Below are 72,089 nucleotides of genomic sequence, written 5' to 3' on the forward strand. Positions count from 1 at the left end.
TCTTTTAAATAACACAACTACCCATCCTTGATCTATGAAGAAAATTAATTAAATGTCCTTAGACACTTCTAATACTTGTTGCATGATCTGACAATATACATGGCAATTATTCCAATATTCTGCAAATAAAAACCAACTATCCACAGATGGAAGCTGAATACAATTTCATGTCCACATGTGTCTATAAATAGAAATCTTATCCACAGACCACACGTATAAACCCTTGTTGAATATCTGCCTCCCAGATGGAGGTTTGTTACCATTAGAAGAATTGCAGATTTATACCCCGCTCTTCTCCCTGAATCAGAGACTCAGAGAGGCTTACAATCTCCTATATCTCCTTCCCCCACAACAGACACCCTGTGAGCTGGGCTGGACTGAGAAGGCTCTCACCGCAGCTGCCCTTTCAAGGACAACCTCTGCAATAGCTATGGCTAACCCAAGGCCATTCCAGCATGTGCAAGTGGAGGAGTGGGGAATCAAACCCGGTTCTCCCAGGTAAGAGTCCGCACACTTAACCACTACACCAAGCTGGTGTAGAGAAATGCTATTTGAGCATCTGAAAAGAAGGGATGCTATTTCAGGAGTGATGTATATTAATAAAATGCCAGTCTTCAAAGTAAGATAATAGCATTTATATAGTGCATTTCAAGTGTTCTGTCCTCATCTCATGTACTGTTTTCCTTTCAACAGGTTAGTAGTATTATTCACATCTTGCAACTGAGAGAACAGTCACCTCATACTACATACTACACGTGGCTAAGATCTGAATCGGACACTTCTTAATTCACCCCTCCTATATTAGCTATCGTGTTTAAACAAGTTCATTGGCATTTGTTTCCATTTTGGTTTTTAACTGAGAACCTTTTTCTAAATACAGATAAACTAGGGGACTGCTTCCACCTTGTCATGACTTAGATGGGGTGCCACCTGTTTCTGCCACCACTGTGGATTTATGGTCCCTTGGAAAGGCCCAGAGTACCCTCCCAGGCCCTGTCAGATCCCTCGTCAAGAAAATAGGCGTGTAGACCAGGCAGAGTAACAAATAACAACAAAAAGATTTATTTTAAACAGGAAAATCAATAAAGGGCAAGTGAACAGATAAGGTGTTCTAAAACTACAGTAACGTGGGTGAAGGAAAATAAAGCCCCTAATGAGACTAGACTTAACTGTCCCTCATCTGTTAGGCCACCAGGCCTCGGCCTGCTCATTTTCTCCCTCAGATTGAGGATCTTCCTCCTAGCAGTAGTTTTTCTGCCTGCTAGACTTCTCAGGAGGAAAGAACAGTGCTGTCTCCTGAGAAAGCTTTTAAACAATTCCCCTCAGAGCCTATTTGGACGCTGACTGGCTGAAACTAGCACAAAGCATTCTGGAGATTGTAGGCTGTCTCTTCCTACTGAGACACAGGCCTCACAGGCTCCCTAGGACTACTAGACCTCTGTCTCACAGCACAGCACAGACCATGACACCTGTACCTGGCATTTTTAGGTTAGCCAAGAAAGCCACTTTTCAGCAATCCCATTGGAAGAATCTAGTGAGTGAGAACTCACATTAGCAGCTCTTTGGATCACACTCCCTCTTATATGGCACACATTTCATTCTCTAGAGATCTCCTTGTATCAGCTGATTTTTAAAATTCCAAGCCATTGTTAGTTAAATCTGTCTCTGGTGCATGTCTTTAATGGCTGCTGTTTCATATGGATTATTGTAAACTGCCTTGGGTTTAAATAGAAACATAGTTTAAATATGTAGCAATTTATGCATTAAAACACACACCTTTCTTCAGCTTGCCTTCTTAAACTACATTTGGTTTCCACAAAGCATAAGTCAAAACACCAATTTCGCTTATATACCACAGTCCACAGAAACCTGTGCCAACAGTTTAGATGATGTCAAAAAGTCATATTTCTGTACAGTCTGCAGAATTGTTGTAAGCCAAAATGCCCTCAAAACGAGGTTGGGGAATTGTCAGGTGGGCACCTGGCTTAATCAGGATCTTTTACCTGTGTATACAGGATTCCACGTCCAGAAACTAATGTTTAAAAATATTAGGGACTATAATTAAATAAAACAATATTCCAGAAAAATATAGGCTTCCATACAAGATAAAATACTCATAAAATCATACATACAGTCCCAAGAAAAATAGAGAGAGACAGACAACACATGGGTAGACAAACGGTGATAATTACCGATCATAGTCTTCAAGAAGGCTCCAATGGCGACGATAGAGAACAGGGGAAATGGGACCCTCAACTGTGACCAGAATTGGGGATGGATCTAGCCAGCGGAACTGGGGTACTGCTAGATGCACACATGAGTAGAGCTGGGTCAGAGGTTAAATAGACTACCTTGGACCCTCAGGAGATGGGAGGTACAGGGGTGGATGACAGGTGGTCAGCTGGTACATGACCTCAGAAAAGGGGAGGCTCTGCAGTGACCATAAGGGCTGGACTAGTGCAGTAGCCAATAGCCAGTTAATTGGCAACCCCTGATTGGATGCTCATAGCTAGCCAATGAGTGGACTTGACCATAGTTACCTGATTGGCTGTCCAGGTAGCAATGGGCCAAGAGGGAGGGGCCTCCAGGATGACTGTTGGAAAAAAGAATGGGGGAAATTACTGGGTGGAGGTGTGCTTAAGACTATTAAACTTATCTAAAAAGGTGACAATAGATGGCCAAATTGCTACCTAAGGTAACACCCGGTTTACACAAAGGAACATGGCTCTGGCTGAAGATGGTCTTCCTCTTCTTCAGTCTTCTTCTTGGCACCAGTCTTTGTCTTGAGTTCCGTTAGACAAAGGATCCACGCCTAAGAAAAGCTTGATTGCCTTATGCAGAAGTTGAAGCAGCTGTTGGATACGTGAGTTTCTTGCTTTGCTGTAATGGAGTCAGGAAAACAAGATGGATTCTGGTGGTGTTAGTCCTTGGTTCATGGAAACAGGCTGGAAACTGTTTGCCTGTACAGTTCATGGCGGCGTGGCTTCTTCCACTGCAGTGGCCAAGACTGGGCATGCAAGGAGCAGCTGGAAACTCATCTGTAATTCTGGCTAACACCCATCCAGAGATGTAGAATGCTGCTGCAAAGCTGAGGCTTAGAAACCATGGGCAAAGTCCACTTCTTAGAGCAGATGTGTGCGAGTCAAAACTCCAGATATCCTGGCAACCATACTGGTGATCGCGATGTCCATGTGTATGAAAAGTAGGGAGCTTTTTCTTACATTGTTAGCAGATTATTTGGGGACTAAACAGCACAGCAGTTATGTGAGATGTGTGGGGAGTAACTTCTGATTAACAAGTGACTCAAAAAAATAGAAACTATTTCTGAGTAAGGGAACTACTGCTGTTTTACCTTAAAATCATACTTCTCATGTGCCACAAGGTGGTGCCAAACCTCCATTACACTTGAAATCTATTCAAGACTAAAAAAATTAAAAAGTTTTCATAGGATGTCTGAATGAATTGAAAGGCAAACATAATAAGGTTTCCTTATGCAGCATGAACCTTATAGAAAATGGACAAACTATATAGCATTTTTTATAAATAAGTACAGGAACTTCAGGAGATAGAAATTTGGAAGAGACACAGTATGAGGTGCTTAACCTCTTCCTAGTCTGAAACTTTTTTTCTCCCATTAACCCCATAAGTTCCTCAAAATTTTTGCTCTCAGGCTTGGCTATAATTATGTTTTTGAACACCCACCCATGCTACAATTTCCCGCTAGTATCCTAGTATTCATTAAAACCCACATGCTTTTCTACATGGGGAGCTAAATATGCTGGGAAGGCATAGTAAATTTCCCATTTAACTTCAAAGTATTCATTTGGGCTGGTCTTAAATGGGCAATTTTAATGCTCACGGCATGAATGCCGTTATTGTCTAAATCTAGCTTAAAAGTCTCCCTCTCTCCCTTTTTACCTATTTGCAGTCAATAAAAATCACTCTATTAAATCAGAGTTGTTGCATTTCCCTACATATCACTTCCAAGCACCCTCATGCATTCATGAGCTTCAAGATCCTGCAACCTGGGTCAAAAGGAGCATGTGTAAAAGCCACTGTGTAATGATTCCAAAAGGTATTAGCCCAAGAAAAGGGTTAACTTCTATGATACAGCAGAGGGGGTACTATGGAATGAAGAAAAAGGATTCTAAACTGCCAAGATGAGCAGTAGGTGGTTGAAAGAAACAGAAAAAAAGTGAGAAGTATGGTGTGTGGATGAGGGGGCTTGTGAGGGAGACAACCAAAAAAAGGATCCCTAGGAAAAGTGATTAGTGTGGTTCTCTCAAGGGAGAGGAGATGTATTATGAACCCTGAGAGAAGGGAAGGCTCACAGGAAGATGGGAATAACAACCCATACTAGAGTGTTGCATGGAATTCTGATAATTTAACTAAGAGAATGATGTACAAAGGATGCTATAGAAAAGGTAACTAAAATGATTCTTTATCAAAGAAGTCTGTAACTTTTAAAACCTCGAAGTTGACAAAATTATGAGTGGTGAGTGGGAAAAGGAATATAGAAAAATATCACATTTTTTAAAATGCTAGAAAAATATTTAATCCACTGGTGTTAGTAGAGACCAGACACAAGAAATAAAAGTCTGTATTTACAGAACCAATCGCTCATCGCTATAGAACAATGTGTGATGCAAATAGCACTAAACATGAAAGTCTTCATTTGACAGTTCTTATATTGGGAATATGAATGTCTTCCAATAGAGTGGGAATTTGTTCCATTGTTTTGAAACAATTTTCTGTTAAATATTTTATTGCTGATGTTTTGTGCTCGTTAAAATGAGCCAGCATAGCTTACATTCATTTTTAAAAGAGACACAAGGTTACCAAATAAATCATGTTTTACAACAAAATGGAAACAGCTGTTCTCACATCATCTGCAAGCCACGCTATTAAAACCCTTTTGATGTCAAATGCTATTACAACATTACTGAAGGATCTTATCATATGAACAGGCAGAATTAAAGTTAATCTGGCTGATTAAAAAGTTTCCTCTGCAACACAGATTAGTATGCAGCCATTAATTAATCTAAGTCGCTGAAGAGGCTTTCTCTGCCACCTTCTATTCTTTATTTGATTATATCATATTTATGGCTGTTTTACAGATACTTTTGCCTCCTAAGAGTCATTGGCCTCAAATCATAAAACTGCTATGTATCTTACTATACAAACTGGATGGCCTCCATCTGTGCTGCTGGTCTTAAAATGTGTCAGGTAATATAGCACTAAAACGCTCAACACATTTCCTAGTCAGAGTCTGTGGACCTACATGCATTTTAATGTTTCAGATCAAAATGGCCTTCACTGTCAAAATCAATGGAAGCTACTATGTATTTGGTGCTTTCTGACCAAGGACAAACAAAAATATATTTTAAAACAAACAAAAAACCTAGAAAGTGCACATTTACAACCTGTGTTCTTGGGTTTTCATTAAGGCCTGTACAACTTTACAGATGGCAGGATGGTATGTATGCAATTCTCTTGGGCGCAATATGCAAGTCCCAGCTGGAGTGTTTCCAACAGGATATAAACCATGGTCCTCAAGCCTGCACTTTAAAAAACATATTACTTAGCCCAGTGCCAACAAATGTCAATACAAAAAATACACTTCAAGAAAAGGAACAGCTTTGCTACAGCCACATAAGTTACTTGCATAGAAAATAATTACAGGGAAGAAGGTGAAAATTATGGTAATGACGACGGCATTATAAAATGTTTATTTTCATAAAAATGTATCATTTGCAAATAATTTGGGTCAAGAAGGATTCAAGCAAGTCTAAAAATTTTACACACATACAGAATACTTTCAGATATCTAGCAGTATAGGGTAGACTACTCTAGAAGGTGCTGCTTGAGGTCTTCAACAACTCTGAAGTTTCTTCAATCCTAAAAATATTATAGGCCAAATAGGTTAAACAAAAATATTTCTTATTGAATAATAAAATTAGATAAGCACCATTTTTTCCTGTACATAGGGAAGACTCACGTTAGTTTGAAATGACAACCTATACATAATGAAGAGAAGAAACAACAGTCCAGTTTTCAAATATAATCATACATCATTTGCACAATACAATTTTTAAAAGATTGAATTATTGTTACTGTTGAAACAGAACTATACTAAAAGCGGAAAACTGCAACGAGATGTAATTACTTCCAATGAAAACATCGCGTTTTTCTTTATGCAAGAGCTAAAAATTTGAAAAGAATCATTATCTTCAGAAAACCAGATAACCTAATATCTTAAACTAAATTAGCACTCTGATCTCAAGAACAACCACTAACCACACCTATAGTTGTCTTTTGGAAAGTGACTTATCACACAAACACAGAACTGTATATAGATTAATTATCCAGTAGGAACAATAAATCTTAAGATACAAAGACCTTTATGGTTTGGAGAATGTATGTACTTTCTAGGTACATTTAAACTAAAGCAATTCCTTACTGAGAAATGAATTCATCTTTCCCCCCCTTTCACTTACATTTTGTTTATTCGTTCCATTCTTTGTATTGTTGTCTCCTGCAATTTAAAAGCAACAAGTTCAATTCATTCTTCATAGGCTGTATATTTCAAAGTTTTAATATATGCACAAACACGGTCTATATATGAAACTTTTTAAAAAACTTTTTGAGATAAAAGTTTTGCTGTTAACTTCAGCCCTCAAAACAAATAAAAACTAAACATTTTTTCCTACAGATATTCAGACTAGGCATTAGTTTTAACTGACCTCTAAAACCTTGGATAAATCATGATTATTAACAACCATGGCTTTGGGAGATGGGTCTGAAGATATCAGTGAACTGTATCCAGATGACTGATGAAGACTCTCTGGCAGCTCTTCCTTTTCTTTATCTGTGAAAACGCATTTACTTTAAAGATCACCTTTGCCTTTTTGCTCTCACACTACAGGTCAGCCATCACCCAGCTTGATTTACAGAAGATACCAACAACATATAGAGATTACAAAACCACAATGTATTTTTACTTATTACCAATATCATGTACTATTCTGAAACTGCACAACCTTTTAATCACCAACAATGCAAGCTTTCTGAAAAATGCCACTGGCCCAAATATCCTTCCTTGCAGGTCTGTTATAAGAGCTTGGACCTAATGCCCATCCAGCAGAAACTGGTATAAAATTAACTTTAAAGGCAACATGAATTGCACCAGACATGAGGCACATGCCAAGCCCTTTTTTAATTCTATCCAGTTAGCATTAGGTAGAGCTTGCCAACACTACCTTGAAGTATTTTTACAGGTTATTGTAATAAGCAACTAGAAAAGCTCTCTATAAAAAAACCAGAAATGCCTATAAAGGTAGCTGCCTTTTAAAACCTTTGTCCATAATCTTTAATATTTTCATGCTTTCTAGTTTATTATATTATATAATATAATATAAGTAACCTCAGACGTACCATGCTAAAATGTGTTATACTAAAGAAAAGCACTTGCAACCCAAACTCATTACATTTTGCATTGAGTTTCATATATATTATTGTATACCAACCAACCAACCAGCTAACTACAAGGTATGGTTATAAGCATAATAAAACTCTCCAGCTGTTTTCAAATTCACCTTTCAGTCTTTGGTTGATATAATTTGATGATTTTGCCATGACTGCACATTTTTTCATCCTGTCAGTCCAGTTCTCCAGAGCTGGGCAGCTTTCACTTTTCTACAAAGCTGCAAGTACTACTTTTGTTGCAGTTAACATGTATCTGAGTAAGTCTAAATAATCATATGCTATTATGCCATGGTTATATATGTATGTGTATATATCACCTTTGCCTTTTTGCTCTCACACAACAGGTCAGCCATCACCCAGCTTGATTTACAGAAGATACCAACAACATATAGAGAACACTCTGTGTGTGTGTGTGTGTGTGTGTGTGTGTGTGTGTGTGTGTGTGTATATATATATATATATATATATATATATATATATATATATATATATATATATATATATATATATATATATATATATATATATATATATATATATATAAAAAATACTTTTATGTTGAGGTGCTAATACCTTGTGCTGTTATGTACTTGTTAAATTAAATGCAAATGTATTTTTACTACAAATTTATACATTGTTTAAGAAACACCCTTAATATTTCTATAACTGCCCATATATTATGTAATTATAACTAAATTTGCTTAACAATCTTTTCCTCTTTTCCCCATTCCCCTATTTGTCTTTATTCTGTATTCCCTTTAAAATTAAAAAAAAACCCTAATAAAAAATGAATGCCTATAAAAGGCAGAGTGGCTATTTTAACTGCCAACACTGAATGAAATACTCTATTTTTAAAAAACACCAAAAACCCAAGATATTACTTTATGGTAGATCTTGAAGATTGTCACCATTATATCATAGAATAAATCAATCCTAACTTGCACAGGCTATGAAAAACTTTACCAACAGGCAGAAAATGCATACCTTATCAACCATACAGTTAAATATAGGTTTTGGAGAAGACGAGTGAAGCTATAGTAACTTTTTCTGGTTTTGCTGCAAATCTAAGTGGGGTGTGACAAAGTTTTAAACGTATAGCTTACAGATCTTCATGTTAAGAGGTTGGAGAACTAAAAACTCCAATGTTTAAGTGTTATTAAGATGACTGATAATTATTTGTTACTGAAGATTTTGACTAGGGCATGCTAAAAAAAGGAGATGATAAAATCACCATAAAGACTCCCTATCAACACTGATAAGCTACTGAATAATAATTTGATTATCTTTCATAACATAATTTTGGAGGCCCCTCTTTAAAACTCCATCTCCAAATGGGGAAAAAAATACTAAAATTAAACAAAACCCATCCTATCTATTAAGTTTTATATTGATAGTTGAGCAATGTTGTTTGTGTGAAAGCACACAAAATGAAGAGATTAAAAATAAACTGCAGTGACAAAACCACTTTTGTTGGTACGAAGTTCTACTGCATGTAAGTTATCTCAGTTAATAAGACTGCAGTTTGACAATTCAAAAGACACCAAACAATGCAGCTTTAACTGCCAACTGAATGAAGTATTCACCTGGAGAAACTGGAGTCATATGTATGCCAGAGGCGTTTTCTTCATTCATGTTATTAAATTCTGTAGATAAATTGATCTAAAATTGAAGATACATTTTGCCATTTATAAGTGAGTTTTACAATATAGTAAGTAGCGGTTCTGGGATTTGCATTGTAAGCTGTTTACAATGTTATCAACTTGGAAAAACTGTTTAGGACTACTAAATTTACTGTCTTTGAATAAATGGATAATACCTACACATATTACATTATTACCAATATATCCTACAACAGACAATGGCTTACTTCAGCGATCATGTCCTGATCCTCTAACCAAAGATTGGGAGGATCAGGAACAGGCTACGGTTTTACACACAAACCCTTTCTTGCCAATTGGAAGAATTTGTCATGACATCTGAACTGGTTGACTATCATTAGAGCCATGAATAGAGCCCATGAGCCTGCCAGTTTCTGAACCTCTGGAGGATCACCTGAGCTGAACCAATATTTTTTGCAAGTCTTATTACATTTCATACCAGGCAAATATTCTATTCCAAAGTAGTAATTTATTATTCTCTGTTTATACAAAGTATTAGAATTATGTCACACCATCAGTAATTTATACACAATACCACTGATACTAATCAAAGCGTTTTAAAGAGTTGCTAGGTTATTCAAATCATTTCATAATATTGTATAATATTTATATAAATTACTCAAGAACAAGAAATACAAGTAGATGAAGAAAAACACCTTTGTTAACTTGGCTGAACTTTTAAATATGGTACATGGTACTGTGGCAAGTACTAACATTAAATATTTTTCACATTCAAAAGCATTACAAACAAATTTATACTGTAGAAAATTATAGCCATTGCAAAAAGAACTATTTCTTGAACTTCCCAAAGGTAGGTGCATTCAGAGAATACCTATTATTTTAAAAAAAAATGTAATTTAAAAAGATTGAGAAAACACCAACTTTCTTTTGCAGCAAAAATCATTAGGACTATAAAAAACTAAATATTATCCATTTGCATTGTTTGTGAGACTAATTACATACCTATATATTCTCTTTAAATCAGTAAAAGTAATAGAGAAATGTTCCATCAGTATTGTTTTATGGAAACTAAATAATAAATATACCTTTTCTGGTTTCAGTAATAGCTGTGTTTCAAGTAGCAAGATGCGACTCAACAGATTATTCCAGTCTCTCTCATCTATAATCACTTTACCCTGCAGTTTCTCTTCTAAAACAACCAACTTCTCTTCTATCCAATTCAGTTTATTAACTTTTTCCTGCAGTTCAGCAAATTGGCTTTTTAATTCTTTCATTTGATCATCATTATCCTTGAAAAGCTGCAAATAACATGCAAGGCAGAAAAGTTTTATGTAACTATGTAGTGCTGTTGAAGAGTAAAGATTGATTCCCAACTTGATTTTATATTAATCAGTTATGAAATTAAGTTCATATTTTTTTCTAGAAATTGCCAGATTAGGAACAGCCTTCATTAACTTTGTGCAATCAAATGCCCATCAGGAATTGTTTCAGATTCTCCCCACCAACCGTCAATCAGAACAATTTGTGTTTGGCGGTTTTTCCTGAATTACTCTAATTCAGAAATTACCTGTGCTGTAGCAAAATTCTTGGCCTCTATTCTTCAATACAACTCTGACTATGCTTGATTTTTTGTTTAACCTAAGTTTAACGTTGATTTATTTTTTCCATTTAAATCTTTCTACGTATCTTATGTTATGCCATTAAAGGTCTGAAATTGAAATCAAATGCAGTGATCCCTGGCCCAAAAGACATCTGGCTGTCCTCAACTAGAGCCAGGGCTTTCTTAGCCCCGGTGTCGGCCTGGTGGAATTCTCTACCTGGTGGCATCAATGTCCTGAGGGACCTAACTCAGTTCTGCAGGGCATGTAAGACAGAGATGTCCACCAGGCCTACAGTTGAGGCCAGCAATGACCTTTACCATATCCAGCCTATGTTCTGCCCTGTGGAGGGAGAGAAATAAAGTATACACCATTATATGCTTGATGCCTATTGTCTTAACTGTAATTAATTATTATTCATCTTATTTTTAATTTCTGTATGTTTTAATAATATTGTACATAGGCCTGAGCCCTTCAGGGGAGAACAGTCTATAAATAAAATAAATAAATAATAAGAGGGAAATTAATTCATACACCAATTCAGCCGTGGAATCATTAGAGATTCTGGAATAACATTTGCACTTGTCTCAGTTCCTTATCTATGCAAGAATCATTTATTACCCTGAACAGATAGTTAGACTAATAGAAAAAGGAGAAAAACAGGTGAAAGACTATGCTCACAGGCTTTTCATCACACTTGATTTGGTCCTTATTTTCTGTTGACTCGATCCACAAGCACTGGGATTGGTTTAGGCATGGTTCTTCTGCACATGTGACTTCCCTCTGCATTTTCACAGTAGTGGAGCCAATTAATTTCCTTCCTCACATGGTTTAAATAATCACATTTTTCAAAGGAGAGTGCTGTCAATATTAGTGACATCACAGCAACCCCCCCCCCTTTTTAAGGCCCTAAAATATTGATATAGTGTTACACTATCCTTACAATCAGGTTCTCTGAATTTCCGGCTTTAGTTTTTAAAAAAAAGTCTTGGGGAGATATACCTTTTCCCTTATACCTCCAGGAGGTAAGCACCTAGAGATTTACTTTAAAAAAAATGAAAGCTGGGACTTCAGAGAACCTGCTTAAATTTGCATTACAGTACTAGATCTCTACTTATATTTTAGAGCTTTTTTTAGAAAAAAAAAAAACCCAGAAACCACTCATCTTTGAGGGGAGAAGAGAGGGAGCAGTTTGACAATGATGATAGTCCAATCACTGAAAAGTGACCTAGAAGTAGGTGGGAGTGGGCAGGGCAAAAAAAACTAACAGAAACATCATGCATGAGGGAAAAGATTACTCAAAATCAGCTTGATCAGGGTAAACTTTTTTTTAAAGAAAACTGAACATAAAACTGAAGGGGGGGAGAAGCAAAAATTAAAAGTACAAAAATATCTGAGGAAACGGGGGGATAAACTGAAGCAGTATGAGGCCAGAAACAATGATAAAGACCCATGCATAAAAAACCGAGTTAAAAAATCTACAAATCTAAGTAGTGCTAAGACTCTATCTCGATGATTATTCACTACTTTTAAACATCAGTTAAACTTGCAGAAAATGGGTAAAGTAACTTAATGGCCTTACTTCTTCATGTGCATTGTAGGAAGTATCAGCTTCTTCAACAAGTATTTTACGGACTACATCCTCGGGGGAATATATATTACATTTACTCACATGGCGTTCTATTTGAGGTTTCTTTGCATGTAAACAGCAAAACAAAATGTCACACAATATAACACCAAAAACATTAAAATAATCACTAAATCTAGCAGCAAAATACCTTTGATTTTAATGGCCATGGAATACACCTACCTAATAAAGGAAAAGCCTTTACATTTTGTTTGAAAAACAAAAATCAAAGTAAAAATAGAACAGGACAATCAACCCCAAGTCAGGTCTCTGCCATCTTTTTTTGGTCAGTGTCATCCCAGTTTTGATGGGCTGTGAAAACAGTATGCTAAAGTACACTTGCAGGGCTTGTAATAACAGTACCAGAAGCCAAAGAAACAAAGAGTGTGTTTGTGTACACACACCCACACAACACTTTTTCACAAAAAGATTAATTTCCATTTAAAGAAAGGAAAATGTGACTGCTTACATTTAACTACTTTCTTTAAGAAATAGATTCCTAGCTAAACAAATAAATAGCACAATAACAATTCAGGAATCTTTCCAGGCCAAGCTGCTTAGGGAGTGGAGGTAGGTTTTAGAGTTGTATATTCCAAATAAAACAAAAATCATGCCACACAGAAACCATGCTGTGGCAGTAATGGTTGTCATTAGGTAACTGCTGTACTAATACCTTGATCAAGTGAGAGAGAATCCATTTGCAGCAACAAGTCACAGTGTACAAACTGCACATGCTAGAGGCTCTTGGGAATGGGCTAAAAGAAACACTTCTGTCCAAAAGCTTGGAACATGTACACTGAGTTAAATGTTCTTTTAGCAGATCTCTGAATCAAGCATTAGAGACCTCGTATGTCTAAAAATATAGCTACAAACTGACAAGTAACTATGAAACAGCAGGTTTGCGAAACTGAATATACTAAGAGCAGCTGATAAGGTAGAAACCACTTTATCATTTGGTAAGCATCTTCCCAACCAACTTGCTCAGTAAGACAGCCATCACTGTTAAAAGCAAACTGTGGAAGTATAAGAATCACTGGGCTGATGATCCGTATTCTTTAGAGGTGTGATTCTTATATGTTCACTGGTAAACTTAGTTGACTAATTTTTAAGAAAATTCTTCATCTGCTACAACTAGCTTATGTTGTCTTAGATTCAGGGCATTAATTTCATTAATCTGAAAATATATAATGGCCATGTTTCTTCCACACTATTAAGCATTTACTTGAATTTTACCATTTTCTTTATATATGATTAGTAGAAGCCATTTTTAATTTTTTAATACAACATAAATTTTATCTGCCTGACAAAGAATCAAGTTTTTCTACTGCATAGCAGTTTCTCATCTAAGAAATCCTACCTGCTGAAAGTTCAGAACATCATCACATACAGAATCAAGATGTGAACTTGCTTGTGGTTCATATTTAACAGCATGGATTTTCTTTCTTGTTTGGGATTTCACCTATATAATAACAGAAGCCTCACAGTTAGTGATGCCAGCACATTCCTGTTTTTACAGCACAAAATGTGCTCCAACAAAACATATTGCCAAAATAGTAAGCTGAAGCAAAGCATCCCTAAGCAAATACTATGCAGACAAAACAGCCTTTCCAAAGCGAACCTCGCCAATTATAGCAAATGTCCCAGGTAAGTAACTTTTCAGGAACTTCATATTGAACCAAATATAGCACAATGGCTGTATTTAGAGATCCTAAAGAAACTCTGTCAACTGCCAAGTAAAAAAAAAAATAGATTTGCACACAAATATAAACCATAATAATAGCCACATGAATTGTTTCCATTTGATAAAGTGGAAATAACAGAGAAAACGAAAAGCATTAGTGGTTTCTTTTTTTCAGGAGTTATTTATGATGCACCAACTTCACTGGGATAAGACCAGTTTAGGAGGATGATCTTGTGTTTTGTGCAACAATAAGCACAACATCTCAGTCAGATTGTGATAGAGGAAAAAGCTTAGTCTGCATATTCTAAATTTGTCAAAACATCAGAGGCTTCTACTAAACAAGGCAGATTTCATTTACGTGATCCTAAGAAGAGTTATGTTCTCCTAAGTGCACTGAGATCAACGGGCTTAGAAGCATGTAACATTAATGAACCTTACTTGTTCCTCTTGAATATAATAATAATAAAAGGTACCTTGATATTACTTAATTCTTTGTGTTTTTTATAGACCAGACTAATAATTTCACAAACAATTTGTATTTTTCTTTCTGCAAAGCCATACTGAAGAAACTGGTGTTTTGTTAAGACTGGTTTATATTGAAAATGATCCCGGAGAAGCTGTAAAACACAGGGGGGGGAGGGGGAGAGAGAGAGAGAAGAATTAGCTATCATAATCACTACAATTGTGTGTCATACTAACATTTTTGATTCCTGATTAGTTGTCGTAACAATCTGCATTTTGTCTGTCATATAAAACATTTAATAGAGGCAGGGATACAGTGAATAATATCTTTAAAAATCTACTGTGCCTCAACCCATGTGTTTACATCCAAAAAATAAGTAGAAATATTCCACTTTTCAGTTCTATTCAATATACTTGATGAAATGCTGTCTACAAAGGCTCATATAATGAAGAGCCAGGACACTAGAATGTTTCAACCGGTGTGCAGTCTTCAAAGTCATAAAGTAGTGTTTAACATTTTTGTTAGGATGAAACAAGTAGCAGTATATCCTTAGTGTACTTGACCTATCTTCCTTCTTAAATGCTGTTTTATAGATACCTTATAAGTGGCTTCAATAAAGCGCAAATCATTCTTTGCTGTAAGTTCCACATCCAGTTCCACCAGAAGTTCCACTATATGTGTTGAGAAAGATGTGAAACAGTAGCTGATGATGGGCAAAAATGCAGATGGATCACCCTTTGCTAATCTAGTAAAGACAGTAAAGATGCAGAGAATGTTAGGTCCAGGCCTGTAGCCAGCACTGGCCCAAGGGCGTGTGGCGCCCCAGGCAGGCACCCCCTGCCACCCTCCACACCGCTGCAAACGCACTCCCTCCTTCCCTTTGCCTCTCCTCCCCCAGCGCGCCACACCTGGGCCCTGCCAGCTGCAGCGTGCATCTTATCTTCCAAAGGACTGCTGGAGAAATACCGCTGGAGCCAAGCCTTCTCTAGCGGTCCTTTGGAAAATAAGATGCAGACTGCAGCTGGCAGGGCCCAAGCATGGCGCGCTGTGATCGCGCAGGTGGGGGGAGGCAAAGGTATAGGAAGGAAAGGGAAAGGATGGGTGACCGGCGGCAGGCAAACTAGGCGCTTGCCTGGGGCATCGGGGAGAGCCCAATTCAGTGCCGCCACCTTGCTGGCGCCCTAGGCAACCGCATAGTTTGCCTAGTGGGCAAGCCAGCCCTGCCCATAGCTACAATGGGGCCTGGGGGGAGGGGGCAGGCCACGCCATTCAATCTTCTTTTCCATTCCTTTAGCCCCTCCATTGAAGGGCCTTTCTGCCTTCCATGAGCCCAGCCCTTGCACTCAAACCCTCCTCCTGTGCCATCCCTCTGAGCAGGGCAGCACTGCTTGCTGCAGACGTACCCCAGCCTCTTCCTGCAAAGCAGAGTTGCCATGGGGAAGCAAGAGAAAAAGAGCCACAGCACAGAAGACCTCACTGGCCTGGCTCATGCCACTCACTCACCTGTGAACTTGCCACAAGCTTGGCCCTGAGTGCTGCTCCACGCCGCTGAGCTGGTGGCAGGGTGCCCTCAAGAGCCTCCCCTAGGGCACTGTGCAGGAGGCAAACCCCAGCCAGAGCAAACCAGCCCTGGAGCCACAGCTGGCCAGGGTGCACCGAAATAATGTGACAAGGAGGAGGAAGCCTCTCTGGCCCCAGCCACCTCCCGCAGGCCGGTACGCCTTTCTGAGGGGGTTGCAGCAGGGACGGTTCGAAGGTGGAAACTGGGAGAAAAGTTCTCTGGGAATGGCTGCAACAATGAAAAAGAGTGGCAGCAAGGTGGGGGGGGAGGACATCTGCTATGGCTTGCTGTCTCAGGCTGGCCTTATATGCCAGCTTCCCAGGGTTTTTTTTAAATTAAATGTGACATTTGTGATGTCATTTTGGGCCCCGTGCCTCCCCACCTAAAATTTTATTCTCTGCCCCATCTAAAATTTTCTGGGTATGGGCCTGGGTAGGTCCCACCACACCAATGAAAATGCACATCTATTCATAACTGAAAGACCATCAATCTATTCAGAGTTGCTATTTGCTCTCATATTTGAAGGGAGCTTCAAGTTCGCAAAGCACACTCCAGTATTAACTGTAACCATATCTGTGTGAGACAGTATCAGCAACTGGTATGTCTTCGCATTTAAAAACCACAGGAAATGGAGGCAAAACTGTTTTTAATAAAAGCCTTTCCAAATAAGGACTACAACTTCTCCCCAGATTCAACCACCTTGAACAAGAAAAAACAACCACCTTCTTTTTGCAAGGCAGGGTATAAATGTTTTCTTATAAATTAATAAATAAATTTTAATTTCAACATTCTTCATGAACAACTAATTTTTATCTAGTATAAATAAAATAAATACTTTATCTGCTAGCTTTTTAATGCATTACCATAACTTTTTCATACTGGTGTATTCCATTATAATTACTTCAGATACCTTCCCCATTAAATTTAGTTCTATGAAACCAAGGAAAACATGTATCAAATGTAATATGCCAACACTTACCCAGTATAATCCACATCTTTGGAATAATTTAAAAGACGAAGTCCTTGTTCTATTCTACGCAAATTTCCTTTAAGATCTCCCGTAGCCATTTCATAATCCTTTCAGATCACAGTCTAGAATGGAGAAGTACAATTTAAAATTAAATGCATCATCTGGCCCAAGTAGTCTCCTGATACATAATATTTTAATAATAGTTTAATAGCAAAAAATTGAAGCCTTGTGGTATGAAAAACCTATCCACTTCCTATATGATAGCAACAACATTAACACATGATATATTTCCTGTTAAACAATGATTAGATATTTTGTGATATCTAGAAAGACATATTGCAAACACTATTTTGGGCTCTTGAAAATCTGGCACTTAAAGCCATAATCCTAGGCACATTTATTTGAGAATAAATTTCACTGTCTAAGAATTTCACTTACTTCTAGGAAACTCACACATTAGGCTACAGAGATATATTTAATTGCTAAGAGACCTGTGTGATGCCCATAGTGCTGGGAAGACATACCACATGTATTCAAAAAGTATGTGACCATAAATGGAAGACAGACAACCCTGTTAACATGACAGCCTGTAACTTGTATGCTAATATAATACAACTCCCTCTTGTTTTTGTGTAACATATCTGGGGGGGAAACCTATTCTTGCACTGGAGTAAATACTATAATTAACTTTCATGTTCTGAATGATAAGAGTAGCCATTTTTTGCTTCTTTGTTCCAGTAGCCTCTGGTGCATCTTGAAATCAGTTTTGTACCACCACCATATAATCCAACTAAATCAGCAACACCTCCAGTATTCCAGATTAAGACTGTACAGACAAAAGTCCTGATGCCTCTCTCTCTTATCCCAATACATATTCTGCCCTCCCCTCCAGATATCTAACGTAAGACTGAAAATTTGCATGCTATCCAGTGATATTTTGGCTGGATCTAATTTAAAGAGATTGGATTTATGCTCTGCCCTTCACTTGGGATCTCAGAACCTTCTTCTCCACACAAGGGCTGAGAGAGCTCTGAGAAAACTACTCTGACAGAACTTGAGACTGACCCAAAGTCACTCAGCAGCTACATGTGGAGGAGTGGAGAATCAAATCCAGTTTTCCCATATTAGGGTCCCTTCACTTAACCACTACACTAAACTGGTTATAGATACCTTATAAGTGGCTTCAATAAAGTGCAAATAGTTCTCTGCTAATATTAGACTGCTGTTGTATTCAGAATTTTTCTATGGATCAAGATGGCAACGCAGCTGTTTAAAGCAATAAAAATCTTTAAAATGCTTTATCGTAGTTCTTCATATGCTCATGATATAATCAATGTGTCAGCCTTTAAGGTGACCATAAGCCCTTTACTGTTTTGGCTGCATCTAACTACCACAGCTGGTCTTCTGGAATCTGCCTCTATGAACTAAAGCATCCCAACCCCCTTTAAAAAAAATTCTGCACGATGAAGAATCATGGACTCTGAAAACTTCTATATTTATATTTTAACTGCATACCTTTTTTAAAAATGCACCAAACAGCATTTGCGTTTAGATTTTGCTCTAGAGCCACGAGACTCCCCGGAACGTCTACCTTTTGTATCATCTCAACAACATCTTACCCCTGAAGCAACCGCCACTTCCTGGAGCTGAAACTGTCACACTTCCCCGAGTTTTTATGTGACTACCTCCGTTCAGCCATCCCGGGACAGCTTACCCCGGCATTACCAGAAATTAAAGCTCCTACAGCAGGTTTGCGTGAGTCCACAAGGACACCCCCGTCTTCTCAAGGTGGGCTTTCTACGTTACGCAGACCTGCCTTTAGCCCCGCCTCTCCTCTCCCCTGGTTCCATCGGGTTTTCCTCTCTTGCTCGCTTTTCCTATTTGGCGGCTGTTTGAGTCCTCCCGCGGGAATCCCAGCAGTCTTTCGCTTCAAATCAGCAGATTCTTTACATTTTTGATTCCTTCTTTCCCCGCCATTGCCAACTCAGCCCTTCAGTCTCAACTCTCACAACAACGTTCTATTTTCTAAAATCTCCTCAATTTCTCTCACATGCCCGAAGAGAATACTTCAATAATGTCCCGGTTGCTTCCGAATCGGCTGATGAAGTGGGCGTTCCACGAATCACCGGACCCGAAACGTCACTTCCGGTAACAACATTTGTGGCCACAGTTGCAGCTGTGATAACAAACGTCAAAATTTGAGGAGTCCGCGCGTGGAAGAGGTGACGACGGATGTTTTTGCGTAGGGACCCGGAAGTCAGCTGTCTCCACCACCTATCTGAAATTGCTTGACCCACTTCTCATCCTCTAAGGCTCGCGCACCAACTTGAACACCACTCGTCGCGGCGGCGGTTGGGACCCGAATTAGCGCAGGTAAATGAGTCGGACACTTAAACCCTCTGGTCTGAGTGAAAATGAGAGACAGGGGCACTGACCAATCGTTGTCCTTGGTTGGCTAGGAATTCTTATTTGGAGCCAATCGTGTGGGGAGGATGCAACTTCGCTGTTTTCTCATCCTAGTACAGTTGGGAGCCGCTTTAAAGGGGTTTTTTTTTTCCAGCTGAGAAGGTTGTTCGCGGCCAGGTTCGCTCGTGTAATGAGGGAGTCATGGTCTTAACTTCCGAACAAAAGAGGGTATTTGCCCTGCTCTTTCCGTGCTCATGTGTCGAACGAGGCGTCTGTTGGGAAAAGGGAACACGTTCGTTGGTTAGGCCACAGTCTTGTGCCTATCTGCTGGCGTCTGAAGCTTTTAAATGTTGCCTCCTGCTGACTTTGTGTTGTTCAGCATTGTCGGCTCGGACTGCCTGGTAGCCAGAAGTATTTCACAACTCCCGAGATGCTTTTGTTGGAGATAACTGAAACCTTCTAAATAAAAATCCTGTGCTTAGCCATCCCTACCCTTGAATAGGTCTGCCTTTTCAACACAATGGGTTTTCCTCCTTTCTTTAGTACTAGGTTATTATTTAGAACTTTGTTAAAGTAAATTATGCTTTATTTTGAATCAGTTTTAAAAAAAATAGCAACATCAGCCTTTCCAGAGCGTTTCTAAAGGTGAGGATGGAAGATCCTATCAGTTTGCTTTAAATCAACTACATATGTGAACTGTGACTTGATGGGTGCCTTCGACCACCACTGCAGGGTTTCTTGTTCACAATCACTAATTACTGTTAGGCTTTCATAACTGCCTATCATGAAGATTTGTGTAAGTCTCTTTGCTCTATGTTGGCATGACTTGCATCACTCTGGAACAGACTGATCATGTCATGCTGTTACTAGACATTTCTGTTTTAACATTTTAAGTATAAAAGTACACTGATAACAAAAAAACAAACATTTCACATGCAGTAGAATTGCATCATAGATGTTTAGCTCAGCGGAACAATCACTTAACCAATATATTTTTAATCTGGGTTATCATATGCCTCCCGTGACTCCATCTTGGTAGTTGTCAAGCTCTGATGAAGTGAATCCCACTTCTAAGCCTCCTGTATCTTTTGGTACACATTGCACCTACACCTCTGGCCATTGGCTATGTACAGGGCCAGCCCTAGACTGTCTGACACCCTAGGCAAGGCTAATTTATGGCACCTCTTTCCCTGCACAGATAACATTACTGATTCACATAGGGATCACCAAGAAGGCTAGTGGCAGGGCCAGCCCTGGTTATGTGAGCCTGGGGGTGATGGATTTGGGCTTCCATACCACTGTTGAATGAGAGCAAGCTAAGCCACTGTGAGTGAGTTGAGCCGCAGTGTGTAGGAGGGGAGAAGAAGAGAATGTGGCAACTTCACCCTCCTTTTCCCACTGTTATGAGGAGGGAGAACTAGAGTCTCCTTTTGCAGCTCAGGAGTGTGAACTTTGTGACCCACATGCAGGTGAGTTTTCAGTCACAAAGTCTGAGAACCGAAGCTCCATTTCTTTAAATTTGTGGATGAGTTTCTGGACCCCAGTGGCTGTGTTTCCCATTGTATGTTGGTAGACTTCTGAGACATGGTGTTTCTGAGGGCCTAGATAAACCCTGGTATATCTAATTAAATAATCTCATATACAAGGCTGAAGCATCTCTTTTCTGAGTAGCTGGAGAGCTACTACCAGTCAGAGTAGTCTGACAGTGCTGATGATTTTGCCTTCCTATCTAGAACCTTACCTATCAATAGATGCCTACTTTACCATTTGTGAGTGGCTACTGCTTCCACAATGTATGGCATGGTTGTTTTTTTGCATTGGGAGTAGTGTCTGTGGAGTGTGTGGGCTGCTTGTTCTGTTGGTCTGTGCTCTGGCTAATACTGTGTTGAGTTGAAACAAAGCTTTCTCTGTACAGCATGGGTCTTTCACAAGGTAGGTTTTTAATCCTGGTCTTTTGGGGGTAGAATTGTGATGAACAATGCCTCTCTTGTGTCCCTCCTCTTATATCCTTTTACTGTCCACTTTTGTGCCTTGTGTGGTGTAGTTGATGTCCTACCTACATCTGTTGTATAAGTGTACTGTTTGATTGCCAAAGATATAGCTGTGTAGGGTAGTGTCAGATGTACATAGGGTACAAGTAACATTCCTATCCAGTTCAAATGGACTTTGGGTGGTGGACCGGATCTGGCTCTTAAGTGTATTTTATATTGTAGATGTGCAGTCTGATCCTTTCAAAAGATGGGCATGTCAGTGCTTTATAACAGACTGTTATGTTTATTCATGTTGTTGTAGAATACAATGATTGTGGTAGATGTCATTGTTCAAAGGTTTCATTCCCCACCACCCTCTCCTGAATAGATTTGGACACATGTTAATACGAATGACTTAAAGAAGTGCATTCATTTTACTTAACCTTTCCAGAGTGCAGTACAGAAATGTTATTTTTTAAAAGATATAATTGATCAATTAAGGCGTTAAAACAATAATTTAAAGTAACAAATAACTACAGTTTAAAATATGTAGTTGGACAGACTGGCAGCATAAAAAAATTACACATTCCTATGATTTCCAAAATTTCCTTGGTGTCATAATTTTACAATGACAGTATTAGTCCAGTATCAAAAATTGTGATCAGTCAGTCCTTCAAATGAACTGTTTCATTATGACAGCAATATGAGTGCAAATACAGTTGCTTGTAAGCTTTGTTGGCTGGATCCATCCAGGTTCAGGCAAAGTCTGGAATATGAAGTTCTCTTGTTGTCCATAGTGTTACTAGGAAGGATTGAGAGAAAAAAGATTATGTTGTGTATGTTGTTGATTTGTATAGAGGTGGATAAAGGAGGTTTTTAAGCATACTTTGATACATCTACATACTTCTTTCTTCTGCCAGATGATGTTCATATTTAGAGATGTGGTGTTACTTGAGAAGTTCTAGTGAAACATTTACGTTATGATTTTTGATGAGTGGGGGCAGGATTCTTGAATGATATTAATAGCCTTTAATTTTCAGCTTTATGGCAGTCATGGGTTGATCTGTAGTAATGTGTATCACACAAACACAATTTTAAAAAGTTTTTTTTAAAAAAAAAAAAACTTAAAACATGCTTAAAACCAGGCCTCAGATTCAGCGGGAGCTCACAGGAGCACAGCTCCTGAACCTTTCTGAGAGTTCCACCTCCTCCTTCCCACCTTGTCCATGAATAGTAGGTGCAGCTGCATAATAATAGCTGGATGAGCTCCACCACCTTTTTTTCTACGAAACGACCCCTGCTTAAAACGTTAGCACTCGTTGGTCTTAAAGGTGCTTTCTTCATATTTCTCCCATGGGATCCAGGGAACTGGGCAAAGGAAGCTCTGACTCTTTCCTTTCTTCCCCAGGGAACCAGGAGTGGCAGGAGGCTCAGTAGCTCTGCTATCTGATTGAGAGAGCCTGGCAAAGCAAGCTCTCCCTCCCCCCTCCTCCTCAAGGGAGGAGCCTCAGCCAGTGGAGAAAATAGAGGCTTTACTCTGTAGCTCTGCTGTGCATTTGAGCTAGCCTGGCATAAGAACATAAGATAAGCCATGTTGGATCAGACCAGTGCCCCATCCAGTCCAACACTCTGTGTCACACAGTGGCCCAAAAACCCAGGTGCCATCAGGAGTCCATCAGTGGGGCCAGGACACTAGATACTGTTGTCCCTCCCAAGCACCAAGAATACAGAGCATCACTTGCCCCAGACAGAGAGTTCCAACAATATGCTGTGGCTAATAGCCACTGATGGACTTCTGCTTCATATGTTTATCCAGTCCCCTTTTGAAGCTGGCTATGCTTGTAGCCACCACCACCTCCTGTGGTAGTGAATTCCACGTGTTAATCACCCTTTCGGTGCAGAAGTACTTACTTCCTTTTATCTATTCTAACCCAACTGCTCAGCAATTTCATTGAATGTCCATGAGAAATGTCATGAGAAAGTAAAGTAAAGTAAATTTATTTTTATATCTCGCCCTCTCCCGCCAGAGGCGGGCTCAGGGCGGCTCACAGACATGGAATACCATGATTTAAAAATACAATCTAGACAAAACAAATTTAAATACAATTCAATTACATAGGTTAATTAAAATAAATAAAACAGTTGTTATAGATTAAAATTAGGTTAAGGTGCTATAGTTCACAATCATACATAAGATGGCTAGGTGGCTACAGGTCAGTTTAGCCGGGTTCTGTCTTAAAAGCAAGCTGAAAGAGAATGGTTTTGCAAGCCCTGCGGAACTGATTCAGGTCCCGCAGGGCTCGCACCGTCTCTGGAAGTTGATTCCACCATCGAGGGGCCATTGCTGAAAAGGCTTGCTCCCTGGTTGTCTTCAGTCTAGCCTCTCTTGGCCCAGGGATTTTTAAGAGATTTTGAGAGCTAGATCTCAGTGCTTTCTGGGGAACATATGGGGAGGTGCTTCTTTCTCTACCTTCTCTATCCCATACATAATCTCAGGGCCAGATTAAACCCTGTAGAGGCCCCTAAGCAGTCAAAATCTTGGGGGGACCCTCGCAAATTATCTCAGAGTTGGAGTACTTGCCCCACCAACTGCGGCCCCTGCTGCAGCCTGCAGGCACCTTCTCAAAAGCCCCTTCGACAAAGCTGTGGGGGAGAGGCAGAGAGAAGAAAACTTGGTGACGATGCCAGCAGCAGCTGCACCAAGTAAGTAGGGCAAAGAGCAGCTCAGTTGCTGGCTGCGCATGTAGACTTGGAGGGCTGCAAGCAGAGGGGAAATGGAGGGGGAAGCTGACCCAGAGCTCCTAAAGACATGGGGGCCCATAGGCCAGTGCCTACTTGGCCTAATTGCATAATCTTGTACACCTCTATCAGGTCACCCCTCCATCGATGTTTCTCCAAGCTAAAGAGCCCCAAGTGTATTAACCTTTCTGGCAAAGCAATCTGTGATGCAAAAAGAAGCAAGATAGAGGAAGAAGGAAGCAGATGGCAGCCAGTTGCTTGGGGGCCTAAGGGCCCTCCAGAGGCCTGATTTTGCCCTCGGGCCACATGTTTGACACCTATGGTCTAAACCTTGCCTGTTCAATTGAGTGTTCTTGCAACCAAATGTGCATAGGTATGCACCCATATACTTAAAGCAGTGCTCCCTGTAAGCTGTGGAGTCTTCTGAGCAGAAATTCTACTTTGTGAGCTACTGCCAGGGGTGGCACTGGGGTTTTTCCCACCTCAGGCTGCCTGCATGGCTGCACTCCCCCATGGGGGGTGTTAGCGAGGCTGCGTGGTTCCTTTCATCTGCCCGGCTGCCGGGCGGGGGAAAGGAGCTGTAGGACTGCTGTACCTCACTCTGAGGTTGTCTCCCCTTGCAGGGGAGGCAGCTTCAGAATGACGCCACGCTTCCTCCTTCCTTCACCTAGCTGCCAGGGGCTGTGGGACTGTCATCCCTTGCTTTGAGGCTGGTTCCCCTTGCATGGGAGACAGCTTCAGAGCAACGCCACACCTCCTTCTTCCTTTACCTGGATGCCGGGTGGGGGAAAGGGCTGCGGGACTGCCGTGCCTTGCTCTGAGTCTGTCTCCCTTTGCAGGGGAGGCAGCGTCAGAGTAAGGCTGCTCTCCTCCAAGCCCTGCTAGGAAGCTGGGTTTGGAGGAGAGCACAAACTGGCACGCAGTTCTGACGCTCTCAGCTTCCGGGGTCTGCAGCCACCTACCTCGCTGACTCCTATGCACCAGTCCTGGCTACTACATAAATTAATTTGCTCTGAGGCCATTTTTCCTGAGCTGAGACAAAAATGTGTGAGCTGGAAGCTACAAAATTGTGAGCTAAGTCACACTAACTCAGCTTAGAAGGAACAATGACTTTAAAGTTCTATTATGAAAAGGGATGCTGATATTGCTACTGTCAGATGCAGTGATCCTTTATATAGTTAGGTAGTTGATCTAGGTCCCGAAAACATCAACCTCTTAAGTTGTCCACAAAAGCATTATAAAACCCTGTATCTAAGCTGGGGAATATATAGATGGTATTTTGTTTATATTTTTGCTAAAGTTTATAAAACATTATTAGATTATCATCTGAATTGAGCCTCCCAACAATTTATTTTAAATTAAATTACCAATTTTAAATTAAATTGAAATTTTGCTGCTTAAAATGAGAAACACATCATAAATTAGTACTATTGTTTGGCTGCAAAAACAAGTGGCATAGTAATGTGTTCTGAAAAGAGAAGCTTTTGTTCTGTCAATGCCAATTATGAATGCATCTTTTGTTTCTAACTATGCTAGCATATAATCTGTCTCTGTGCAGGATTTGGGGCTTTTTTAAAAATATTAAAATGCTTCTAGTATTAGCAGACTAGTGTGCCATGGCTAATTAATAGTAAATTTCACCACATTTCCAGGTAACTATCTGAGCATAATCTAGTTTAGTTCTACGGTTAAAATTCAATGTTTGTTTAATGTGGTGTTTCCCATTCGCAGGGTCGCCACCCGGCACCGGACCACGGAAGCCTCAATACCGGGTCACAAGAAAAGTCAAAGCTAGCTCTGCCCCCATCAAAGCATGAGCTCTGTTCTGCTTCCTTCCTTCCCCCGTCTCTGTGTTGTGCAGAGGAAAGCTAGCCTTAAAGACTGACACATGCTGCAAAGCCTGAGCTCCATTTGGCTTCCTTCCCCCGTCTCTGTGTTGTGCAGAGAAAAGCTAGCCTTGAAGGCTGACACAGGCTGCAAAGCCTGAGCTCCGTTTGGCTTCCTTCCATCTTCCATCTCTGTGTTGTGCAGAGAGGAGCTGGGCTGCCTCTCCTTCCTTCTCCCCCACTCCCAGTGTTTGAGGGAAAAGCTGGAGTCCACTAGCATGAAGTGTTCTTCAAGGTATGAGCTTTCATGTGCCTTGCAGTATGTTCTTTTGGGGAGATTTCCTAGGAGACCTGGATGGCAAAGAAGGGGGGGATGTTTTTTCCAGCTGGGAAGAGCAGGGAGTGGGTCAGTAGCTATTTTTTTTGCCAAATGACTTTTAGGCAGAATTGTTGCTGGCTAGGGTCATCTGATGGTGAGTAAGGCTTTTTTTTTTTTCCTTCCTTCCTTCCTTCCTTCCTTCCTTCCTTCCTTCCTTCCTTCCTTCCTTCCTTCCTTCCTTCCTTCTTTCTTTCTTTCTTTCTTTCTTTCTTTCTTTCTTTCTTTCTTTCTTTCTTTCTTTCTTTCTTTCTTTCTTTCTTTCTTTTTTCTTTCCCTGCAACTGATGCTGTCTGTATTCTTGGTGCTGGATGGGGAGGGAAGCAACAGTGGGAGGGTTTCTAGTGCCCTGGCCCCACTGGTGGACATTCTGGTGCTTTGGGGGCATTGTTTGAATTTTGGACTGGATGGTCCATTGTCTTGATCCAACATGGCTTCTCTTATGTTCTTTCTTTCCATGTCTTTCTTTTCTTTTCCTTTCCTTTCCTTTCCTTCCATTTCATTCTTTCCCTTTCTCTCTCTTTTTTTCCTTCCATTTTTACTGGATGAAACTTTTCTGTTCATCATACTGTTGTTGCAGACATAAGAGCTCTGCCAATGAAAAGTTGGCAACCCCAGTTGTAGCAAGCTGGCCTTTCTCTGAGATTTCTGTGAGGGCGTTTTCGCATTCACCTTCAGCCGGCGCGACCCCCCTCTTCACCACGCAGGATCTGCGCGGATTTCGCACTAAACGCCGCGGAGCAGCCGGAAGAGCAGGAAACTCCCGGCGCAAAAGCGGCGCAAACGGAAACTGCTTTTTGGCGGTTTCCGTTTGCGCCGCAAAAGCGCCGGGAGTTTCCGGCTCTTCCGGCTGCTCCGCGGCGTTTAGTGCGAAATCTGCGCAGATCCTGCGCGGTGAAGAGGGGGGTCGCGCCGGCTGAAGGTGAGTGCGAAAACGCCCTGAGAGAGTGAGAGGAGTGGGGCAGAAAGAGATTATTGGAGATTATTGCTGTATATCTCAACAGCACTAGAAGTGATGGTACTATGAACTTGGCACCATTTTACTGGTCCTGCTTTTAACAGTTGTCTGACACCAAAATTAAACTCTTCCTATAGATATTTAAAAGGATGAAAGAAGTGCACTGGCTAAATATCTGCAGAACAGGCTGCTTTTAAAGGCATGAGAAACACAGCCAATAAATACCCTTTTTGGGATAACTGCAGAAAAGCTTGTATGAACTTCATATAACTTGAAATTAATTCATTAATTCCAGTATAATCCTCTGCTACCTTTCACAGCATTTTCCCAGTGTTTCAGCCAAGGAAAAGTATGAAAAATAGCTGTCAAAAGATTTTCTTGAAACCAAGCAAGCTTGGTTGTAGCTTGTGGCAGGGTTCCAGTAGTAGCAGCTGAAGGAAGGGCCTATTAAATGTGTCAGCATATTTTGAGGTAGAACAGCTGCCAGGACCCAGTGTGGGTGATACACCGTGCTGGTATTCCTGATGACAATGGCAACAGCACTCCCAACTGCATACACTGACCAGTTACTGTTGACGAAAGGGTGTGTAGGTGATACAAGCAATTGAACATTAGGAGTGTTTGGGCATTAGGAGTGCTTGCAAGCTGGAGAAGAACACACAAACAGATAGTGCATGCAGGTGTAAGGGTGGAAAGAGAGGACCCTGGGAATGCATGAAAAAGTTGCAGACCGCCCACTTTCCATCCCCATTTTGGCTCAGCATGAGTTTCAGAGAGATTTTTCTGAAAAAGAAGTTACTTCAGAAGAAAAGGCAGGTTTGGGGGAATGCCCTGGAAGTGACATCACAGGAAAACGTGGAGTTTTGATTCAGTGTTCCCCAGAAGTGACATCACTTGGCCCTTGACTTGGAAGTGACACCACTGGAAAGGACATAATTCCTGTCTCTTGGCTCCACCCCCAAATTTTAGTGAGCCACGAAGGAGAAGTGTAAAAATAACCGGGCCACACGAGGAAACCCTAGTTTAATGCCAGCCATATGTACTGAACTTGTACTGAACACTCATGTGATGGTGATGTAGAGTGAACAGAAAGCACATTTGCTGTTTTTCCATATCTCCATAGCTTCTCCATAACTTATGCAGTCTTTTTGCACTTGAGTTAAGCAGACAATCTTCACTTTCAGTGTGTTCATTCTTATTTGTTTTTGATAATTAAAGGGTAAACTATGTTTTGTAGCTAGTTTTGACTGTAACAAACACTTAAAATGCCATCCTAAACAGAGTTACAGCCTTCTGAGTGAATATCTTATTAGGATGGCACATAAAGCAGGTGCTAAACAATAACAATTTTTTTTAGATTGATAGTGCTTCTGTAGATGCTTAGGGGGCATGCTTACTGTATATCGTTATAGTAATCATGTAATTATCTCAACATTACAATAATAGAGGCTATGGTGGTCTGGCGTGAGATGTTTTTGACTTGTTGAAAATGGGATGCACATACACATAACAGCCTTTTTTGCAAGTTTGATAAGAAGTTGACATAACACTTTCAGACCTTGCCTGAGCTATATATACAACTACCTCTAGAGTTAGAGATTTAGGAGGGCTGGACTCTTTGAGGAAGAAAATATTTTGGTTATATGTAGTTTGTATCTCCTATTTACTCTTACGCCTGATTAGTGTAATGCTTTCTTTTTCTGTGTTGTGTTCTAAGAAGAGTCTTCAGAACAATTTTGTAATAAATGATTGCTTCTTTGTCATTATAAAGTGGTCGTTTTTATTGGCTATATGTACGTATATTGTAAACTAAAAAAAAAAATCACCAAATTGGAGTTTGAAAGCTTCAGATAAATTGTCTGCATGAGTCTCATTGAAATGAGTAGGTTTTATTATGAGAAACTCTGAGCTTACACAGCTTTCCTTCTTAGTAAATACAAGCTATTATTGAAATACTTATTGTAGGTGCCTAATTTACAAGGTGACCAAACTAGACTTCAGGGACAATGTTTTTAATTTCAGCCGGCAACATAAAGTTACTGGCAAGAATTAACAAAATAAGTCACATGGTTTTGCATGTAGACTCTTGTGTTTTTTAAAAGCTAGAATTTTAAAAGTAGAGCCAGAGGTCTCAGCTAAGTGCTATGTCTGATTTTTACATTGTGATTTCTCTTCTAACTAGAAAAATATCAGCAGTGGAAAAAATGAGGTTTATCTTAAGTATACTGAAACTAAGGCTGTAGTCTGGTCTGCAGTTAGGCTGCTTAAATCCTATTGAAGTCAACAGGGTTTAAACAGCAAATTTAGGGTAGAAATTCAACTTTAGTACATATCACCAGAACTCCTTTCCCAGGGCAGTTTGTTTATATAGGCAGTGTCATTGCTCCCTTGCTTGTATCGAGTGCCAGAGAAAAGCAAAAGACATTCAGAGTTCTAGACCAGCTGTTCAGCAAGTAGTCTTCAAAGCTGGAACCAATAAAATATCTATTTATTTTAACCAAAAGAAAAAGAAGCCTGTTGTGAACAGTGGCCGGGATCCAATCCTCCCTCTTCCATGTGTGGGTGGAAAGAACTTCTGCATGCACACAGCAAAGGAGGGGTATTTCCTTCCAGCAACAGCTCCTTCCACCTCATGGGTTGTTATTCCAGAGGACTCCCCCCTCTCCCGCAGTGTGAGTTTTCTAGGAGCTCTGGGAACTGCCAACAAATGGGGAGAGCAATAAACCATCTGCAGTTCTTTGAATCCCACCCATAATAGATTAAAAGAGGGGGAAATGGACAGAGTTAAACTGATGTACAGTTAGAATCAGAGGTATGCTCACAGGACCTCTATTGTAACACAAGACCAAACAAGTTGAGAAGTACTAATTGTATGTCCTGTAAAGTTTTCCTGGTTTTATCTAATATGGCATGCTGGTTAGCAATATAAGTTGTGGCTCCCTTGTTATAGCACATCAAATGGTTCAAGTCCAGAATAGAGGCTCACAAGTCTATAATGTCCTTGCCTCCCAGTAAACTTACAAAAGAAATCCCAAACCCTGTCATCATGCAAGGAAATTCACCATATCATAATCCTAAGTGATGAACTTTTTTTGTTTGATTGGACACTTTGTAGATCGCAGATATGTGCAGCTAAATGCTCCAGATTTTGTGTGTGTGTGTGGACCAATATCTAATTTTTAAACTACCTGTTGCCTGGAATTTTTTCCTGCATTATTGTCCATCTTCATCAACAACTTACTCGCTAATTTTATATATATACGTATGTGTGTGTATATATATACATATATATTCCAGAGGAATATATTTATATATACACACACACACATACACTTGCTGGCTGCTGAGCAGCTGGGCTACTCAAGCTGTTCTGCCAAGCTGGTATTTGTCAGTGGCAATTTCTCCTATTGGTCTCTCCAGGATCCTTCATTTGCATTTCCTTGAAAAAATGCCTCATGTCCCAATTGACTGGTTCTAAAAGAACGGCCAATCGGAATTCAAGAATCAGGATCCTGGAGAGTAATGGAAGCATGCTTTAAGCTCAGGCCTACTGAAAGTGAACACAGCAAATATGTAATAGGCCTACTAACAGTGAACACAGTAAATACATAACAAAAGGACTTTATTCTAAGACATATAGAGAAGCCACTGATTTCCTTTTTATGCACTGTTCACAATTTCACACTTTAAACCAGGGCTTTATTTTTGTAGAAAAAGCCCAGCAGGAACTCATTTGCATATTAAACCACACCCCCTGACACCAATCCTGTCGGAACTGTGTTCCTGTGCGTTCCTGCTCAAAAAAAGCCTTGCTTGAAACTGTTAGACTAAAAGTAGCTTCACAGCTCTGTGTTACAGATGGGTAAACGTTTTAACCAAAAATAGTCTGTATTTATGCAGTAACCAAGACAGAGGTTCCGTCCTATTCTGCATTTCTCTCCTGCCTCCATTTCTCAGATTATGCCTGTTCTTAACCAGTAAGTTTGCTGTCATTGTATATAATTATATTATTCCATTTAGTTGTTTTTGTTTATATTTATATCTGCTTGGGTATATGGTTCTGATTGTTTTCAACAGTTCTGCACCTTCTCATATTAAGAGTTGGACTTCTTTAGGGCTGTATGAATTACCAGTAACAGTAAACACCAGAATCATGACTTCAGGCTGCCAGTGACTGCTTGGAGTTGGATGAATATTAAATTACTAGTACTGCTCAGAAAAATATGAGGTCTGATTGTAAATGTAACCATGTAGGTCCACTACTTTACTTTCTTTTCTCTCTAGCGTTTCCTAGCAGATAGTGAAATAGTCTATGGTGTTGTGGTCTGGAATCACTATTCAGTGGTGAACACTCAAAAGTAGCCATTGCTTAGTAATATTTACAGATTCAGTTCTGTAACTGTCCAAAACTAGTCCAAAATTAAATAACATTATTTCCTTACTGTGCTGTGAATCTTGGTTAATTGTTTTCTTCATACCTTGGATGAAATTTGTAATCCTATGAAATTCTGCATACTTAGAAACAGTGAACAGTGGTAGAACTTTATGTTTTTATTCCTACAAATAGGAATAAAGAGTGGGGGTTCATTTATTAAATTTTTTTTGTGCTTTTCAATCTACAGTCTTGCAGATGGGTCAGGGGCTGTGGAGAGTGGCCAGGAACCAGCAACTTCAGCACCAGGGATATACAGGGCAAGGCTATCTTTCAAGAGAACATGGTAGAAGAATAGCTGCTAACAATGTTTCAAATGCAAACCATCGGAAACATGCCCAAGGAGGCATTGACATTTACCATCTGTTGAAAACTCGGAAATCAAAAGAACAAGAAGGGTTCATCAACCTGGAAATGCTGCCGCCTGAGCTTAGCTTTACCATTTTGTCATACCTGAACGCAACAGACCTCTGCCTGGCTTCATGTGTGTGGCAGGATCTCGCTAATGATGAGCTTCTTTGGCAAGGGTAAGTTAATGAGAGGTCATGCATATAGGTTACAACAGGCTATTTGATCCACAATTTCTTCTTCACACCACTTTCTTTTTTAAACAAAACATCAGAAGTGAAAAATTGCAGTACAGTTAGTGTTAATTAAAAAAAATCCTTGCTTCTATTTAAGTAAAATGGAGTTGGGTACAAAAATATCATCTTAAACTTGATCAAAGCAGAGAATGATTGAAATTCAGAGGCAGTTAATTATTTTTAATGGAGACACCGAAAGGAGTGAGAGATATTACTTATTTCAGAGGAGATTAGTGTTTTTGCAGATCTCATGGTAGAAGACCGTGCTAGCAAAAGGTCTAGTGGGCTTGCACAAGTAACACATATATTCCTAATCTAGATCAAAAACCATTATGGGTATGTCTAGTGCTTCAATTCAGCAGAGCAAACTTTACACTATTCAGTTGCTTAGTAAAAGTGAAAAGTTGCAACCCCTGGTTTACTTTAGAAAATTTAAGACCTAGTGAGTTCTGCTCATGCAAGTATTTTGAAAATCAACACTTTGGGTCTTAGAAAGTTGCCATCTATCTGGAAAAGACTATAATTTGATAATGAACTTGTATTTGCCAGTAGTGATTTGAAGATGTGGAAAAGTTGGCTTTTCTTTCATATTTGCAAACTTTTTACTGGCGTTTGAGTAGTTGTTCACAGAAGGCAAAATATGGAAGAGCTGACATTATACAGCTTCCAGGCATTATGTAGATGTACATTAAAAATGATAGCCACACTGATTTTGTTTTTGACCCCCGCCTCCCAAAGACCATATTGTATTTGACCCTGTGTCAACTATGGGGCTTGGAAGTGGAATAAAAATACTAAAGATAAATTTAGCACTTGTTTGTCAGTAAAAACTTGCTTCACTAATGAAATTAATTTAAAATGTGAAACAGAGCCCTGACCTGGATAGCCCAGGCAAATCCAGTCTTGTCAGATCTTGGAAGCTAAGCAGAGTTGACTCTGGCAAGTACTTTGGTGGGAGACTTCCTTGAATACCAGGCTTTAATCAGCCCCCAGTAGGGGTCAGTCACCAAAACAGGATTCCCATTCTCCCCCTGGGGGTGAAAGTTCCCCCGCTTTCAGGGCCTCCAATCCCCCACCATGGCACTCACAAGCAGGGGAAGCACCCAATGTGCCAAGTGTGATGGCATCACCCAGAGATTATGTTATCACACCAGGCATGTTATGTGGGAGACGCTCTAGCATTTGGATAAAAACTCATAGTTTTCCTTTAAATGATAGACATGCCTGGCTTGATGTCATTGTGGCGTGTGTGGTTTACATGCACATCAAAGATTCCTGATAAGAAGGTCAGAGTCCCCCACCAGCAGCCAGATAAGATTGGCAACTGTACACTAGAAGTTGCCATGACTTCCAGGTATACTCACACAGGTACATATTAAAACTTTTTAAAAATGTAACAGCTTTAAGTATAGCTCAATAAAAATTGCTATGTTCAGGTACAAGATGTATGTGATGATAATATTAGTGTCATAGGATTACTGAGTGGGGTACCTCCTGGGGAAAACCCAGTCTAGAAAAAAAACTGCTGGAGAACATGATTTACAAAGAGATGCGGTTCGGAAAGTAGGTATAAGAGAGAGCTTTCGCCCAGTGAAATTGACAAAAGAAAATACTTCTTTACTCAACAAGTAATTAAATTGTGGAAATCATTGCCAGTGGATGTAGTGATGGCCATTAGTGTAGCTGGCTTTAAAGGGGGATTTTATTCATGAATTGGCTACTAACCATGGCGAGTTAAGGCAACCACAATATACAGAGGCAGCAGACATCTGAATACCAGTGCTAGGAGGCAGCAGACCTCTGAATACCAGTGCTAGGAGGCAGCACAAGGGCCTCTATGCCCTGTGTGTAGTCCCTCCACAGCAACTGGTTGGGCATTGTTTGAAGACCATGATGAATTAGATGCATCACAGGTCTGATCCAGCATGGCTGTTGTTGTGCTGTTGAAATGGCATCCTAGGACACCCACAAGACAATGGGAGATATTTTAGAATCAGTGGTTCAGGTATATTTTCCATCAGTGTTTTCTGTGAGTCTTGCTAGAATACTACTTTATTCCTTTGTTTCCCCTTCCCTCCCTCATTGCATTAAATTTTGAAACCATGTTGGATCTGAAGTATATTGTATATTTCTATAAGTGCATCATGGTAGATAATGTGCATTAATATTTTTGTTACACCTTGATAGACTGATGTGGATTTTGTTTAATGTGAATCATTGTACAGCTCATAAATTAACAGATTTAGAAAGCAGAATAACAAGTAGGAAAAACCTGGGCAAAGTTTACCAGCAATTTGGCCTACATAGACTTGACAAATTTGAATGAAAATGCTTAAGATCATCTTGCACAGTCAAGTTTGTGTCAAGCATTCTTAGTGAATGTCTTTACTGGATTTCATGGAACATTGTCACAGGTACATAAAGAATACAAAGAATGACTAGTAATTTAAGCATCATGCTGCACATTTAAGTGCTATCTACTGATTATATATTTTGCCAAAAGGGTAAAAAAGTATGGGGTTGTGATCATGAATGCTCCCCCCACCAACAAGCACACCAGTTCACATTCCTTCTCTGTGTAATGATTGATTTCCTGGAAGAAAAGCTGCTCTTTACTAATGCATAGTTGGGTTATTATTTTTAAAATTCAAGGTTAGGGTCAATTGATGTTTATATTACTTACCCAGTTAGTCTCTGCAGTATTAATGAGCCTGTTAAAATGGGAAGCCAAGTACTGGATTGCACTGTTAAGCTCTTACATTATGAAGGCTTATATGTGCTTTCCTTTATCCGTTGGTACATTGCAATATGTAAATGTAGGCATACATGTTAGGGAAGGTTTTGAATCTGAACATTGCTATTGGTGTTCTCTGACTGCATGTGAAAGTGTTTCTTGATTATAACCAGAGAGATTCATTTCTCAGCTGTTGCACAAATCCTGTATTCTTACAGTGAAATCCTAAGCAGTCTAAGCCCATTAATTTCTGCATAGAATCTCACTGTAAATTATCTGCTTTTGTTTGTCAAACAGAATGAAACATTGGTACCAAAAGCATATCTGAAGCTACTGACTCTGGAGTAGCCCCGCTAAAGGCTGGAATAGGTTGCTTAAGGAGTGTCGTCTTAAGCAACCTTTTAAAATGCTACTGCACTGCTGTGTAAAAATATTCAAGGAATTCTTATAAATTTTCAAAGTTTTAAAAAGGAGATAGAACATAGCATTATTCTTACACTGAGTATTCTTCTTCAACTTTTGTAGATTGTGCAAATCCACTTGGGGTCACTGTTCCATATACAATAAGAATCCATCTCTAGGATTTTCTTTCAGAAAACTGTATATGCAGTTGGATGAAGGAAGCCTAACCTTTAATGCCAATCCCGAAGAGGTAAGTGACGAGCAACTGTCATTAATTAGAATAGATAATAATTCTGATGTTCTTGTTTAATTTTTCAGTTGCTTTTCAAAGCATAACTTGCTGGAGTGTGACATTCCTCCCATGATGAACATCTAGAGAACATTGGTTACTAGAAACTAGGATCTTGAGCATAAGGTTTTTTTAAAATATATATTTAAATTAAGATCCATTTGAACTTGCTTCCAAATCAAATTCCAATCAGGTTTGGGGATGAAAGAGAGAGAGACATTATATTATATTCACTCTGATTTTAGGATTATGAATAAATTGAACTGTTTTCTTGCACAGTAGAGAATTAATACATGCAGTTCAGGGGACAATCCAATGTTGTAACCTCATTTCTTAACCAAAGCTGTAGTTTTGTTTGTTTTTTGTCTGAAAGGGTAGTATGATGTGCACTGGTGTTTTACTTGGAAGAATTCTTAAATTGTGATATTGCTTCCAATGGTTTTCTGATATTAAAACACATTTGGAATCTGTATTAGAGACTATTTTGTACTTGACATTTGTGTATTAATTTTCCATGTATTTAGATCTTTCATCACGTGCATTTTCTAATTGCCTGTTTGCTTTTTCTGTCTTGTAAATATGTTTTGTTGTTGAAAGGGATTTCAATTTTGAAGGATAAATTTTAGATCAAAGTATACATTTATGTGCAGTGAAATTATACCACATTAACAGCATTTTGCATTCTGAGTATTCATAAGTTTTAGGCTACTGTACTCAGATATTTAGATATAAATCAGTTGTACAGTTGTATACTATAAAGGCTGTACAGTGCTGGAGATAAAGTTGTATTCAGGTCGATCAGTCAAATTCTGAATAAAAGCTGGGATATTATTTATGCAAAGCAGATGCTTTGTCACTGAAGCACAGCCCTTCTCCTGAACATGTGGCTCCTTTATTCTTGCAAATAAAAATGCAGCATTTCACTGACAACCCTTGAACATTTTGTTAGGTGCCATAGATATTGTGTGTGTAAACTGGATTGAAATACCATTAGCCAATCTGTTCTTACGTCTACTACATAAGTTCAGTTTTTTGGTTCCTTCACACTATGGCAGCAACAAGTATTGCTGAAATGGTAGCAGTAGTTGTTGTTGGGATTGAGGTCAGGCTCCAGTGTGAGAGTATCAGGGTACCTTTGTGCCAGGGTTAGGCAATCTGGCAGTGTAGAAGCAGCTCACAGGAATAGTCTTCAGACAGCATTAAAAAGTGGTATCTCATCTTCTTTAATTGGGAAAGATATTTTATCTCTTACATTAAATGTCTTTTGGACTGTAAGATCATAGTGAGGTCCATGATATTGAAGGGAGCATTTAACTCCAAAGTTTCATTTGTGCAGCCTTTTTAAAGGTTTTAAATTGAAAACAAAAGAGCTGGAAAATTTGGTAAAATATTTCTGTAATATGGAAGTAATAAAGGAACTGTACAAATTACATTGTTATGACAAATGCTGGGTCTGTGAGTTTTCTGAATACATTTTTAACATTTGGAATGGTATCTGTGGCTTCAAAACATGCATAATGTGCATATGCCTGCACTGGAACATAAGCATAAAATCATGCAGTTATCCCATATATGTCATAATTTGAAAGTGCCTGCTATAAAACAAAAAAGGCTAAATAATACATTTCAGATTAGATTTCTTTATGAAACCAACTTAGAAAATTAAATATGGGTCTATAGGAACTGAATGTCTGTAATGTTGTTTTTAAAAAGCAGTGCTTGTTGCGGCAAGCATGTATCCTGCTGCTTTAGTACATATAAAATCTCAGTCTTAATGACACTAATATTTTGTATGTGTATAAATTGGATTGAGCATGCTCAAATGTAGTTTTAGAGACAGAATTTCGACATAATGAGCCTTTATAATTGTTAGGATTTATTCCATACCAAATTATCTAGCTGAACCTAAAAAGCTAACCTTACATATATAAAACATCTCTTTGTCCCAGGGAGTCAACTACTTCATGTCCAAGGGAATACTGGATGATTCACCAAAGGAAATAGCTAAGTTTATCTTCTGTACGAGAACCTTAAATTGGAAGAAACTGAGAATCTATCTTGATGAAAGGTAACTTGATTATGAAAGGGGGGAACACTATTCCATTTATTTAAAAGAATTGCATATCTGATTAGAATACTTTGAAGCAATGAGCTGGTTAGCAATAATGAAGCTCAGGATATTCATTTTCCATTCTGTTTTCATCATTTGACCAATAAAGTGTGCTCAATTAAGCAAAAATGTATCACTTAGAAATTACAGACGCCTAGCATTGGTTAGTTTAGCTTGCTGGATAATACAGCTCTGAATTTGGACTCATACATCAAATTCTCTAAATTGGCACAGGGAAAGTGATCCTTAAATTATATTGACCCTCGGTTTTAGTGCTTGGGCAACTATAGTCATGTGTAGTTTTCACACTCCCCCAATATTTTGTCCATGTATCATATTCAGGGTTTGCTAGGAACAATGCTACAACCTCTTTTTGTGCCACAAGAAGAGAGAGGATAGCTCATCCATAAGGAAACAGTACATTGAATTAAGTAACAATCATGGGGCAACTTTGAGGCATATTGTTTTTCATTTAACTAAATCATGTAAAGAAACAGTATAACAGAATTTCTGGCTACAGATATGAGAATGTCTGCACATGGAATTCCAGGGTGTTACAATCAATACTCTAAGCTGTGGAGTCTTCAAAGCAAAAATTCTACTTTGTGAGATACTGAAATTAAAGTTGTGAGTGAGTGATTTGGCTACCACATAATTTAGTTTGCTCTGGGACCATCCTTCCTGAGCTAAGACAAAAATATGTGAGCTGGAGGCTTAAAAACTGTGAGCTAGCTCACACTAACTCAGAGGGAACGCTGGTTACAGGGGTATATTCTTGTTCCTCAACTTTCGTTAATTACAAATCATTGTGTAGTTTTGGGTGTATGATTTCCCCTGCAACTTCTTGTCAGAGATAATAGTCCTGTTAATGTGTATTTCGATGCCTACCTTGAGATGAAAGCAAGGCAAGAGCCTCTTATCTATCCAGCCCATGAAAATTCACAGCCAATCTACAAACATTTTTCCACAATCACCCTGTGTTTCTCTAAGGTACTACAGGATTTATTGTTGGTCTGTTCAGGAGGCCATCTTTTCAATGAAGGCTTCTTGTTTGTGTGCTTCTTGAGTAAATAAATGACAGGTCATAATGTGTCAAGAAGTTATTATCACCAAACAATCAAACATGTAAACAGAAACTACAAAAGTAACTATATACACTTGGAAAACTAACTGATTATTCAAAGTGTTGTTCAAGCATGGAATAATGTGATAATAGCCCAGGGAATGAAAAGGGTATATAAGGATGTTAGAGGGTTTTTTTTTCCACTTTAGAAAAGATTGGCCCATCAGTGCTGTCACTTGCAGTGGTGATTCCTGTTGTGACTTGCTCCTTCTTTCCATATTGTCATCAGTTCTCTTATTGTGTTGTCATTTGCAGCTGTTTTGTGTTTTATCCAATGTTCTCCTTTGTAAACATGTTATGTGAAAGATTCTGTTGCTGTTTACTGTTAGCTGTAGAAGGCTTCCTAAGTTTTAGGACCACTCATTTCTAATGTGAGCATGCAAATGTTTGAAGTGTGTGCAGTTCTGTGTACATTTACTTGGGATGGAAACTTTTATTAGTAAGCATGCATTGCACTAGGTTCTGATGAAGATAGAAAGATAGGGTATATATTTTAAAAATAAATTGTAATAAATCGTTTGAGTAATGTCAGCTAATTCAGTAATACTTTGGAAGTATTGATATAATATGGTTCACACTTGGAACCTGGAGGACTTGGAGAAATGTCCCAGGTGTTTTAAGGATACCTGGAGGACTAGCCACTGACATGGAAACACAGATTTTTAAGATGTGGAGAGTTTAAGTGTTAAATATATGCTAGAATTTCTCATGTTGTAATTGCAGAATAGCTCCATAGTGGGAGAAAGGAATCAAATATTTCTCTAAGGTGCTAGGTTGCTATTCTGTGCTAAAAATAGAGTAAGTTCTTTCCACAGGCTGAAAATAAATTCTAATGTAACTTTTTTCTCTGAAATTTCTTTGAATAATGCCAATCGATTCATAGATGTTAAATTATATGTATTATATTACAGTGTTGAAAAGTAGCCTTTGACATGGGTTTTCCAGCATTAGTTTCAGGTATCTTTCTGCATAAGGTGCCAATTCTAGCAAAATATTTTCATGTGTCTGCCTTTTTGAAAATCTGTTGAAGAGCAGTTCTGTGATTTAAAGCATTACATCAGAACTGGTACTTAAATGGCCTTATTTTCATGGGACCTATATGGACCTTCAGCTGAGTATATTAGCTGTTAATTAATTTAGACTACATTTAACTGATTGCTGCTCTCCATGCATATTGCAACTAGTTTACCTTTGAGTCTGTTTCTTTACCCTTATCAAGCTGCACTGAAGCTCTCTTTCATTTCACTATTTTAGGAGAATGACTGTATTTTTATGGTAATCATCTTTCTAATGGCTAGTGTTAAATGGAATTATTCTGTATTTTATCTCAATCTACTTTTTAAATACCATTTTGCTATTATATATACATAGGAAAAAAAACCATTGTGTATGTCAGAACATTATCTTTGCATTGCTCTTATAAAGATCAGACGCCTGCTTGAATAGGGATGATACTGCTTCTGTAATCTGTACCCTACCAGCCACACCTTTAGTGCTAAATATTCAGAAAGGCTACTTTCCGGGGAGTGAACCAACATACTATAAATTAGTTATGAGTAAAGTTGCATAGTATGAAGCTTAAAAGCACACTGATTGTTCTAGCTGAATATTCTTTACTTACTACAAATGATAGAAGCATTTTGCTTGTTTTTAAAAAGGTCCTGTCTTGTTTCTGAATTTGAGTATACAGTTGTTTAAAAAGCAGACATTTGTGTGTTCTTTTTTCTTCAAATTAGGCGAGATGTTCTTGATGATCTTGTGACACTACACAACTTCAGAAATCAGTTCCTGCCAAATGCACTAAGAGAATTTTTCAAACACATACATGCCCCTGAGGAGCGTGGGGAATATCTTGAGACTCTTATCACAAAGTTCTCACACAGATTCTGCGCTTGTAACCCTGATTTGATGAGAGAGCTTGGTCTTAGCCCAGGTAAAAAGGGGGGCTTGTATTCACTTTATATATAGTTTGGAGCATCAGTTTATATTGTAAATAAGACCTGACTAAATATAGCTTAGTAATAAAATTAATACAGCTTATTTCCTAGAAAATGGATTTAGGTTTGGAGTGTAAGGCTGAAGCCAGCACAGATTTGCATGCTTTGTAATTTTAGTGTGGCTTAACTATTGCTTCCTTAAACTGGTTGTTTTATAGAAATGAACCAACATAGTATGTGCTGTATTCAGGGTTAGGTAGGCATGAATTCATATTCTTTCTGCTCAACACTGGCATTTAGCCACTCAGACTGTTCTTATACACAATTTAATGCCTTGGAATAAGGGATTATGAGGAGCATATTGCAAAAAACATAAAGACCAACAATAATTTTTTTTTCAAATATATTAGAAGCAGGAAACCAGCCAGGGAGGCAGTGGGGCCTTTGGATGACCATGGGGTAAAAGGATTACTGAAGGAGGATAGGGAAATGGCTGAGAAGCTGAATGCATTTTTTGCCTCCGTCTTCACTGTGGAAGATGAGAACTTTTTGCCCGCCCCAGAACCACTAATTTTGGAAGGGGTATTGAAAGACCTGAGTCAGATTGAGGTGACAAAAGAGGAGGTCCTACAACTGATAGACAAATTAAAAACTAATAAGTCACCGGGTCCGGATGGCATACATCCAAGAGTTCTGAAAGAACTCAAAGTTGAACTTGTGGATCTTCTAACAAAAATCTGTAATCTTTCATTGAAATCTGCCTCCGTTCCTGAGGACTGGAAGGTAGCAAATGTCACCCCCATCTTTAAAAAGGGTTCCAGAGGAGATCCGGGAAATTACAGGCCAGTCAGTCTGACTTCAATACCGGGAAAGTTGGTAGAAAGCATTATCAAGGACAGAATGAGTAGGCACATTGATGGACACGGGTTATTGAGGAAGACTCAGCATGGGTTCTGTAAGGGAAGATCTTGCCTCACTAACCTGTTACATTTCTTTGAGGGGGTGAACAAACATGTGGACAAAGGCGACCCGATAGATGTTGTTTACCTTGACTTCCAGAAAGCTTTTGATAAAGTTCCTCATCAAAGGCTCCTTAGAAAGCTTGAGAGTCATGGAGTAAAAGGACAGGTCCTCTTGTGGATCAAAAACTGGCTGAGTAATAGGAAGCAGAGAGTGAGTATAAATGGGCAGTCTTCACAGTGGAGGACGGTAAGCAGTGAGGTGCCGCAGGACTCGGTACTGGGTCCCATGCTCTTTAACTTGTTCATAAATGATTTAGAGTTGGGAGTGAGCAGTGAAGTGGCCAAGTCTGCAAATGACACTAAATTGTTCAGGGTGGTGAGAACCAGAGAGGATTGTGAGGAACTCCAAAGGGATCTGTTGAGGATGGGTGAGTGGGCATCAATGTGGCAGATGCGGTTCAATGTGGCCAAGTGCAAAGTAATGCACATTGGGGCCGAGAATCCCAGCTACAAATATAAGTTGATGGGATATGAACTGGCAGAGACTGACCAAGAGAGACATCTTGGGGTCGTGGTAGATAACTCACTGAAAATGTCAAGACAGTGTGTGTTTGCAATAAAAAAGGCCAGCACCATGCTGGGAATTATTAGGAAGGGAATTGAAAACAAATCAGCCAGTATCATATTGTCCCTGTATAAATCGATGGTGCGGTCTCATTTGGAGTACTGTGTGCAGTTCTGGTTGCCGCACCTCAAAAAAGATATTATAGCATTGGAGAAAGTCCAGAAAAGGGCAACTAGAATGATTAAAGGGCTGGAACACTTTCCCTATGAAGAAAGGTTGAACGCTTGGGACTCTTTAGCTTGGAGAAATGTCGACTGTGGGGTGACATGATAGAGGTTTACAAGATAATGCATGGGATGGAGAAAGTAGAGAAAGAAGTACTTTTCTCCCTTTCTCGCAATACAAGAACTCGTGGGCATTTGATGAAATTGCTGAGCAGACAGGTTAAAACGGATAAAAGGAAGTACTTCTTCACCCAAAGGGTGATTAACATGTGGAATTCACTGCCACAGGAGGTGGTGGCCACAAGCATAGCCAGCTTCAAGAGGGGTTTAGATAAAAATATGGAGCAGAGGTCCATCAGTGGCTATTAGCCACAGTGTGTGTGTGTGTGTGTGTATATCTTTTTTTGGCCGCTGTGTGACACAGAGTATTGGACTGGATGGGCCATTGGCCTGATCCAACATGGCTTCTCTTATGTTCTAAGCCGCTAAGGTCTATGTCAAATGGTTGCAGACTGACCAGAGCTCGGACTTCCAGTTGCCCACTGCCAAGCAGCTAGCTGGCAGGAGGGGAGAATGGCATGAAAGGGGGGGGGGGATTGCCAGCAGCTTCTGATGTCACTGCCCATGTGCCATCAAAACGTCGCCAGGAAGTTTCGTTCAAATGCCAGGGCATTGCCAGTAATGCACTTGTGTGTGCCAGACATGATGTCATTGTATTGCTGGGAACATCGCTGGCCTGGACCTCCACCCACCACTGATAAGTCCCCCAGCTGATCGCTAGGGGGACCTAGCAACCGTAACCAGAGCTAAATTATTATGAAAAAGCATGGTGCAGTGACTTGGACAACCCAAGATAAAGGCATATATCCATATAAAGAACAAGTATGAAATACAAGTTAATCAGTATGTTACTCCATAATAGCAAAGAACAGAATCTCAGTGTTGAGCAGCAGAAAATATCTGATGACGGTATATAGGGACCAAATAGGATGGCTGTCTCCATTATACCTGCATTCTGAACTTCCAAGAGTATCTGACCAGCCACTGTTGTTGACTTTGGTCTGATCTAAAAGGCATTTTTAATGTACTACATTTAGTGGCTAATGTACTGATTTGTATAGTCATGTCCTGAAGAACTGAGAAACCTTTTAGATGAAAAAACTGTTTAACTTTCTTTAAAACATAATTTCAAATTCTCAAAACCACCTTTTTGTTTTGTCTTAGATGCTGTGTATGTACTATGCTACTCTTTGATCCTGCTTTCCATTGATCTTACTAGCCCTCATGTGAAGAATAAAATGTCAAAGAGAGAATTTATCCGAAACACACGCCGTGCAGCTCAGAACATTAGTGAAGATTTTGTTGGGCACCTTTATGACAATATATACCTTATAGGCCACGTTGCTGCCTAAAAAGCACAATTTGCTAGGACATGGAATTTGTAGTTTAACAGAAATTAAATCTACCCAAGGAATTAATTTTGCTAGATATGGGGGTTATATTAGTGCTGGTCATTCTAACCTCTGTCTCCAATGCAAATTTACATGAGCAACTTTTTATTAGAAATTTACCATGAGAACTGAACAATTGCAGGGTTTTTCCCTTAATTTTGCTTACAGTTTGCACAGACATTGCCATTAGTCTGACACACTACTGCTTCTGAATGTTAAGCTGACATTATGATTTTAAACTGACAAGATGGTGGACTTGTGCAGTAGATTTGCTTAAAAACTTTAACTAGATTTCTTTCTTTTTTAAAAAAAAGTAATGTGTACATATTTAACTAAAGAGATTTATAATCATAATTATTTTATTGTAAAATATTTTAACTAAAGTTTTTCCTGTTTCTCTCTAGAATATGACTTTTGTATTTATTTCTTTACATTTTAGAGCTGTTCTTGTTAATTTTGTTGCTATTTTCATGGAGTGTTTTTAAGGTGCAGACTTAAAAAGATTTTTTCAGATGAAAACATTCTAGATTCTCAGTTGCCATTTGCAGCAGTCCTAAGAGAATTGGATCTCTAGCTATCTGATTTTTGTAGCAGGATTAGATTTGACATACAGAAAATTATGGTGCTGCCTAGAAAATGAAAATAATTTTAATAATAACAGATGATGCAAGGACACTATTGTACAATGGCATAAATATTCATTTCTTGAGAACCTGGACAAGACATAGTAAGTTGTTCCCTGGTTTAGTGCTAATAATCACTCTGCTGTCCTATGCTATCAGTACAATCTCTAGCAATGTGCAAACAACTCATCTATACATTGACTCACCATGGGGAGAGACCTGCTTTCTGACTGACTGCCTAGTCATCTGCATAGTGTATGCACAGTCCCTGCTCCCAATGAACAATGATGCTGTATTCCAGTGGCTGCTGGACACACGAGGAGGCTAGAGAGACTCATGCCTACTCTTCCTGCCTGCCTTGTGAGTCAAAACACTAGTCAGGTCATCTGCACAGGACTCGTCTGAAGAACAGGGAAGGCTGCCTGATTTATAGGTCGGCAGCAGCATTACAAGCAATAAATTGTGCTCACACAACTGACCTGCACACTGAAAAAAATGTCTGCTGACTTGGTGAGACTGCCCTCCTGCCTATCAATTGTAGCTAGTGGCCATTACTTACTGCATTCCACAAATAAGGGCAGAAGAACCCATTGACTGGACAGCACAGATGGTGAGAGGGAGTGTATTTAGAGAGCAGTCCTAATCATGCATATTTGGACATAAGTTCCATTTTATTTACAGGGGCTTACTCCCCAAAAAATGTTCATAGGATTTCAGCCTTATGCAGTTACTGGCTCTAGACCCAAGTTAGGAGCACCAGTATGAGTTCTTGTACTTTGAATGGTGTTGTAGAAGAAGGAATTTCAGCAGGTGCATTTTATCTCCTTCCTTCAGGGCAAACTTCATCAGCTATTTTTCTTTTCTTGAAGCTAGTTGAGTTCTCTGGAACTATCTTAATTTTGGAAAAACCAATACATTCTCATTTTCAGGGACTATTAAAGTAGTTGTGTACCAAAGAACACTTTGCTTAATTGAGTCCAGCCATCAAACACATGGCAAGTTGAGACCTAATCTGAAAGGCGTAAAGGACCTAAAATTTCTACAAGCAATCCTGTCAACTGAAAGCATGTAGGGATATGAGATGTGGGAATTATTGTTGTGTAAGTCAGTTATGCAAGGGCTTCTGCTTTTTCCCCTAGGACTGCTTTGCTCTCAGAATATGCTGCAGCAAATTCAAAAGTTGGTACAGAAACTCAAATGCAGTATTTGTTTAAATACACAAACAGTTTAGAAGATGATAATGTCCTTAATATTTCTGTCAAAGGTTTTTTCCCCAAAGAGCAAGAATGTTTAAGAACAATCTATTACATTCAATGAATGGCAAATAATATTTTGAAAATACAGCTTGGAAGGCAATAAAACACGTAAGAAATACAATGCTGACCAGTACTTTATAATGCAATGTTTATACTACTTATTATAACTGGTTTTTTTCACTGAGTGGCATTCATGCTTTATATTTCTCAATGGGAAATCTGCTCAGGGTTTTGTTTTACATGAAAGTAGTTTCAGACTTCCACGACTTCTCACCTAATTGGTGAATTCTTCTCCTTCCCCCATCTCCTTTTATGGCTGTTTTAAATAAATACTGCACCCAATAAGCTTTAGATTACCAAGTTTTTGATTGCTTTTGGAAAATCATCTCCCCTAATCTCCAAAGTACTATTAAAGTGGACATAGGACAGACTTAAAGGATTTCCTGTTTCTTCATGCACAGTTTGGTTTTGATTTAAGGAGTAAGAAGATACAAGCTTCAAAAATCTACATGCAATTATATCTCTGCCATTGTGCTTTAAAAGGCTTTTGATATTATCAACCAGTTGCGGGGGGGGGGGGGGGGGGAGGTAGGGGATAAGTTTCTGGCTGGAGACAAATTATATCAGAATAAACAAAACAAAACTACTCATAGCACAATATTACAGTCCTGCTGGTTGGCAAGCACATGTTAAAGCAACCTTACTGAAGATAGGCCAGGTAAGGTCTGGTTTATGATGGTGCTTGGATGGGTGACTTTTTGAGAGTCCTGTGCAAGCTGCTGTGAGTTCCATGATGGAATGTAGGTAAGATGAGAATGAAATCATTATTATGGTTACAACTGTTCTGCATACAGTACTATGTGGATCAACATCAGGGTGCCTTTTGCAGCCAAGTCATGAGCAGAATCTCTTCCCAAAACATGGGGTTAATTTCTGCTTGTTGTGAAGATGTTCAATAAAAGGAATCTCTATCCAAGAAGATGGTAACTGCCCTGCTGGGGCGAGTTAAAGAATGCCACTTTCAGCAACACTCGACATTTTCCAGACCCAGCTCAAGAAGTTGATTTTGACTTGCAAATGAGTACACAAAAGCTATAGCCTACACAAAATGGTTTATTATTCTGCTCATTTGCACTTGTTCTAGTAATCTATGGCAAATAGATGGCTTACAAAAGCTTCTTTGAATAGCCATCTAGAGGCAATTAGCCAAGTTGCTGTTTTGAAGCCTTTCCTAAATACTTTGAGAAGTTTGAAGAACTCTTAACTTGCACATTCAGATCAACTAAAATGTCCTTATCTGTAACCAAATCTGTAGGATACCCACAAAAGAGAGGATACCCTTTAAACTTTAAACTCTCCCTTTGCCAGCTACCCAAAGTATTAGCATTTTCAGAAAAACTGACTCAGTTTGGATTGACTTGTGATTTAAGTTAAGGAAGCACAGATTTCAGGAACAAGATTCATCATTTTTTTGTTATAACATCTTGTTTTTACCCATCCTGAATAAGGCAATGGAGCAAACTTGAAATAGACTTGGGGAAAAAAACATGTTCCTAAAACAGAGACCTGTGAATAGTTGAGGTTAGAAATAACAATTATTGCCTTTATATACTTGCATCTCAGATCTGTTTATTTAGAAACCTACAAGGCTGGGATATCAGATCTTTTTTCCAAAGGCATTTTCATTTGTAAGTTAGGTTTTTTTGCTTGGCAGCATCAGAGGGGAATGTTGGATTTAATTTAAAATGATTAATGAGATTTTGTCAGACTTCTGCCCTCTACTGCCACTGCAGTATGTCAGCACAACAACCTGGGAAACCCGGACGCCACTCTGTCGCCCCAACAGCTTTCCAGGAAAAAATAAACCCAAATAGCCAGAGCCAGGTACTTGTCAATGGTATTGTCTTCTGACTGCTGACAGTTAAATGCTAAACTAAAATATTAACATGTTCACAGCAGAAGGAACTTCCTTTTAGTTTGTTTGTTTTTTAATGCTAGAGACCAATATTCAGTGGAGATTTTCAAGTATCTGGGGTTTTTTTCTTAAGAAAGCATGTAATTTCTGATAGTTATAAGGGGAAACAAGGATAACAGAAAGGAGAATGTGTACCTTGTTGCTGAGACTTTCATATGTATTTTCTTCAGTGGAATTGTGAATAAGTGATCTCATTTTAGGATACAATATAAATCTGAGTATAAGATGCTAGAAATGGCCTTTTATGCATCCTTAATCCAAGTGTGATGCAATGATCAAAGGAGATGAAGAAATAATGGGAAGTACTGCAGGCTTAAAGCATTTAACTTAGGCAAGTCGGCATATTTTATTTATTTAAAATATTTATATCCTGCCTCTTAAAAAGTTTTCAAGGCAGATTACAATCTGTTCTAAAATGCAATCAAACTTTAAAAAAACAGTCATTAGAATGAAAAGCTAAAGCATTAAATGTCAATGGTAAACAGTAGGAATAAAAGCAGCATACAGCTAGGGTATTAGAACCAACAGAATATCTATTCACAAATCTAGAAAGGAAAATATGCAGCTCTTATTTTATACAATTGCTCTCACCTTACAGGAGTTGGGCCAATTACTAAAGAAGTTATCTGCTGTTTTTGTTTGTTGCCTTGCAGCCTAATTGTATTGTATTAGCTACAGGTACAAAATTCTCTCTTAGGACCTGTCAGAGGAGTGCGTATGATGCACATAGAATATTCTATTTTGCTATCGCAGAATTTTTGACTACAGGCCTGTTTAAAAATCTTATTCAGTTTTGTCGGATTCTAGCCATTGTATATAATATATAAGAAATCCAGGGCTTTTTTGATAGAAAAAGCCTAGCATAAATTCATTTGCATATTAGGCCACATCCCCTTACATCACCATAGTTTCATATAGGGCTTTCTGTAGAAAAAGCCCAACAGGAATTCATTTACATATTAGGCCTCACCCCCTGACACCAAGCCATCCAGAACTGTGTTCCTGTGCATTCCTGCTCGAAAAAAGCCCTGAAGAAATCTATTCTTGGTACTTTTTAAATACTGTAGACCAACAGTTTTTAATGACGAAGCAAGGAGACTTGCTTTAAATCCATTACTTTATTATGCTGGTTTTCAGTAATGTTTTAGATATTGAAAATTCATTCTAACTGCATCAATATCTGAGCTTTCTCTAGCTTGATATGCCTAAGTTTTGGACTGGTGAAATTTGGGACCAATAGTAAAAGTGAAAACTGTACTCATAATATTTGGGATTTCTGGAATAAGAGTCACCCAAATAAGGGCATGTGTTAAAAGTTGCTCATTTTATGCTAACCATCCTTGTAGAGTCAAATGTAGTGGTTCATTTCTTTGTTAGAAGAACATGGATAGCTACTAAGATCCTGCTTTCTGTTACATCTTTACAAGTGGCACTAGGCAAACCTGTTGGCAGGCGCAGAATCAAAAGCCATTATGAGAACAGTTGCAGGTAGGTAGCAGGGATATGGAGGAAGCAGCAGGATATTCAGGAAGTAAGCCTATGACCTCAAGGAAGCATTAAATACCACTATCAACTAAGACTTGACATATTTTAAAGCTGTTGTATGATGCCACTGGCATTACTCCCGCCCCAGCCCCAAGTCTAAGACAACATGCCCACTTAAAGATTACCAGAACTGTATGTAGATCCTACAAGGACACAAATTAGTTTACTAGGATCCTATTCTTTGTTCCATTCTGTAGCTCATCATTGCATAGATGGTCTTCTGCTGCAGATAGAATGCATTATTTTGATGCTTGTCATTTTTCAGCTCACTGATTGTCACTGATATTGTGTGAATAAAAGCACCTAGCCCTGGTGGAGTCCACTCCATGGCAGATGGTTGCCTCTGTAGCAAAAAGCAGCACTACACAATTAAAAGCAAAGTAATATTTTTGATGGTAATGTTTAAATATCTGTGCAGTCTGCTCTGAGCTTGGTAGAGATAGATCACAAAACCTACAAAAACACTGGGGACAGAAGCTTGTACCGACCTGTGAAGCACTAAAGCAGGACTTTATTCACCAATGAACTCACCAGTTGATCTGAGCAATAGTGGGATTCCACTGTAAGAACAGAAACATTTCTGCCTCCTTCCTTCTATAGCTTCCTCCTTTGGTAACCTCTGAAATGATGCCAGTGGACCCCCACCAAGATCACTGCTAGATATACTAGATTTCTAGAAGGAAGGTGTATATATACAAGGATGAAGCCCAGTATTGCTCTCCACCAGCAATAAAGGTACCTAGAAATCTGGGGCCTGTACCTTTTCCCGTCACTGAATTTTCTCTGAATGTCTTCAGTTACTCCTATTCAATCATACACATGCCAACATATTGTTATATGATATGTCAGAAAAAGAGGAAAATTAAGAAGAAGGATCACCAAATTAGCTAGGTTTTCTTTCTGCCCGCTAAAAATGTGAATGAATGAGTGAATGGGTTCATGTGATGATGGCAGTGGAAGCCATACAAATAACAAACTCTCCTGCTTATAAAAAAAAAAAAAAAAAACATTTTAAGCTATCCTGTTCCCCCCATTCACCTTTTCCCCCCCTACAGGAAAACAAAAATTAATCCTGCTTTCATGACAAGTCTGTGGTAACAGCATACACTGAGGGTAGAGGCATCTGCCAGGACAATGGTTTCTGGTAGGGCCCTCCACCACCAACCCCCACTCCTCCTCTTCCGCCACCTGCCTGTGCAGCACCTCACTTGCAAGTGCTCCACTTTCTATGCTTTTGGCTGCCCAGCACTACCAAAAAAGAATGTGCAGGTGATGCAAGCAGTGCTGCTAATGGTCACAGCACTGCCACTCCCACCTGCACCCACCACCCAGTGCTGTTTAGGAAAGGGCATGCAGGTGACCTGTGAATGTGGGCCAGAAGGCAGATGTAAGCAGGTGTTCTGATGGTAGGCAGAGGGGAAGATTTGGTATTTTCTGCCCAAGGCCCCTCAGACCCTGGAACTGGTTCTGTTCATGACTACCAAGTGGTCAGCTTCCTTCCCTGAAAGTAATGACCTCTTATTACACCAAGCCTCAAAATTACAAATATACAGGCATGAATTATATATTTGAATTTTGTTGCAGGTTCTCTGTAAACTTGTTGCAAAACAAAAAAGGACTTGTGTTGTTTACATAATGTTTTTGCCAATTCCCCTTCCCACTGAAAATTTCCATGCCACATCTCATGCTCTTAGCTAAGGAGTAACCCATGGGGGCCCAGCACCACCACCACCCAGCCATTCCTTTAGCCATTCCAACATACACCTGCTGCTCCACCTCCTCCTTCTTTTTTTCCCTGCTGCCTTTAACAGCAGCCCCACATGTAAAAATCCAGTAGGCTAAATGAGTTAGCTGTAGACAGTGACAGAAAAATGTCCCCTTGTTGAATTTGCTTCCTGTTAGGGACACAGGAGCTCTGCCACAAATAATCAACAAGAAAACCCATGTTACGTTGTTATGTGTCTCAAATTAAGACCAGATTAAAACCCCACTGAATCCTGAAGCACACTGAACCATTTCAAGCTAGTCATTCTTTTTCAGACTAATCTATTTCATAAGGTTGTTGTAAGGATAAAATGAAGGAGAGGAGAATGAGGATAAAATTGTTTGAGGCAGATTTTTTGCTGCAGAGTAATTACTAAATTCCCTGATCTGGTTTCTCTCTCGCTCTTTTTATTTCAGTTCTTTCTGTGTATTCATGACCATACAGCAGGTCTTTTTCCTGATGTCCCCAATTGAAACTGTCTGCTTCCCTTTCCCAGAGCGCCTCCCCTTTATCTGTAGTAGCATCAAGGGCATGAGCAGTGGTCATAAAGCACAGTTAAGTAAAACAGCCTCCAGGGGTTGCAACTGTGTCCCAAGAAAAATTAATCATCCTGTCCATGCCCAGACTCTGTGCCTGCCTGAGAGAGGCCTGTCCAGTTAAGATCTGACACTCCCTGATGAAGAAGGACGCAGTACCTACTCTTTCACTCTTTATCGGTATTGGGAAGAAATTGGGCATTTTAAAACTTTGATCAGGTCAACCCACATAAACTGGTTAGGGCTGATTAGCAAAACCATCAGAGATGTGGTGGTCATGAGAAGTCTGCCTCAAGCAAGGTGTGTGCACATTGCCTCCCTAGCTGTGGTGTACATGAACCGGGTAATGATGCCAGCCTCCAGGTGGGCCCTGCAATTACAGCTTATCCACAGACTACAGGGATCAGTTCCCTGGAGAAAGTGGATGCTTTGGAAAGTGAACGCTATGGCATTGTTTCCTATCTGGAGCTGGCAACCATAAAACCAGCCTACACAGAACCATCTATCTATCTATCTATCTATCTATCTATCTATCTATCTATCTATCTATCTATCTATCTATCTATCTATCTATCTATCTATCTATCTTTCTTTCTTTCTTTCTTTCTTTCTTTCTTTCTTTCTTTCTTTCACACTACCACAATTCCCTTCAAAATATGGGTTCATAAAAAGTAATCCTATACAGGGCACATTTGCACAAGGCCATCTCAGTGTCATATTATTCAGTCCATGTACATGGTGCTTCTTAAAGTCTAGTAACGTGTGCTACTAATATCTTCATGTCATTCAGGGCTTACAAAGAAATTTATACCCACTGCATTATTTACTTATTTAGCTATTTATACCCTACTGCTTCCCACGGAAGTCCCAATGTGTCTTGCAGCATCTTTCTCCCTTCCTCCATTTGATCCTCACAACAAAAACCCTGAGAGGCAGGTTAGGTTGAGAGTGTATGGCCAACGCACAGTCACCCAGAGCTTCCATGAGCAAGCGGGGTTTAGAACTTGGGTCTCACAGATTCTAGTCTGACATTCTAATCCAGGTTCTTTATTTTCTAGCAGGTAACCAGCATAAACTTAATATGGAAATATTCCAAGAACCACAAGACCGGGGCAGACAGACAACCACTGGTATATGCATCAAATAACAGCACCCTCAGACCATTTTGGTGATCACACAGCATCAGTTTGATGCCCAAGAAATACTGTGGGCATCAATGGGGCTCAGTATCCCCCTTGTTTAACAGCACACCATGTGGCAGGTTTTTGGCACATGGGCTCACAAAGTTGTCTACGCCTATCTAAGAACTTGTCTTCTGCCCAATGCAAACCCATTGTTGCTTGTGGTCTTACTGGATTTCTTGTGAGAGTGCTCAGCTGAATTGGCGATGAAGGTACTGAGGTGTCACTTTTGCATCTGGTCAAGTGATCACTGCCATTCAGTGGTATGGCTGGTTTGAGCACACACGTGTGCTATATTTGTAAAGTGATAACACTTTATCTAAATGGGACTTTCATGTTCTGGACAAGTACATGTACACAGTAATATGCAAACTTCCCAAGCACTGCAGGAAAAAAATTCTCTCAAATTCATGACGGTATTTATGAATGCATGAAGATAAACTTCCTGTTGACCTTCTACCAATCAATTTCATCCAGAATTGTCCAAGTCTAGTACAACAAAATAATACTTTGTATTTCAAAGAACAGTAAAGTAATCCTTTTACAAGTAAACTCTTAAAAAACTAAGCAGCAGCCACTAAACCCTCCTGCTGTATTATTTAAACATTTTATATTAGCCTAGAGGATCTGATTTACATTTCTGTATGAAACTCTTCCTGTTACTAAAGACCTTGAATACTTAACATGAGGGCAGACTTAAGCAAGCTCAGATTTCCGCTCATTTGGCCAGTGTCACCAGCATATAAATCTCTGCCTCTGAGGTCCTTGCTCAAGGATTGGCTCAACAGGTTAGACAAACCACAATCCAGAGTAAAGAGCACAGACAAGCCCTCTGCTAAATGACCCCTGCTAAAAACAGTTGATTGTGGTCTTATTGGTTTCCCAGAGAGGCTCTCTATGCAACAAAAAGCTTGACATTGTTACGACTTAAAACTGTTGCTCCTGGATGAGACCAAGATGTAGCCAGTTTGTCAATCATATTTCTATGGAGGCCCCCATGAGTTGATTAAAAACTTGGTGGGGTGGGAGGGAGGCCACCTAAGACTGAAATTTGTTTCTGAAAGCCTGGAGTAATTCCAATCTTTCCACGTATATATAATTTGTACATGCACTCACGTACACAACTACAGTAAAAATATATTATATAAAGGGGGAGGGGAATAGGAAATTAGCCCAGGAGATGGGAAACATGACAGAATGGTTTGCTTGTAAGAGAAGCGTGCATGATAAGGGAGGACTGGGAAGCTTGAGAAAGAGAGAAAAGCATGCAGTGGGAAGGAGGAAAGACATAACTGGGAGGGCTGAGGAAGGGGAAAGAAAGCAGACAACAAGGAGGACTGGGGAGGAAAGTGTTCAGTGGGAGTTTTGGAGCAAAGCAATGTGAGAGGACATAATCCATTAGTATTACCAAACTCAGTTCTATTCAGTTTAGACTTAATAAGGTCCCTGGGTTTCCTTCTCACTAGGGCCCTGTTCACACAGCATATTGAGTCCGTGTTAAACTGACCCAGTTCTGTTTTGAATATCTTTGTTCTGGATATTATCAGTTAGACTGCCATACTGCAATTCAAATCACTCTGCGGTGAAACCCTCTTCTACCGTCCACATGGCGGCACCATGCAGTTATTTTTTCTCCACTATTATGCACAGCGTGCATTATGCACGTGTGTGCACTATGCACATGCAAGCATTATGCACACATGCGTGCATGCGTATAGGTTAAAACATTATGTGGTTATGCGGTTATGTGCATATCACTAAGTAGTAACAAAAATGGCAACCAGATGTCTGAGGCTCCTTTTGCTCTGGGACAGTCTTCAGACATTCGGAAGTTGGTTAATATTACAGCAGAACTACCCAGACGGAGAAAACACTGGTGAAACCAGAGAACTAAAAAAACGCCACAAAGGAGCAGGTAACAAAATAAATTTGGTTCCAAGAAGGACTGGGGGGGGGGCTACCACGAGTTATTATTGGGAGGCAGATGTTGATGTATAATCAGTCACTTTAAATCTGGAAGGAAACAGCAGCGACATCTGATTATACTGTATGTCTGAACAGGGTGACTGGTGGTGTGAATGACTCCCTCTGTTCAGGTCGATGGACATTGCATGGCAAAGTTACAGAAGGTCATTCAACAAGATCAGATCAAAATGGAGATGGCACATGTCTTGCCAGTTGTTGGTTTTGCCCATTTGCAGGTTAGTATCTGCAGAAGATCCTGCTCTGGTGAACAAAGCTATTGTGGTGGAGCAGAGGGGAAGGGTCCATGAAGGGCTTTCAATGTAATAGTTAATATCTTAAACTGAGCACAGTAACTGATGGGCAGCCAGTAGAGGATGGGAGATGTGTGTGTGTGTGTGCCAGGCTGCCCTTAACAGGTTTTTTACTGTAGCAATTTCAAAGAGCTGGGAGGTGAAGAGTTAACTCTTCATTGGAATGGAGAGCTTGAGTGATTGACCAGACCTCCTCTGATTGACCAGCACCAGCTGAGGAGAACTATATGATTAGCTAAGTGCTGGGGGCATGGCCCTTCTTTGGGAGGGAGGGGGGGCGGTCTTTTGGCCAGTGGGTCTTTGGGAAGGCAGTCAGTGTGTATAGTCAATTGCAGTCAGTGTGTCTGACAGAGTCAGTCCAGCAGGTTCACTTTTGGAGTAAAGGGAAATGACTCCTTGCCTGAACTGTTTTCTGTCCATTCTGAGGAACAATTCAGTATCAGCACTGCACGTCTGGGAGTCAGCCTAAACTGAAGTCCATTTTACACAGACACCAGAACTGGGATTGAGATTTTGACAAGGGTGATTGGGTAGTCTGCTGAAATTTCCATTTAGGCCAAAAGAAAAGGGTTCTATTTTCTGAAGAAAAATTCCTGCCCAGTTTCATGGGGGGGGGGGGGGTTTGCTCTGAGGAGACCCTGGTCTGTCATGAAGGGAACTAGATATAGACAACTCAGGATATTGGAATAAACTATGGTTTCCAAAAGGGGGAAAGTTTAGGTACACAAATAAAGAGACCTGCAGAGTCCTTGGCTGTAATCACACACACTAAATAATGCACTTTAAATCAATTTTCAATGCACTTTCCAACTGGATTTTGCCAGTTCACACAATAAAATCCAGTTGGAAAGTGTGTTATTTAGTGTGTGTGTGACCTCAGCCAAAGGAAACTATATGAAGAAACATTGTAACTGTAACTAAAATACTCCAACACCTCTCACTGTTAAGATCCAAGAATATATGAAAATAAGCCTCAACAACAATATTTTGATTATTAAAAGAAGTATAATTTGTATTAGCAACACCTTTTACCTCAACATTTCCAACCCCTGACTACATCTATTCAATTCCTGCCTGTTAAATAAAATCATTATTTGTTTGAATGTTATACCATCTCAAGTGCCATCATCAAGAGGGCTCCGCCTCAGGGCTTTTATTTTTTCTTCTGGAGCCTACAGGAGTGGAGCTCCACCTGGGCTGGCCAGGACTTCAGCTGGCCCAACCTGCCATGTGGCAGCCATGTGCTCCCAGGCCAGGCAGTATGGCTTAATATGCAAATAGGCTCCTGATGAGCTTTATCTACAAAAAAAAAAAAAAAAGACACTGCTCCTGCTTGTCGCATCAAATTCCTGGGCTGGGCTGAAAGACAAATTAGATCTTTGTGATGGGGTCTGTCATAATATCTAGCTCATAATAATAGCCAAGCTGAAGCATTCTACACCAACTGGAGTTTCCAAATTGATTATAAGTGGAGATCAATGTACAGTGCATTGCAGTAATCTAGCCTCAATGTTACTGTGGTGTGGATCCAAGTGGCCAGTTCAGCTGTATCAAGGTTAAGTGCCATCTTTCAGGCTAGGCTGAGTTGGTAGAAAGCCCTTTTTTGCAACTATCAATCCTTTACCAGCATTGTAGCCTCAGGGGCACATGTAGAGGGCAGTCCCAAAGTTACTGAGCTGGATTCTAAAGTGGAAGGCATTTCACTGCAGGGCTCACTGTTTATAATTTTTTCCAATAGTCTGACTGCATGTGTATGTGTGTATGCATGCAATGCACACACATTTGCATTTGTAAACAGAACATTTTATCTAAATGAGGAGGCTTCCACATTCTGGAGCATTACATGCACAAAGAAATATGTAAGTTTTTCAACTGCTGCAAATACATATGTATCAAATTCACTACAATATTCTTAATGCATGAAGATCAATTTCCTTTTGATATTCTACTGATAAATTTCAACCAGAATGGTTCAAGTCTAGTATTACTGAAAAAGACCTTTGCATCCATTCTCACATAAGAATAATGATTTCATAAAATCCTTTTATGCCTTTCCAAGATTATTTCCCTCTCTTTTGTTGTAATATTCCACCATTCTTTCAACTTAGTTGAACAACTAAACTGATTTCTGATAGATGGCATTCTTACTCTCACATTAACTTTCATATCTTTCATTCCTACAATCATCAATACAATAATCCTCATTTATGTGTAAAGGTTTACAAAGGGTGGAGAAAACCCAGCCATTTACTATCTCTAGTGGAGAAAGTTAAAGGTGAATGGTTAAAGGCTGCAAAGGAGCAGTTTAGCAGGGTTAACTGACTTACTCTGCTATCCACAAGGCAAGCTCTAACATTTTAAAAGACATAAACCAGAACCCAAAGAAAATTAAACACCCCAAATCAACCTAATTTAATCCCACAGTGAAACCCATTAGCTTCAGTCAGGTGTAGGAACCTTTCTATGGATCTGCAAACACAGAGCTACCTTTTCCAATCAACCTCACCTAATTCCCTTCCTTCCTTACTACGGCCCCACTCCCATATGGCTTTTGTCCATGCAGATCTCATGATTCCCAGCGTAATCTTTTTTAGTGGTCCTCTGTTTTCAGCAGTGGAAATCCTTGCTGAATCCAATCCATGGCTTGTTAAGGGGAAATGCAGTAGGATCCTAAAGATGTCTGAGAAAAAAAAAATCTCAAACATTGCATTGCAATTATCAGTAACTGATTGGGTGACCTGAAATTCAAACTGCTTTTCAGTTTTTCACATGCATACACCAACAGCTGAAGAGCTGGGCGACACATTTGAACTTGTCCCATGCATGCTTAAGACTGCAGCCTTATCAAACAAATTTGGGAAATGAGTCTGCAGAATAGATTGATAAACTAACCTATTTCCTTATTGATCAGGATATAAACTGTAACTTGGGCCTATCTCTCACCCCCAGCCTTATCTACTACACAGAGGTATTGACTTCATTTATTGTCTTATTTGCTGAGTCTCAGGGCAGATGATACAGTATAAATACAATACAGTCAAATAGCATGAGATATCTGCCAAACAACCCTGACCTGGATAAGCCAGACTAGCTGGATCTGGTCAGATCTCAGAAATTAAGCAGGATGGGCCCTGGTTTGTATGTGGATGGGAGACCCCCAAGGGAATGCCGTGGTCACTATGCAGAGGCAGACAATACCAAATCACCTCTGAAGGTATCTTGCCTTGAAAACCCCATGGAGTTGCCATAAGTCAGCTGTAACTTGATGGTAAAAAACAACATCTATCAAACAATACAATAGAACTGGGATCACAAACAGAAATGGTGCAAAAAAGGTATCAGGCATAATATGTCATATAAGTAATGAAAAAAATGGAATTGCAAAACTAAAGAACCCATGGTAACAGAAAGATAATATAATGTCTAGTGGTTCTCAATCAGTGGGACATCTACCACTGGTGGAATGCAGGGTGTTTATTGCAGTTACTAAGAATTCGCTTCCCATAATTCCCATCATTTTAAAATGTATTGTCTGTGTGTTTTATAGGAAGATTTATACTCAACAGAATTGTTAGCATTTTGGAATACTAAAAGAATTGTTAATTTGTTTGTGTGTTAACACATAAATGTTCTTCGAAAAAGGTAGACTTTTTGCTTCTAAAGTGGTACCCAGGTATTATGACAGAGTGATTGGTAGGTCATTAGGTAAGGCAGAGTCTGGATAAGGCTCCCTCCCCTCCTTCTCCAAAAAAACAAACAAACACCTGCGCCATTCCATTTGACAACAGTCTTATTCTGCTTCCATAGAGATGCCATTACTGAGGAGCAAGATGGGCAATTCACGAAGCTCCTTGTACAGACAGCGGTAGATTTCTCGAGGGATCGTTGGAAGACTGCCGCCTGGGAATTTCCAACCTCCTCCGGATCTTCTCCAGGATCCAGGCACCGCCGGAATGAAAACGGACGGTCCCTGCTAAACGAACTGGAAACATGACTTGCCTAGGCGTGACTTCTGTGCCCAGCAGCGCACCACTTAATAGGCTATGCGCAAAGAAGGGAGAGGGAAACCGGCTGCTGCTCCGAGTTCCAGCACTGCAGGGTCCTTGCAGACCAGCCAATGCCGCTGGAGGAGCAGCGGTGGAACCTCTAGTCTCGCCACGTCAGTGCTTCTTTCTCCCGCTGAAACTGGAGCGGTTCATTTGGTCTGGATTGGACAGATAGGAAATCACTTGGAGGACGGGGTTCTGCTGAGCAAGAGTGCAGAGCAGAGGACCGTCTGCAGCTCATTCAGCACCTCGGTTTTAAGAGGGCTGCGGTGGACCGTCCGGGATGCGTTTCTAGAGAGGCTTCGTCCCCCTTCACAGACACTTATTATAAGCTGTAAACACGGGGTGTGATTCTGGTTGGGAAGTCTAGTTATGTGATGCTTCTCACCTTAGGTGCTCTCTGGTGCAGGTAGCTTTGGGTCAGTCCTCTCCATAGAGAGAGATCTGCTTGGCCGTTTCAGAACTCCTAGTTCTAGAGACTTTCCGAGGTCGTTTCGGAGAGAGAAAATTCTGCCGCGGAAGAATGTTCCATTCTCAGCTGTTTTGAAAGGGCCCTGGAAATTTAAAAAAAAAAATCACTTCAGGCTAAAAATATTACCTATATTTTACGTCCAGACTCCTGGTGTAAGCAATTCCCTCCCTTCCTTTTCCAATGTATTTTGGCTTTTTAAGAGAAATTTATTTATTTACTTATAATGTGTACACTTCATTTTTCACTCCAATAGATTCAAACAGGCTCAGAAGAACAGCGGATTCGAAAAAGCAAAAGTTAACATCCGTTTCTTGTAGGTACAGTAGATGTAGGTCGTGGAATGTGGAAATAAGCTCCTCTGTACAGGTCTCTTTAGGGTGCCTGAAAGAGAATTTATGACCCCCCCCCTTCTAAATCGGCTAAAGCCACTGGGTTTAGAGGGGGTGTAACGCTGCTCTGTCAATATACAAGCACCTGACCTTTCCTTCTCCTGGCGGTAACGCCTGGATCCGGCAGGCGAGCGGAGAGTTTTTTCTTTAACTCTTCTCAGGTCCGCGGTCCCGATCCATATGAACCTTACAGAACTCGGTGGGACCTATTTCCAAAGTAACCAAAATAATCTGAGATAAACGTCTTTGGAATCGAGATGTATATTGAACTGGGATCTACGATACGTCTTGCCTAAATGGTTTATGGATTGGGATAGATGCATGTCTCTTCGCAGGGGGGAGGGGAGGGAGTAATCAAAAGGTGATCTGTAATAATCACACGAAAGCTCATGCCTTCAATAAACTTTTGTTGGTCTTAAAGGTGCCGCTGGACTCAAAATTTGTTCTATAATAAGCTGCCGAAGGAAGACCTTGCTCCTTCCTTTGAATCTGAAATTACGAGTTTGGTTGCACTTGGCGGGGGAGACTTTTTTCTTTTTAAAAAACAAAAACTTTTTCCTTTTGCAAAGCTTTTTGGGGGACCCACCCACACCCCGCCTTCCTTTGCATCCCCTTTATTGTTCTCTGAGACATAACAAACAAACGATTACAGGTTGGAAGGCACTCTGGAAAAGGCAGAGGTCACCTAACGACAATGGTCTGGGCAGCATAACGACTGACAGGTTGCTGTGGGGTTGTTTTGTTTCAAAGCAGTCTTGAAAAATACACCGTCTCTCCCTCTCTCTTCCCCCCCCCCTCACCCCCCGCCCCCCAGTACATAGCAGAGTCTTGGGCCAGACTGTGTTTTCTTCTCACGCGAAATAAAGCCCTTTAATATTAGCAACCAAATTGTTTGAAGGCTAAGAGAAGGCAGACGGAGGAGCTATCATCCTGCGCGGCGCTTTCTTCTGTGCGCTACGCTCTTAGGAGCTGGAGAACGTTTTCCCCGAATAAAATTCTTCGGTGACTTGGAGCAAAGTGACATGAATGGAAATCGATGGGAAGGAATCCGTGATTTGGTACAGAGTGGATTGTTGAGAGAGACGACCGAGGAGCCGGAATAACGCGCAGTTAGGAGAGCTTTGGCCACCAGACAATGAAACAGGAGCGACTTCATCGAGAAATTGTCAGTGTTCCTCAGAACTAAGGTTTTTTGTGCTTGTGTTAATTTCGATGCCTCCTTGGGAGCCAATGCTTTCGAACATGGACAATCGCCTTCCTTCTGATTCCATACAAATATAGTTTATGTTCTGTTCCTCTGTTAGCAGTCGAAGAGGATCTCTCGCAAAGAATCATTTTAGTAGTTAACTTCCCCTAAGTATTAGGACACAAGAATGAGTCCGAGTTCTCCTTTGCGAAGCTTTTGTCTGACAAATGAAGCCCTGACCCCTCTCCCCCCCCCCTTCTCTTTCTGCAACAAGCCGGCAGAGGAGAAGCGGGCCCTGCACGGCCCACCGGCTCAAAATTGGGGATCGCACCGAAACAGTAAAGATCCGTTCACTCAACAAGGCCATTCGCTGCGATTCTAACATAGAACTTCGAAATAGGTCTATTCAGACGTATGCCCCATTTTATCCAACGGGGCTTATACCCCGGAAAGCTATTCTTAGGCTCTCAGCCTTAATGCCTCCTCAGTTCAACGCATCGGGATGAGGTTTTTTAAAAGCCCTCGGTTTCCGGGACAGTCAATACCTGCAGTTTGGGTGTCTCGAATGCCTCTTTTGCTGTTATATTCTTAACTGGTGACGGGGTTTGTGTGTTGGGGGGGGGGGTGGCGCTGGTGGAGACGCCGCGAAACTGCGTCCGATTCAGCCCATCATCGAGGGCGGTTAAAAGCTGTGGAAATTGACCAGACTTCTTGGGCAGGCCGTCGTCAGTGCCAGAGCTCCATTGGCTGGATGGGCCGGCGGGCGGGCGGCGAAAGTGCAGGGAGGGGGGCGCGACTGAAACCCAACTCTCTTCTGAGTGGCCCCGGCTGCTCCAACACCCCCCAGTTGCATCGTCAAAAGAGACAAGTCAGGTTCGCTTTTATAGGACTCGCCTTAAATGAGACTAGCAGCAGAGGACTCCGTCTGCTTCAGCGCAGGAAAACCCCAGCGCGGCTTGTAAATGTCAGAGCGCGCGAACGAGAGCGCAGCCTCAGCAGCCAGCGCCTCCCCCCCCCCCCCCCCCCCCCCCCCGCTCAACAAGAGCCGCTCTGCCCTTCCTGCGTTGTCGTTTCCCTCACTTTCCCTTCCACGCTCCCCTCGCCCTGGGCAGGAAATCACACAGCAACCGAGGGGGTTGGAGCGCGAAGAAGAAGAAGAAGAAGAAGAAGAAGAAGAAGAAGAAGAAGAAGAAGAGAAGAAGAAGAAGAAGAAGAAGAAGAAGAAGAAGAAGAAGAAGAAGAAGAAGAAGAAGAAGAAGAAGAAGAAGAAGAAGAAGAAGAAGAAGAAGAAGAAGAAGAAGAAGAAGAAGAAGAAGAAGAAGAAGAAGAAGAAGAAGAAGAAGAAGAAGAAGAAGAAGAAGCGTTCCCTGTTGCCTCTGGATTGACTTTGAGGAGGAAGGGAATGTCTACTGCACTGCACTTGCCAAGGCCACCGCCACAGGGGCCCTCAAGAAGCCCCGCACTTGGCGACCATGCCCTCCGCCGAAGAAGATCAAAACGTGTCGTCGTCAGTCAAAAGCGGGCAGCGCAGCAGGGGCGGCATGGCGCTTCAGCCCGGGACGCCGGGCGCGCTCTGCCTTCCTCGCTAGACTCCTCGGAAGGAGGCTTTGTGGGGGACGGGAACGGGTCGCTGCTTGAGATGAAGGTCACCTCAGCCAAAGGGAGCAGCCAGCCGCCCCACAAGTCAGGCAGCCATGCAAACCAACCAAGCAGCGGCCGTGGCCATCTTGCGAAGGGCGGGGATGGTTCCTTGCAGAAAGGAGCAGTCCGGGCCCTTGACCAGCCCCGACCAAGCGATCTTTATAGCCTAATCCTCAAGAAGGGGGAACCCGCAAGTAAAAGATCCCGTTCTAGCTAAAATTGCTTGTCATTCATGGTGCGATCTTAAGCAGCTGCCTTGGGAGAAACACCCACTGAACATAGTAGGAGTAGCCTAGGAGGGGGTTTTCAGGCGCGCTGAAATCAGCGGAAGCTTTGCCGGGTTCAGCGCAAGCAAGTCTTAACAACGCGACCTTTATATCTTTTAGTTATATCCTCGATGCCCTCTAAATTCTAGAGGATCAAATGTGAGCTTCTCCTTTGGCCAGAAAGAGCAGTTTTATACTTTCCAGTTTAAGGCTGCAAATCAAACTGGTGCTGATCTGTCGCATTTCCAAAGCGGCAGGGATGTAATTTCTGGAAGGGCAGCGCTGTGTGCCCTCAGTATTGCAGGTCCTTACCAGTGCAATCCTAATAGTATTTTCCTGGGAGTAAACCCTGCAGAATAAATCTGAGTAGGATTATGCACAGGCCAATTCTGATTGATTTCCCAGCGGCACTTTTTAGTCTAAACTGCCTCCATAAGGACAGGTGAGCCCAGGTGCTGCGATGCAGACTACCTCAACACATTCCTTAAATCAGGCAGTGCTGTTTAGAAGAATATCTGCTTTATTCTGCTTCAAGCCAAAATCATTTGCTATCACACTCAATGGATATTCCGAAAGCATCTTTCTGCTTTAAAATTTACTCACTTGGATTTGGTAGCATTGAAACAAATTACTTAGATTAGATTACTGTCTAAAAATAAAAGCACCACATAACATCTATATTTTGATAATGATGATAATGATATTGGATTTATATCCCGCCCTCCACTCCAAAGAGTCTCAGAGCGGCTCACAATCTCCTCTACCTTCCTCCCCCACAACAGACACCCTGTGAGGTGGGTGGGGCTGGAGAGGGCTCTCACAGCAGCTGCCCTTTCAAGGACAACCTCTGCCAGAGCTATGGCTGACCCAAGGCCATTCCAGCAGCTGCAAGTGGAGGAGTGGGGAATCAAACCCAGTTCTCCCAGATAAGAGTCCACACACTTAACCACTACACCAAACTGGCTCTTTGAGATTGAATAATTTATAGTATAAACAATAACAGCATATAATTGAGAAGCTTAAAATGTTCTCTTTCAGTCCAATCTACTTCACGGGATTATGATGATGATAAAATGGAGTGACACAAAATCATGGCTGGCCAACCTGTATCACTTGGACAAAATGTGGATGTAGAAAGAGAGAAGTAAGGCCCACTGAATTCAGTGGGATTTACTGTACTTTCTTCTACACTTTGATACCACAGATTGCAGCCATGAAGTATGACCACCGAGACCAAATTTCCCAAGACTGATATGACCTGCAGATTCCTTTTGTAGAACATCAGGAGAAAAGAGTACAATAACCATCTAACAGTGAATGATCTTTGCATTTAATGACTATGAAAGTTTGGCAAAGCAGTTCTAAGGGTTGCAACATGATAATTGGGATAATATCTGGTTGTGAGCCTCTGGAGATTTGCTTGGTTGGAAATGAGAGACAACCCCACTGCAAGAGCCCTCTGAGTCTCCACGTGTTCATTCCAACATCGTTTTTGGCACTGTCTGGTCAGATGGTGAGCTATACCTTGTACATATGTCCCCCCCCCCCCCTGACAGTGACATTTGATTTAAAACTGGCTTCATCAGAAATAAAAATAAATAACAAACATGACCGCAGACTGACATGAGCTGCAACTTAAAATGTTGCGGGGGAGGGATGACAGAACCACAAAAGTAAATAAATCTTAGTTACCTAATTGAAAGGAAGAAGAAAGCTGTTTGTATAAATAGTGCTTCAGACAGAGGAAAAACAGAACCCAAATGACACAAGACAACTGGCAGTCCATAGGCACATATGTAGCCATGGTATGTCTGGGTACACTGGAGAGCTCACTTAGCCAGCTGGGGTGGACATGGTCTGTACAAGGAGAACAGAACAGAGCTGCTTTTCCTCACATAGCCAAGCACTGTCATGGTGGGGGGGAGGGGGAGGGAACAACCCACAACAGTGTTGCCAGCGGTCACTGAGGTACCATGAATAATTAGCTCAATACTTTATTTTTTAATTTATTATATTAGATTTCTATCCTGCCCTCTCCTCAAGCGGACTCAGGGCGGCTAACAACATTCATTTCATAAGTTAAAACCAATAAACCCCCCCAAAAAACATTTACAATTTTAAATTTTTAAAAACCATCTCATGGTGCTGTATCGCTACGGTATATAATACAAGCAAGTTCTTCTTTCCAGATGGTGATCACTTAGTACTCTATATGATGTCAGGTGGCAGCTCTCTCCCGATTAGATATCAAAAGCCTGTCGAAACAATTCGTTCTTGCAGGCCCTGCGGAAAGATCCCGCAGGGCCCTTATGGTCTCTGGGAAAGCATTCCACAATTCTGGTGCTGCCACCAAGAAGGCCCTAGCTCGTGTTGAACGTAACCTAGCCTCCTTTGGTTCAGGGATGGACAATAGAATTTTTGTCCCTGAACGCGGTGCTCTCTGGGAAATATGTGGAGAAAGGCGGTGCCTCAGATAGACAGGTCCCTGACCATAAAGGGCTTTAAAGGTCAATACCAACACATTGAAGCGGACTCGGAATATAATAGGTAGCCAGTGCAGCTCTTTCAGCACTGGCTGAATGTGCTCCCATCGAGGGAGTCTCATTATCAGTTGCGCCACAGCATTCTGCACTAGCTGTAGTGTCTGAGTCACCGTCAAGGGTAGCCCCATGTAGAGAGCATTACAGTGATCTATTCTTGAGGTGACCGTAGGATGGATCACCATTGCTAAGTCACTGTGCTCCAGGAAAGGAGCCAACTGCCTCGCCCGTCGAAGATGAAAAAAGATGGATCTAATAGTGGCTGCTATCTGGGCCTCCATTGTAAGAGAGGAGTCAAGGAGCATGCCCAAACTCTTGACCTTAGAAGCCGGTATTCGTGACACCCCGTCAAGAGCTGGCAGAAGGATCTCCCCCGCTGGACCACCACAGCTCAGGTAGAGAACCTCTGTCTTCATCGGATTCAGCTTCAGCTGACTCACCCTGAGCCAAGATGCTACGGCTTGAAGAGCCAGGTCTAGATTTTTCGGGGTACAGTCGGACTGACCACCCATCAATAGATAGAGCTGGATGTCATCTGCATATTGGTGACATCCCAGCCCATACCTCCTGACAATCTGGGCAAGGTGGCCCATATAGATGTTAAATAACATCGGGGACAGAACCACTCCCTGTGGCACACCACATATAAGTGGGTGCCTTTGGGATGATTCCTCCCCTATCACCACCCTTTGTTTCCGATCTTGAAGAAAGGAGGTCAACCACTGTAAGGCGGACTCCTGAATCCCCACATCGGCAAGGCAGCTAGTCAGTAGCTGATGGTCAACCGTATCAAAGGCTGTAGCTGATGGTCAACCGTATCAAATCATAACAGCACTGCTGAGCCGCCCCGATCCAGATGTTGCATGAGATCATCTATGAGAGCGACCAGAACCGTCTCCATCCCGCGACCTGGTCGAAAGCCAGACTGGAACGGATCCAGTGCGGAAATGTCATCCAGGAATCCCTGTAGCTGAGTTGTCACCGCCCGCTCTATAACCTTACCCCAAAAGGGAAGGTTTGATACCGGCCGATAGTTCACCAATATGGCCAGATCTGCAGATGGTTTTTTCAAGAGAGGACAGACCACAACCTCTTTAAGAGGTGTGGGAAAGATCCCTTCTACCAGGGATCTGTTGACAATACCTTGTAGTGGCTCACGTAGCAACGCCTGACTAGCTTTTATAAGCCAGGACGGGCACGGGTCCAACCCACAGGTCGTAGGGCGTACAGCAAAAAGGATCCTGTCGACTTCCTCCAGGCTGAGTGGATTGAAGAAATCTAGAATTGGACCAGAAGATGTGCTCGGTGCCCCAAGTTCTTTCATTGTATCAACTATGGCGGGAAGGTCGTGTCAGAGCAATGAGACCTTATCTGTGAAAAAACTCGCAAAAGCCTCACAGCCATTTTCCAATTTTCTAATGTTTGGTTTACCTTGCAGTAAAGTTGTTAATGTCTGAATTATACTAAACAATTGGGCTGGGCGCAAGGTCGCAGACGCAATCCGGGTCGCAAAGTAAGTCTTCGTTGTGGCCCGGACTGCCATCTCATAGGTCCGCATAAATGACCTATAAGATGTTCTCAGTTTTGTCGCGTGCATCACCATTGTCTCTCTAATCGTCTTAATCACTGTTTCATTGATCGCAGCTCCGGGGTATACCATTGAGTGGATCGTAAACAAGGATGAAGAGGGCATCGGGGGGGGGGGAGGTGGTGATCTCATCGATGGCTGTAGAGAGCTGGTTATTCCAGATCTCCACCAGCTCATCCAGCGAGTCACCAGAGGGTCAGGGATCCCACAAAGCCATTTGAAGCCGCAAATGGTCCATCTGGCTTTGTGGGCGAGCTAAAACTTGCTCACCGCCTAAACGGGGTAGGGGTGGACTATCCATACGGACCCTCAGGGCATGGTGGTCAGACCATGGCGCTGCCTCGGCAGAAATCTGATCCACTACAACTCCCGCCGCAAAGATCAGGTCTAATGTGTGCCCGGCCCGATGCAAAGGCACTGTTATATATTGAGAGAGCCCCAGTGCTGCCATGGAAAGCACTAGATCCATCACCTGCATGGAAGCCATGTCCTCAGCATGGACATTGAAGTCACCCAGGACTATAAGCCAAGGATGCTCCAATGCTCAGCCTGCTACAACCTCCATCAGGGACGGTAGGGCACTGGCTGGTGCATTAGGCGGATGGTAAGCAGGAACATACTTGCTTATGCTCTTTCAAATTTTGATATTAGAGGGTGTGTCTAGTACTCTAATTCCCAAGCTTGACTCCCCAAGACTCATGTTCATGAGTGAATGAGGCCTGGGGGAAAGGGAGGTGCTGTCTGTGGTGAATGAGCCACTGGAGGCAAAGCCTTAGACAGTTTCTCTACTCAGGAGAGCTGTCTGTCCCGGTGGGCTTCAGGATAAATATTTCCTCTGAATCCATAGCAACATCCATAGGCCCTGTCACCATATCATTATGTGTATTTCATTGTCTATGTGGATTGTTAGCATCAGAAATATATATGCACAACAACACATAATGGAAAATTGAGAGGCATACTTAGAAGGAACACCTTTCTGCAATAAATACTTTGTGTAAAAAGGATTGATTTTGTGTATGTGAGAGATCATTTATTTCTTTATTTGGATTTTTGACCACCTTTCCCGATAGCCAGGTTCAGAGCTGTTAACAACAAAACTATAATTTACAAACAAATAAAATGGGAATAATTAGGATAATAAGACATTACAGTTCCCAAAAGAGATGGTGAGCGTTTTTGCACTGACCTTACTCGGGAGCGACGTCCCTCTTCACCGCGCAGCGTCTGCGCGGATTTTGCACTAATTGCTCCGCTGAACCCAGAAGAGCCGCAAAGTCCCGTGGCTTTTGCGTCGCAAATGTAAACTGGCCAAAAACCAGTTTACATTTGCGACGCAAAAGCCGCGGGACTTTGCGGCTCTTCCGGGTTCTCCGGAGCAATTAGTGCAAAATCCGCGCAGATGTTGCGTGGTGAAGAGGGACGTCGCTCCCGAGTAAGGTCAGTGCGAAAACGCCCACAGTCTAAATTCTGGAGATGCTGCTATCTCACTGGGGAAGAGGGTGGGGGGGGGGAGAGTGAAAGTGCCAAGATGAAACTATAACTGCCCTTAGCCAAATACCTGGTGGAACATCTCTGCCTTCCAGGCCTTGCGGAATGGTAATTAGTTCTGCACGATGTGGACAGAATTTTGGCAGAAAGTTTTACCAGGTTGTGATCAGGGCAGAGAAGGTCCTGGCTTTGGTCAAGAACAGCCAGGTATCTCTTGGGCTGTGCTTAATTTTAAAGGTGCACATGAAGTGCTTTCAAATCACTGCACAAAGCTGGAGAACTGGGGCTTAACTATGTGCTCCCCAGGTCCACCACAAGGTGGATCAAAGCTACTGGATCCAAGCAATTGGATCAGATGTTTGCCTGGAATTCTGTGCTCAGGATTCAAGTCACAAGCATACAGATTTGATTCAGGTTAGGACTGCCATGCATAAGGAGAATGGATTTCAGCCTTGCTGCTCCATGATGTTTTGTTCATCTGCTATTTGTAGACATTAGTATATGTGTAGAAATTAGAACAAAATAGAAGTCGATCGCACCTTTAAGACCAACTTAATTTTACTCAGAACGTAAGCTTTCGTGTGCATGCACACTTCTTCAGACAAGGAATGAACACGAAAGCTTACATTCTGAATAAAACTAAGTTGGTCTTAAAGGTGCAATCGACTCCTATTTTGTTCTGCTACTTCAGACCAACACAGCTGCCTACTTGGATATATCTATATGTGTAGAAATTAGTATATGTAAATTCCCCGTGTGGCAAATAGCAGTTTCCTTGGGTCATTTCAGGTTGGGAAAAGGGGTGTGTATATGTGAAAGGCTTCATCTTCTTCCCATGTGCCATAATTTGAATCTGGGAATTAGGTTCCAAGGACAAAACTTGCAAGACTCATTTGATCAAAAGTCCTTGTAGTGGAACTAGGGATGATACATAACATGTAGTCAGGTCTTAAATTGGTCTGATACTGAATCAAGTGAGGAAAAGACACTTCTGTACCTATCCTGAGGCTTCTTGTTTACAGGTGTTGAAACTCAGCTGTCAGGGATCCCAGAAATGCCAGACAGTGAACAATATGATGTAGGCAGTAGAAGAAGATGTTGGATTTATACCTCACCCTCCATTCTGAATCTTGGAGTCTCAGAGCAGCTTACAATCAATGTTCCCTCTAAGCTGCGGAGTCTTGTGAGCAAAATTCTACTTTGTGAGCTACTGGCATTAACGTCTGTGAGCTACTGCCTAAATTAGTTTGATATAGGGCCATTTTTCCTGAGCTGGGACACAAATGTGTGAGCTGGAGGCTAAAAAATTGTGACTCAGCTCACAGTAACTCATCTTAGAGGGAATATTGCTTAGAATCTCCTTTCCTTTCCTCCCCCACAACAGATACCCTGTGAGGTAGGTGGGGCTGAGAGAGTTCTCACAGAAGCTGCCCTTTCAATGACAGCTCTGTGAGAGCTATGGACTAACCCAAGGCCATTCCAGCAGCTTGCATGTAGAGGAGTGGAGAATCAAATCTGGTTTTCCTAGATAAGAGTTCATACACTTAACCACCACACTAAACTGGCTCTCTTTGCCAGTAATATCTAAAGGCTGAATTGAACCATCGTTCTTGTTGGGAAATTTTCTGTTTTCCATGGGAGCTTTTCTAGCCTCTGCAGATCCTGTCTCTTAGATCTTGGTGTCTGTGTCCTATTGCTGTTCCTGGCCCATTGTCTGGGTCCCCTCCAACTCTTCTGCATACTTCAATAAGACTGGTAAAGTACAAATAGCATTTTATGTTGCCTTTTTATTGCTATTGTGTATTTATTTTTTCCCAAAGGTTTTAGGGCTTGGTTCTGTGTTACTGACAAGTTATGATGATTTCTATATTTTATATTGATGTGAAGGATTGTGTGTTATATCCTGCCTAATGAGGTGTAATAGTAGACTCCAGATTTAGAAATAAATATGAGCCACAGTGCTGGCATTAAATAAACACTTCCAAGTGAATCAGCTTTTTAGATTTTTTCCAAGGCAAGTCCCCTCTTTTTACACTTATTGTTCTGATCTGTATATACAGTTTTTCTACAGGAGTTGAATCTGCTTGAGGAAATCTGGGAATGATTGCCAGTTATAAAATTTGTGGATTTCACTGGTGATTTGTGCCTAGGCTGATGTGTGGAAATCATTTGCCTTGTGTGCATTTGATTTCTGCAGTTGTGCATGCATTAAAAGTGCCTCAAAGCTGGTTGTATGAATAGGCCAATCGTTTATTCCACTCCAAAATGTTTCAGGGGCATTGCTGTATTCTGGGAAGCAAACACATACCGTCCTAAGGTTATGGATCTGCAGAGTGGTGCTGCTGAGTCCTAACCCTCCACAGGCTACAAGAACAGCTGTAGAAACAATTGGATACCTTAGTCCTGGCTTGGAAGGCAGAACGCCAGATGGCAACACACCAAGCAAGGATCAAATAAATACTGCAAAGAAACAAGAGAGAATCCTTTAGGGAGAAACATATTTCATTTTATTGTATCCCAAAACCACTCTTACGCTCTCAGACATACTCAAAAAGACTGCTGAATGGCTCTCAGCTATTTCAGAAAAAGAAAGCTGATCCACTGAGCAGAGCCCTTTTCACAGCACCAAGTTTGATGGGCTGTTTAGCTGCCTCTGTCATTTTTCTTGTCTCTCTACATAATCCCTATGTAATCCAGAAAGCAGCCAGTAGAAACAGTGAATTTTGGCATGTTTAATTGCTTCCTGCTAATTTGACAGCTCCGACTTCAGCTCTGTTGGTTAATCTATATCTACATAACCTGCCTTGTCAAAGACCAGTATAAGCGTGTGAGTTCATGTACTTACCAAGTTATTGATCATTCCCTATCAAAATTAAGCACTTCAGCAGACCTTCTACAGGAGAGACTTATGTTTCTTGCTTCAGAGCAGTGCTAGTGAGACCAGAGGGACTATTCTAGGCTGGGTGGTTGAATCTGCAGTTATTTTGTCAGTTCACCAGCTAAATGGTTAAAAAAAAAAGAGAGACCTGCATTGGTTCAAGAAATCTCTTTCAAATCTTTGGCATAATACTGATAAAAGGCAGGTTTCTTTTGTGAAAAGAAGTATGTTATAGAACTTTCCAGAATGGAGAAAGTATGGTTTTGGTATTATAACATTTGCATGGCACATTATATTATAGATTAAAGGCAGGGTGTCTTTTTACGTTCAGCTGCATTTAAAG

At 40.8% G+C, this 72,089-nt stretch overlaps 2 protein-coding genes across 8 annotated transcripts; one reads left to right on the forward strand and one right to left on the reverse strand.

The window, feature by feature from the left end:
- Nucleotides 1-4,747: 4,747 nt before the first annotated feature.
- CEP44 (centrosomal protein 44) lies at nucleotides 4,748-19,370 on the reverse strand. Of its 7 annotated transcripts, none has more exons than XM_060246521.1 (12): nucleotides 18,730-19,370; nucleotides 17,014-17,126; nucleotides 15,071-15,218; nucleotides 14,484-14,627; nucleotides 13,687-13,788; nucleotides 12,285-12,395; nucleotides 11,384-11,485; nucleotides 10,190-10,402; nucleotides 9,069-9,144; nucleotides 6,744-6,868; nucleotides 6,498-6,535; nucleotides 4,748-5,898 (listed from the first exon to the last, which is right to left on the reverse strand). In XM_060246521.1, exons 2-12 carry the CDS (start codon nucleotides 17,100-17,102, stop codon nucleotides 5,850-5,852), a joined length of 1,197 nt encoding a protein of 398 aa, XP_060102504.1. In that variant the 5' UTR covers nucleotides 17,103-17,126; nucleotides 18,730-19,370; the 3' UTR covers nucleotides 4,748-5,849. The 7 variants fall into 7 exon arrangements, with proteins under 7 accessions (XP_060102504.1, XP_060102506.1, XP_060102509.1 ...); XM_060246523.1 differs by having other exon boundaries at nucleotides 17,014-17,182; nucleotides 18,719-19,365; XM_060246526.1 differs by having other exon boundaries at nucleotides 19,055-19,176.
- Nucleotides 19,239-44,495, forward strand: FBXO8 (F-box protein 8). Its single transcript, XM_060246529.1, has 6 exons — nucleotides 19,239-19,377; nucleotides 31,902-32,238; nucleotides 35,555-35,681; nucleotides 37,670-37,788; nucleotides 40,690-40,886; nucleotides 43,866-44,495. The coding sequence occupies exons 2-6, from the start codon at nucleotides 31,910-31,912 to the stop codon at nucleotides 44,051-44,053; spliced, it is 960 nt and encodes a 319-aa protein (XP_060102512.1). The 5' UTR covers nucleotides 19,239-19,377; nucleotides 31,902-31,909; the 3' UTR covers nucleotides 44,054-44,495.
- Nucleotides 44,496-72,089: the final 27,594 nt, after the last annotated feature.

The sequence above is a fragment of the Heteronotia binoei genome, chromosome 9, assembly GCF_032191835.1.
Source record: "Heteronotia binoei isolate CCM8104 ecotype False Entrance Well chromosome 9, APGP_CSIRO_Hbin_v1, whole genome shotgun sequence".
Taxonomy (NCBI): Eukaryota; Metazoa; Chordata; class Lepidosauria; order Squamata; family Gekkonidae; genus Heteronotia; species Heteronotia binoei.

Coding starts and splice junctions, on each gene's coding strand:
- CEP44 (XM_060246521.1), bottom strand. CDS start 17,102: ATGGCTACGGGAGATCTTAAAGGAAATTTGCGTAGAATAGAACAAGGA. Junction 12,396..13,686: donor ATGTTCTGAACTTTCAGCAG/GTAGGATTTCTT, acceptor TTACATGCAAAG/AAACCTCAAATAGAACGCCA. Junction 6,869..9,068: donor TATGACTCCAGTTTCTCCAG/GTGAATACTTCA, acceptor GCGTTTTCACAG/ATAAAGAAAAGGAAGAGCTG.
- FBXO8 (XM_060246529.1), top strand. CDS start 31,910: ATGGGTCAGGGGCTGTGGAGAGTGGCCAGGAACCAGCAACTTCAGCAC. Junction 37,789..40,689: donor AGAATCTATCTTGATGAAAG/GTAACTTGATTA, acceptor TCTTCAAATTAG/GCGAGATGTTCTTGATGATC. Junction 40,887..43,865: donor AGAGCTTGGTCTTAGCCCAG/GTAAAAAGGGGG, acceptor GTTTTGTCTTAG/ATGCTGTGTATGTACTATGC.